The sequence below is a fragment of the Grus americana genome, chromosome 2, assembly GCF_028858705.1.
Source record: "Grus americana isolate bGruAme1 chromosome 2, bGruAme1.mat, whole genome shotgun sequence".
NCBI classification, from domain to species: Eukaryota; Metazoa; Chordata; class Aves; order Gruiformes; family Gruidae; genus Grus; species Grus americana.
Genome location: NC_072853.1, coordinates 89,241,317 through 89,313,405, shown reverse-complemented (window position 1 = coordinate 89,313,405; position 72,089 = coordinate 89,241,317). Strand labels below are relative to the sequence as shown.

The 72,089-nt window shown below is 37.9% G+C and overlaps 1 long non-coding RNA gene across 1 annotated transcript; it reads right to left on the bottom strand.

Annotated features, from left to right (window-relative positions):
• Positions 1–13,239: 13,239 nt before the first annotated feature.
• LOC129203012 (uncharacterized) lies at positions 13,240–66,246 on the bottom strand. Its single transcript, XR_008575890.1, has 3 exons — positions 66,112–66,246; positions 46,120–46,338; positions 13,240–13,348 (listed from the first exon to the last, which is right to left on the bottom strand). It is a non-coding gene; the product is annotated as an uncharacterized LOC129203012 (long non-coding RNA).
• Positions 66,247–72,089: the final 5,843 nt, after the last annotated feature.

Sequence of the window (72,089 nt, the reverse complement as noted above, 5' to 3'; positions counted from 1 at the left end):
CTGACTTCTGCACAAAACTAGCCTTTGGTGCAAGCAATCTGCAGGACAGTTTGGGTCCCTCTGGTTTTCAAAACCCAACTGTGCAAAACTGACTGACAAGGATATTTAGAGAACAGATCACACTGTGGATGATATATTGCATTCTGAGAATACAATATTTTAGAAAGGGTAGAGAAATTATCTTGGATGTTACGAACTTCTTTATTGAGTACCCGGAACTACAGAACAAATGTTGAAAGAAAGAATCAGTAAATGACAAGCAGAACAAAAAGCAAACATGGTTTTAGCACATGTAGGTTGTGACATTTATCTGATATCTTTCTTTGAAAAAAATCAAGGACATTTCTTTGATAAGGATTTGCTAGACTAGAAAAATCTATTTAACTTAGGAAGGAAACAAACTAAATAAGAGACAACAGTAGCTCACATTAAAAAGTGGTGTATTGGTCTCAAAGGCAATTATAAACAAAGTTTCTAAAGGGTCTTAGGTTCTGACTTAAACATTCAAGACCCTGGTACTAAATTCAGCCTACTAATTCTGTTAATTATGTAAAGTAGAGATACTGTCAATACAGGAAAAGATCAGAACCTTAATCGGGGGCGGGGGGGGGGAAAGACGTTGAGGACTGGAACAAGGAAATGGCATGAGATGTCATAGTAAAGTGCAAGGTCATGCTTTTGGGGATTAATAACAAGAATTTCCTCCTTCACATGGGAAGTCATTAGTTGGAAATGTCAGAGGAAGAGCAAGATCTAGGTGTATTAGTCAATTATAAGATTACTATGAACCATCACTGTGAAGTAGCCATGAAAATGTCAAAAGCAATCCTAGGATTTTTCAGGCATGGTATTTCACAAAGAAATATGGAAGTATTAATGTCATTGGAGCAGGCACTCCTAATATATCAACTGGAATGCTGCATATAATACAGGTCCATCATGTTCGAGGAAGATGTATTGAATGTCAGGTATATTCTGCTGAATGTTAAACCTGAGCTCACTGCTAGCAAGCCTACTTACCACTGCTGTGAAGTCCCCAGTCAGGCACTAGTATCAACTGTGAGGATGAATTAATTAGTCCCAGCATCCTTCTCCTCTTTTCCCTTTATGGAGGCCAAATTCTGAGATAGTCTGATTGGAGTGTTGTTAACTGCAGTCACTGTTCAGACAACGCTGTGTAAACACAAACTGGAACGGGGGCAGAGAAGAGCCATGTTGACACTCATCAGAGTAGAGAGCTTCTCTTGCAGGAGGACCCTAAAAGATCCTGGGTCAATTAACCTAGAAAACCTCTAGGTGCTGTGATGGGATATATTAAATCAGTTCATTCATTCATTCATTCAAAAGAATGAAATTAATATAGCATGTTTTAAATCTGAAAGCGGTCTTCCTTACAGAATTAGATCTTTCTGTTTTCGAACCCCTTTTTCCACATATATTGCCCCTCCTCTCACCTCACCACACACACACTTAGAGTGAGCAGACACCAGGATGCCTTGTAATTTTGAATTTTAAAGTTTGACATTTATAAAGCTTTTGGTTGTACAGTTGACTCAATGAAATATGGTAAAAGCTGCATTTTCCAATTGGAGTTAGCTATATCATACTGTATAACAGCTGGCATTAAAATGTCACCATTGTTTTCTTTATTTAGTGTCTTCTTCCAGCCTTAAGTCTACTCAAACACCCACACAAAGTAGGTAAAAGTGACTGCAAAATATGAAACTTGTTTTAGGTTTTATCTTTGCACACATTATTTTGAAGGAGTGACAGCCTCCTCATGGAAGGAATTTACAGTGTGTAACTGTAACTTGAAATGTTTGACTTCTGGAAAAATACCCACCAACCAAAACATTTGCCCCAGCTGGAGAGGTTGAAAATGTCTGGGATGTTAAGCTAGAAGGCTAACCTTCACCACAACATAGGCATGGCCCAAATAAGATAACTGGGACCTGTGCCAATGTATTTCAGGAAGAATTTAAGTCAAATTACTTAGTATTTACTAACAGCAGATGTTAAATTTGAATAATTTGCAGTACCTTAAATTAAAGTTGCAAGGCTTCAAGTGAGATACTTGTGAACTACGCTGCTTTAGTATACATGTGGCACTAATTAATCTCTCAAGACTTTGTTCTTGAGTTCGCACTAGGCATTAAAAAACCTTGGATGAACTGTTTCGGAAGCACTTTTTTACTGCCTCCAAAGTCCTGAGCAGGAATTTGGAAAAAACTTTCTTCGGGCCTGCCGACAGTAGTAATGGAAGCCAATGCACTAATTGATATTCCCAGATCCTTACGGCTCTACATATGAAAGTGTAGAAGAAAAATTTTTCAAAATAAGAAAATAGCCACACTCCCCACACGCTTCACTTTGGCAAGGGACTAGGAAGATAATACTGAATTGGAAATTAATGGTGTTTTCCATATGGGCTCTAGACTTCCTGAGGAAAATCTAGGTCACTCCTATTACAGGCACCGAACAAACTTTGGTTCTTAGGCATGGTTCCTGTTATAGAAAACCACAGCACAAGAGCTTTAAGCAGTAGCAATCACAACTGCAATTTGCAACATATTCTTACGGTAGATAGGCACAGTAACCAGAATAACGGAGTTTCAGAGCAGTTTAGGGAAGAATAAGGTGAAGAAGAAACAAGATTCTCTGAAACAGGAGGGTCCTGCAGTCAGTCTTACCCTGTTGGTCCCATTACACTTGGTGTATACACTCACAGTTTCTCAAGTCAGGTGCTTGCGTAAGGCATAAGCACCCACACAAGCACAGGTTGCCTCACCGCTACACTTGGAAGCCTAGCTGGGTCAGCTGTCATTAACATTGCTATTAATAGGCCTGAGAAAAAAAGTGATTATGCACATAAGAACTATTTTAATTGCACGACTGTACTCTTCACTAATGCTGATCCATAATTACAGAAAAACCCTGCCACTAATGATTCAAGTCAAAGCATTTAGCCATAGTATTTTCCATATTCCTTTCCCAGCCATTATTTCATAAAATCTAACCTGATTTTCTTAGTAAACCATTCTATGAACCTTCAGATCTCTTCCACTATTAATACTCCTACATTTCCATCTGCTAACATTAACTTTACTGCTGATATTAAAGAGACAAAGGTAATAAGCTTTCTAATAGAAGAGTGAAGCTAGATTATTTAACTTTCTCATTGATTTTTTTTTTTTTTAGTCTTCAAATTCAAGAAGGATTGAGGGCTGTAATAAACAATTTACACTGTGTAATTAGGTTTAGAATTTGCTATAGGAATATTAGATGAATGAGGAAAGGAATACTTTCAATGGTTTAGCTTGTTCTGTTGTAACAGAACAGAAGGTTATGCAGCATGTTCACAAATATATTCCATGCAGGTTAATGTTTTCTTGTACATAACCTCTGCTTCAAACTGATTAAACAATGATAGCAGTAAAAAATTCTCAACTATTTGCATTTTCTGCATTCTGTTTAAATTTATGTAGCATCTTTGTGTTGTTAAATGATAGGCCCTGTCAGAGGTTAAAAGATTTCTTTTTATGGTAAAGGCAGTTCAGTTTTAAAATACCTAGTGAGATTTTGGCTGAAAAAAATGTGCATGAAGCAATGGCATTTTGATTCTGTTACCTAATCATACTGAACATAAAATCTATTTCTATAGACCCTCATTCCAGTCCACTGTCATTCAGACAGCAAACTAAGGAAGACAGAAAAATAGCTCCATTTTTTAAATGATGCAATCAGACCAACATGTTTTAATGTAGTAAAGGCTTGGAAAGGAAGGCATTAAGAGAACAGCATCAAAACACAGAGTACTTGCATCGAAGACTAAGATTTTAGCAGGGCAAAATGAGGGTAAAAAAATAGAACAAAACCAAATTTCAAAATAAATAGTTACAAAAATAGCTTCTGTTTCACAGCTTATTTTAGCTACAGTTTGATTGTCAAAATTGCTGTTGTAATATCAGATGTGCAAAACAAGGAATGTTTCTTTGTGAAGTGTACTCTTAACGGTTAATTTCACTTGAGCTCAGATAAGCTTCTGCTAGCCACTTTGGAAGATTTCTATTAAATGTCATGCATAATTACCTAAAACTTGTAAAAATTTATAATCATCATACTTTTGGATGCTTTCAAGATTCTGGAGAACCTCTCAAGCATTACTAGTCTGCTACTCAGCTTTCCTGTTAAGCATCCAGCTGCCTTGAAATTCAATTAAAAAAATGTTTTTCATTCATTTTCCAAGTAATCAATTTAAACTTGAACAAAAATATTGAATTGACTATGAAGAAATGTGGCTGCTACATTCCATAATAAAATATGGTAATTCATCATGGCCTGTAATTGAGGTTGGTTTTCTTAAATAACATACTGCAGAATTTTCATCTGAGGAGAGGTTGTTTGGTTTTACTTTCCTTCTGTAGGATTAAGAAAACCACTATATCTGATTATTAAGAAAAAAATACTGTTTTCACAAAAATGACCAACACTGTGAGCAACGTCATCATAGTGGTATCTCTCAATGGCTGTTTTACAAACCAGTTATACCAAATTTCTCATGTGTCCAAATTGATCAACTGTTAGTTCCTCTGGTCTCAGCTGACATGTAGTTAATAAACTGTGTGTATGAATCCCATTTACATGGCTGAATAAAGCCTGGCTGACCAGGCTGCATTTTAATAGAGGTGTAAGGCTCAGTGTCAGGAAAAGAGCTGTACAAAAGTTTAAGCATTGCTCTAGAAGGCAAAAAATACTATTTTGTCTCAAAATAGCTCATCAAGTTCCAATAGATCAGGAACATATTAAAGAGTTAATATGCTATTCAAAGAATGGGTATTACAAAGTCTTAAAGAAATTAAGAATAAAAAAGAAGTCCAAACAGTTAGGTGAAGAGGATGTTTTAACCTGAGTAAAAACTCAGGTTGTATTCAGTTTAAGTGATTATATGTAAACATAAATCAACAACCTCTTCAATGACAGAAAATCTAAATTTGTGATGCTTACATAAAAAGTAAATCACTATTGCTGTAGTTTTACTAAAACCCACAAAGATAATGTCTTCTGGATAGTACACAGGGTGAACAATGTCCTAATTTTTGAGAGAAGAAGCAGTAGATAAATGTCCTTTTCTTTATTTCTGTATATCTGTCTCTATAGTATTTTCCATATTTACATATACTTATTTTATAAATAAACTGTATTTTTACCATTACTTTGTACGTTGTGCTACACTTAGTTACCACAGCCTTCAAGGTGACAAAAATTGCTCTGAGAGAACATGAGGCAATGCAGTTGGGAGTACTTTGTCTTCACCCTTCCTCCTTCTCCATTTTATCTCTTGGTGGTCCGATATATACTTCATCGGTGCCTTGCCTTTGTCATAAATTAGAAAGCATGAGAATGTGTACTACTCCAATATGTAGATTTTTCAGTCTACCTCACATACTATGAAAAAAATATTTTAAAAATCAGATCTGGAAGGGAAAACAATATTACAGGTGATGCCTCCAATTTTCAAGTAGTGGCAATAATAAACAATGCTTTCTTTTACATGGAGAAGTCTTTTAACTCAAGTGTGTCACAGTTTAGCTCTATTCACAACAAGCCTTGGATTTCATTAATTGGCTACACAAAAAATTGTAGTTCTCACTAAGGATTTTTTTAAATTGAAACAGTGTCAACAGACACCACACAATGAAGATCCTCAGGGTCAACACTAGACCCAGTTTGGGAGATGACTGGGGCAAAGAAAGCTTCTAGCTCTACAGCACATGGCCCTATCCCACCTGCAGGCCAGGACCTTCTTCAGGTATTCAGTACTCTAAGTCACTGTGTGGTGGGGGCTGCACCGCAGGCCGCTGAGTGCCCAAAGAGAAGGCATGTAACCAGACCTGAGACTGAGCTCAGAAACCGACTAGACATCTCAGCCCCTCATTTGAGTAATCTGATTGTCTCTCTGCTGCTGCCACCCAAAATCATTCTGAAGTATTTGTCAAAATGTTTTGCCGTGTTTTCACTTTTCTCAGGCTACGTGTGCAATACTGTTTAATCCATCACCCCATGTTTGCCTCGATCATCGTCATGCCAAGCTGCTGTGCAGTGATGTCTTCCTGAGCTGGAAGACAGGGATGGGGAGCAGAATGAAGCCCCCATAATCCAAGGGGAAATGGTTAGCAACCTGCTATATCGCTTAGACACACCCAAGTCTATGGGACCAGATGGGATCCACCCAAGGGTACTGAGGGAGCTGGAAGAAGTGCTCACCAAGCCACTTTCCATCATTTATCAGCAGTCCTGGCTAACCAGGGAGGTCCCAGTTGACTGGAGGTTAGCAAATGTGATGCCCATTTACAAGAGGGGGTGAAAGGAGAATCGAGGGAACTGCAGGCCTGTCAGTCTGACCTCAGTGCTGGGGAAGGTTATGGAGCAGACCATCTTGTGTGCCATCACATGCACATACATGACAACCAGGTGATCAGGCCCAGTCAACACAGGTTTATGAAAGGTGGGTCCTGCCTGACTAACCTGATCTCCTTCTATGACAAGGTGACCTGCTTAGTGGATGAGGGAAAGGCCGTGGATATTGCCTGGCCGGACTTTAGTAAAGCCTTTGATACCCTTTCCCACAGCATTCTCCTGGAGAAACCGGCTGTTCATTACTTGGATGTGCATATGCTTGCTAGGTAAAAAACTGGCTGGATGGCCAGGCCCAGAGGGTTGTGGTGAATGGAGTTAAATCCATTTGGTGGCCAGTCACAAGTGGTGTTCCCCAGGGCTCAGTGTTGGGGCCAGTTCTCTTTAATATCTTTATCAATGATCTGGACAGGGGGATCGAGTGCACCCTCAGTAAGTTTGCAGATGACACCAAGTTGTGTGGGAGTGTTGATCTGCTTGAGGGTAGGAAGGCTCTACAGAGGGATCTGGACAGGCTGGATCAATGGGCAGAGTCCAACTTCATGAGGTTCAACAAGGTCAAGTGCCAGGTCCTGCACTTGGGTCACAGCAACCCCATGCAAGGCAACAGGCTTGGGGAAGAGTTGCTGGAAAGCTGCCTGGCAGAAAAAGACCTGGGGGTATATGTTGACAGCCAGCTGAATATGAGCCAAGGTGGCCAAGAAGGCCAACAGCATCCTGGCCTGTATCAGAAGCAGTGTGGCCAGCAGGAGTAGGGAAGTGATGGTCCTCCTGTACTCAGCACTGGTGAGGCTGCACCTCGAGTACTGTGTTCACTTTTGGGCCCCTCACCACAAGAAAGACACTGAGGTGCTGGAACATGTCCAGAGAAGGGCAATGAAGCTGGTGAAGGGTCTAGAGCACAAGTCTTATGAGGGATGGCTGAGGGAACTGGGGTTGTTTATCCTGGAGAAAAGGAGGCTGAGGGGACACCTTATCGCTCTCTGCAACTACCTGAGAGGAGGTTGTAGTGAGGTGGGTGTTGGTCTCTTCTCCCAAGTAACAAGAGATAGGACAAGAAGAAATGGCCTCAAGTTTTGCCAGAGGAGGTTTAGAGTCTATAGTAGGAAAAGTTTCTTCACCAAAAGGGTTGTCAAGCATTGGAACAGGCTGCCCAGGGAAGTGGTAGAGTCAGCATCCCTGGAGGTATTTAAAAGATGCATAGATGTGGTGCTTAGGGACATGGTTTTGTGTTTGGACTTGGCAGTGCTAGGCTAATGGTTGGACTTGATGATCTTATAGGTCTTTTCCAACCAAAACGATTCTATGATTCTATGATTTTGTGCAGCAGGAGTGCTCCTTGTGTGCTAAGCACTTCAGGTTGAATTTCAGGGGGTAGTCAACTTCCAAATCCTTAGAATACCAGGTCAGAATCAGTTCCAAATTCTGTTTCACCAGAATACCTTCCTTGACTTCAGGAATACAATCAAGTACTGAAATGGATCTTCTGTTTGATTATAATGCATTACCTGGTATATGACACAAAACTGCAAATGAAAACTACAGTAAAAATGTGGGGTTAGGGTGGTCTGAGCTGGTTAGATAACCTCACAGATTGCACTATGCTTTTGCTGTCCCAAGGACTGGTTCTCCCCACTCACTGCTCTTCTCCTTTTTCATTCTCAGATACAGAATGCAGCTATTCCATGAATTTGTCTTGAAATTACGTTAATCTGTTGCCCGATTCCGATTATGGAAAGTGCCATAACATGTGAGCAGCTGTTACACAAGGAAACACAGTTTTCCAGCTATCAATGCATTTTTCAGGAGAACAGTAAGCTTTAGAAAATGTTTTACTCTGACTAACAAAAGACTTGTGCCAAAAAGAATCTTAAATGCCCTGCTAGCTCTAGCAGAGAAAGAAGGGTATCTGAACACCTCCCTGTGTACTTTTGGTTTGTGCCCTAGGATACCAGGCAACCTACTTCTCATACTTCACCAGCTTATTTAGAGGGGTATAATATATCAGCAAGCAAATGCAGCGTCTTCCAAAGCCTGATGTTGTGCAATGACAGGCAACTTGCAATCACAGTATGTCACTTTCTGGTATAATACTATTCTACATAACTATGAACACACTCCCTGATGTCAGCTACAATATACAGGGAACTGCACTTCCCTTTGAACATCTGCTGACAACTAAAATATTGAATGGAAACACAAAGCACTCACTGTTGCAGGTTGGAGCTAGTCAAACAAATCAAATGCAAATTGAATATTTCTTGTAATTATCTCTCCTTTCAATATTTAAATGTGGGGGGGTACAGGGGGGATTCATTTAGATCAATGCTTTTTTTTTTTTTTTCCTCAAACAAAATATTCTTCTTCCTGAAGTGGTCTCCCAAGTCACTTCAGTGTTGTTGAAATAGAGATGTCAAAAACTTCTGAAAATTTAATTTCCAATAAATATTTCACCCTCTCCATGAACCTTTGACTTTCCACTTAATTGTGGAGATGAGGTTGCTTTGTTTCATTTTGTGTTAGAGGCAGCTCAGCAGCAGTGCAAGAGGAACAAAGCTTTCTACAAATCATAATGCCTAAAATTGACTCCTGATCCATTCAGAAGAATCCAGAAAAAAAAAAAAAAATAGGAGTAGGTGCTGCATTCTCTTTTCAACATAACGAGACAGTCCTCTGCCATGATTTGACTTTGGACATTTTGATTATCATCTAAAGCATCATTCATACCTGGTGTGCTATTTCAACACTGTTTCAAATGTAGAGAGATTAGAAATGAATGCTAGGCAGAAGGCACAGACAACAGGATAAAAACTGAGACTCTTCACTTGAAAAACCTAGGACTGAAGGTACTTAGATAACGTAGATAACAAGGTACAAACTATAAACAAAGGCATCTGCTCCATTGACAAGTCAGTGTTGCTGGAAGATTGTATTTTGTCAAAATGTGCTAATTCTAAAGAAAAAACATCAATGAGAAAAATCAAACATCTCTCATTTTGTATAAGCATTACGCATTTCATTTTCATCAGATTGAAATACTTAATTGTACTTGTATCAATCTGATCTTTTGCATTTGACTATAGTTTAAATTTAATGTCATATTTTAGCATATTGGAAAAGTCATGAAGAAATGAAAGGATTTTATTGGAACAAAATGCTCTGACACCAGTACAAAATATCAACATCAATATTATTTCACTATTAATCTTTTCAAATCTTGCATGCAGACCTCCTTCTAACTGATGCAACTTAGAAGACTGAATACTGCTATTTGCAGATTTAGCAAGTGAAAGTAGTAATAACCTTGAATCTTGCTTAGTGACATCAGCTTCAACACAGAAATAGAACACAAATCTCCACAAAATGTTGCATTTGATATTCGAAATTTATCTGACTGACCCAGGTTTCTAGTGCATGTGAGGGTATAATTCAGCTTTATATGAAATGGCACAGGATTTAAATTAGCTTACAAAATGGGAGAACTATCAATGTTACATAATCATAGAGATTATAACTAGAGATGTACACTAGTTCGTTTCCAAAATTTCAACTTAAAAATAAAAGGACTCTGAAATGTTTGGCAGTACAGAGTCCTAGCGTTAACTCTTTCTGGCCACATTCTTCTTCTTCTCCATCTGCTTCACCATGTCTGTTAATTATTACATAATATTTTATACATAAAAAATACTATGCTTAATACTTCTATGCGTCTATCAAACATGTAAGAAATAATAATAATTGAAAAACCCCAAACTCCAACAAAAGCAGTATTAAAGCTGAAGGTTTTCTGACAATTTCAGGATTGCTAGGTTTAGACAATCATGGGGACAGTATTCGAGTATGAGTATATTTAAATACGACCAATGACCTGTAACGTCCATGAACCCTTGAGTGTAGCCATGTTTCTTAAACCTTTTGTGCCATTTAATCTGCCTGAGCTCTTCTGCAAAGATTTCCCCTGACAGACTGGCAACAAAAGAAACAATGGCCTTTCCCTAAATAAAAAAAAAAAGATGCAGCTTTGGGCAGTCTGCCTTTACAAGCGCCAACAACATTTCTTTCAAAGGCACCTGCTGTTACACATCAACCCTCGCCTGCAAAGGACAGCAACAATGACAGCATCCTTTCTTCCGCTGTGTGAAACCAGAGTCATGAATTGTATACTGATGGCTTTAATTTATGGCATGCAAACAAGCCCGGGTTTCCTTAACCTTCAAAATCATGAATCATAACATTACCAAAGAGGGTAAGGGGAAACAAACCGTTTCAATAGAAATTAACTGACAAAACATTTGTTTTAGAAACATTCACTTCTTTTCCAGTATATATAACTGAGCTTGAAGCTGCAGGTTAGACTCCCACATACAGAAAGCACAGATTAGCAGCCATAAGCATCTTTGCTGCTTTAGTGTTTGTCCAGCACCATTGAGTTTGCTTTTACATAGGGATGAACCCAATGTGATGGCAAGAGGACAAAAGTGCCATCACAACGCCTGCATTTTAACAATGCCAATTCCCATGACAGCATGTCTGAAAAGACACTCTTGGTGAGAACATAAGGATTCATCACCACTATGCTGGCAGAGTTAGGATTATTACTGGAGCTGTCAGAAAAGCTTTGAAGATTTTCTTTCTTTACAAAGCCTGTCATAATGGGGTCCTCCCTCTTTTTTTTCTTCCTTTTTTTTTTAAACAAAAGCCTTTTTTTCACTAGAATTGTCTTAATAAATCTACTTTCAAATGATAAATGAGTAGTGATTTTAAATTTTGATTGGGACTGAGATTCTCATCAACTTTTTCCTGTGTTAGAAATGACCAGAAACCTGTATCCCAGACCGATGTACAAGTATCCTGATAACCACGATCTGCCTTGCAGAAGCTTAAGAAAAACTAACAAAAAATGTGGAGTAACTGGGATCAGAAGAGTAAAGTATTTCAAAAACAAAAGCCTGACATTTAAAGGTCTGATTTTTCTGTTTTCCTAGTGTCTGCCTTTACTGTCTGCACCTCGAGAATAAGCTGAAGGACACTGAGGAGCTGCAGTGGTTTAGAGGATGATGGCTTTGATGCCTGAGACTGCAGCAAGATCCAGATGTTGGGAGACTGCAGTTTGGATGCCTGATTTTCTAGATAGAAATTTTTCTCTGATTCCTTTGTTGATTCCGAGAACTATATATATTAGCCTGTTTTTCAATGGATATCTCTTCTAATTTGTCATGGGAGATATTTCTGAGGTTCCCTTGTTAATTGGAACACGAATGATCCAAATTTTTTTCCCCTCATTCATACTCACATCACTTACAGAGAAAACATATGCAGCAGTCTTTTAAAAGTTGAAAGATTTTTTTGTCCTTTGTGTTTGTGAAAGACAGGGAAGCTGTCTCCTAAAGCAAGAATGCCTTTCAGTGCAGACCTTAGAAGACACTTTACTTGCCATGAAACAACTTCAGTGAAAGAGAAAAAAAAAGAAAATCAGTAGGTATGGATACCCAAGCAAAATGTTAGACGACTCTGTTCTCGGAGCCGCACAAGTTACTGGTTTGATTACTGCATTAAGGAGTCTCTGCAAGGGTCACGATACTTCTCCACAGTTTAGATGACAGAGGGACAGAGTAGAGAAGGAAGAGCAAAGAAACCATTGTTAGACTTTTTCTAATAGTGGTGCTAAGCATCATGGCTGAGGTAACCGTTACCTAGACATTACATAGGGATTTCTAGACCGGAACAAAAGTATAGTACAATACATAACACAGTAAAGCATAACTTCCACATAATGCTTTTAAATGTAGTATTGCATGGACAGTAATTTCATCCTGATTCCAGCTCCCTATGAATTTATTCTCTGAAGCAGTAAAATTAGGTAGTGCAGCCACAGGTGTTAATTTGCCTTTGTTTTCTTAATTTAGATGTTTTGTGTTCATCTTTACTCTTACAGTATGCAAAGAGAAGTTGACAGATTTACTGCTCACTTATTATTTGTATTTTCAAATATATTAATCTATCTTGAGATTTTTAGAAGATTCTAATCTTTCATTGCATCTAACTGAAGTCCTGTACATTTCAGTTACTTGTTTTGCCTTTTTGAGCTAATTCCTTCTTAGCAATAGGAATGATAGTAATAGCAAAATAAAACATATATACAAATGACATGCATGCATACAAATGTCCATTTTAGATGGCTGACGTTCTTTTAGAAGAAATGTTTTTGAAAATTCCTCCCTGTGTCATCAGAAGACAAAAAATGGACTACCTGCATACTTTGTTCACTGTTACTAGTAAATATTAGCACTGTTCCCAAAAGCCAGTGGATTTTTTGCATGTGTTTTCTTTCACTTTCTAGTTACTGTGTCTGGGTTTTCTCAAGAAAAGCATAGATAAAAGTATAGGTTTTGGTTGTACAACTACAAATTTTAAAGGAAGCTAGCTTGCAGGCTGATGTTTCAGTGTGATTATAAATAAACACAGAACTACACATGCTGAAGGACCAGGTTGTTTGCTTTTTCTGGAGGGAGTGCTGAAATACACGAATCTTAATCTGTAAGAGCAAGCATCTCAGTAAAAATGTTTCAGTGCCCTGAAAACTTTAAAAGTACTCTGGAACTTAAAAGGATTCTTTTTGTTTTCTTTGATGAAAAACAAGAAGTAATTACAAGACAGCAACTATTCAGAGAACTTCAAATTATATCATTGAACTTGATGTACATATAAATGTACTGGTTCACAATAACACATCAGCAATATTGAAATACATCTGTTGGGTTTAATGTTGGAAATTCAGATTGTGTGCCTGCATATAAAATAAGGCAAATAAGAGTTATTGTTTACCTTGTATGTCGTCTTCATAGCTTTGAGCATAACATAAAGCAGCTTTTGCTCAGATATGACTTTATTTTCAAAGATGAAAGTATAAATATTGCCTACATTTTGTTGTCCTCTGAAAAAAAGAAAAGATAATTTTATTCCTTTTATTTATGAATGAATAATTTGATAGGAAGATCATTCTTGCATTAGATCTTTTTTTCCTAGATCAGCAAAAAGATTTTCTGGTAATAAAAGGGACAGTGATCTATAAACCATATTCAATGTTTAGAATGCTCTGGTATTGTGAAAGGCTGAAATATAAATCTTCAAAGTACTCAAGGGACAAGTTTCAGTAATGGATCATTTTGCTATATCAAAGAACAATTAACTTATTCATTAAAAATTTAGGAACATGTCTAATTTTATTCGTGAACATATCTAACACTTATTAATTAAATTTCTCACTTGAGAAAAAAACCTATTCAAGTATGAGCTTAAGTGTTTCTTACATGCTTACATCTCTCTGAAGTCATTGAAATGTAAGCAGGTGCTTTCATAACCAGAAATATTATTTTGGCTAGTGAAAATTATTTTTCAAAATAATGACATGCAAGTAACTAGCATATTCAGAGTTAAGTATTTCTAAAAATATGAAAACTTTAACAAAACAACAACAAATTTATGTATATGCCATGCCTGCATTCCCTAGACCAGAACATTCATTTGTTTAGTGTGTTCAAGTTGGAATCCTAACTTCATGACTCAAGTTCATCTGAGCAAATCAGAAAACAATACTGTTCCTTGCTAATGTGGCCTCACAGGTGAGCATTAGCACAGTGGAAAAGGAGCTGGTACGTACCAGAGATCTGTTAGAGTTTCCATTTGGTCTCTAATTTTTTCACAGTCACTTCAACTTCAGTCAAATCTTCTCTGTGAATACTCCCTATCTCCACACTGCCCAACTTTTCTATAAGTATTTTCTTCCCAGGGTTACAGCCAAATGCAATTTATAAACCGGATATTTAATTGAGACTGACTCCATTGTTTAGTGTGCAATGGTTTACATGTCAAACCTTATGCTAGTGTGAAATTTGTATTTGAATGTATTTGGCTTTTTCACACAATGGGTAAATTTACCTGAAGAAAAATTGTTGTTCTATTAACATATACTTCTGGAGACATGGTCCAACATTTTTGTACCATTTTTTGTCTCTATTTGTTGCTTTGCATTGGCTGTGCCACCACAGCTTCTAGGGATATACACAATAAACATGACTACTGAACTGATCTTCGTTAAGAGTAAGTGGGGGTTCTTGGTCCATCGATCCAGCCTGTTGCCTATCCAGTAAGAGGTAACATTCACACAGCAGAGGAGACAAGAACTCTTTAACCTGCCATTGCTACCTTTAATCTACCTTGTCTGTGAGACATTTCTGTCTCGCATGTCTGAAGGACACATGCATTGTTCAGGCTGTCACCTTTTTTTAAATGTACTTCATGGTATGTATTAAGAGATACATAGCTTAGGATTAAATAGCATCTCCCTGTAAGTTATGGGCCCCATTCTGTCTTGATCTGTGGTTGTGGATTGGTTCCAGTTGAATTAGGAAGCATACAAGCTGCAGCAGAATTTGCTGTCATGTCATAGAGCAAAGCCCCACAAGTTCTGACTTGCTCCCCTTCACATTGCTCTGCATCCCTTCACTTTTGGTTTTGTCTACAGGCTACGTACATTTGTTCATTTGTACCAAGCCTCAGGGGGGGATGCTAATCACAGTGTAGCATGAATTTTATCCTGCCCAAAACAAAGAATCCTGCCAGGAAGCATAGATTGGGGGGGGAAGATAGACAAAGGAAAATAACAAATATGCTTGGGAAGGACTTCAAAACATAATAAACTAATGACATTGCTGTCATGCTCTGGCAATCTAATTTGACCAAAATAGCATTCACAATCAGGACGCTTGAACAGACTTGATTTTCTTTTACTAGGTGGATTCCATGTATAGCACTATTTGGCTAAGCCTAGAGGATGAAATAGAAGTGGAAATATGATTAATGACAAAAATCATAAAGCCTACCATCTCTTCGAACATTTGATATTGACAATATGACTTTCAACACAGATATGTAATACTTAAGAATGATCAAACAGGTTTTTACCTTTACTTGATGAGAACTGAAAAAAAAAAAAATGGGGGATAGTTGAATTTATTCCTTTACTTTAAAATACGTTCCCATTAGATACAGAACATACTTGCTGCACTTTAAAGTGTTTTGGCAAAACTTCATAATAGGCAAGACTCTCAGTCTGCATCTCAGCTGGCAGAAGTACATCATTTATAAAACCCAACAGAGCAATGTCAGTTGCGTGACAGGATATCTTAGCAGTAGCTTAGGAACTCTACTATATTTTATCTCTGGCATTGCAAGTTTTTCATTTGGACAACAAACTGCTATGATGAAAATTATATCTTGTGTATTTTGTTCTTCACTTACTCAAGAATCATTTTTCAACAATTACAGAAGACAATAGGAACACTTGATCTGGTGCATCCTCTGTCAGAAAACCACTTCCTTCCTTCCTTCCTTCCTTCCTTCCTTCCTTGGAAAGACTGTGCAGTGGTCAGAAGACTAAGAGGTCTCTGCTGAGAAGTCTTTGCTTGCATGTAATGAGGCTTTTATGTACCATGTGGAGGGAAATATTTCTGGTCTATGTCTCTAACTATGCACTTGCTGAACCATTTCAGAATGACACAACATTTTTTTTTTCTTTTCATATAGAATTTACATAGCTCTATTTTTTTTTTCTATTTTCTTTTTTTTTTTTTAATTGTTGGCATTTATACATACCTTGGACATGATGTTTAAAATTTTGGAAACAACAGTGTTCAAGAATATCAACAGTCCACAGGTATAAACTCTCTAAGAACTTTTTGACATCTTTCCTTTTGGCTGCAGATATACCAGCTTGCTAGATGGCTACGGATATACCAGCAGTAGCTACTGCTATATAGCCCTTGCTCTTCACTATCCTGCTGCTAGATGCTACCTACTCAGAACCTGAAAACACGTTTATTAACCCATTTCAGTGAAAATTAATTGAGCTAGTTTATAATGCTTAACTGTAGGTCTTTTCATCTGAAACAAGTTAACAAATGAACGCAGGAGCATCTCCACTGAAAGTTCTGAACAGACTGTCACAAGCAGTGGGATGAGATTGGGTCTGGTTGGATGCAGAGATCTCTCCAGAAGGCAGAGGTACAAAAGAACACTCCGTCAAGTCCCTCAGCCAAAATTCATTCTTCATTTTGACTAGTTCTCCTTCACTCAGAAAAACAAGGAAAGAGGAGAATCAGGGGAATGCAGAGAAATCTGAGATTGTGCACAAGTGGTTCTATTCATAAGCTAATAACATGTTGAAGAACAGATTTAAAGATAATTTGGAATTCTTCTTTGCAATATTGAAAATGCAAAATTAAAAAGATCCTTAAGAAGCACGTATTTAATGATGACGATCAGTTATTTATTTAAGGCCCACAGAGTGCAGCAGTTCTTTTTAGCTTAACCAGGTACAAGGCATCGCTTTTATTAAAGAAAAAAAAGGTTTAAAACCACAAAAAGTACTACAGTGAAATGCAAGAAGACATGACCAGATAAATATACCTCCCTGGAAAGAACGCTATTGATTTTTATAGTGTTTGTTCTGCAGGGATTTTTTATTCAGTCCTGGCAGCCATTCAAAATCTGCATTTAAACAAAAATTTTTAAAGCTATGATCCTGATCCATTTTCTCTATGTCAGGAAATAAAGGCGTATTCTTAATGAAAAAGGCACTCTAGATATAAAATATTTAAAAGCTTTGTGCTAGAATACTTACTGGTAAAAAAATGGGGTGGGGGTGCAGAGGACACTTGCACTTGTTTTTGTATACCAGTGCCAACAAGCAATTCAGCCAAGAGGAGACTTAAAATCAGCACTCCACTACCATCCATCAGGCCCACATCTTTTATTGAGGATGATGTTTGAAAATTATTGATGACTCAAGGTGCAAAGACTGTTTCAAGCTTCCAGTTTCCAGCTCATATGATGAGAATGTCACCACAAAGATGTCTGTTCATTGATTTCCCCCTGCTCCTTCTTGCTTCCCCCTCCTTCCCCAGGAACTATTTACCTGTTAGTGGATCTTGCTGTATGTCATGTACTAAACAAGCAGTGATGCCAAGTGGTTATAACTGTAGAACCTTATTGTTGCAAATAATCCTTTCTCTCCTCGCCAAATGTTTACACCCTGCAAAGACTTTTCCAAATTCTGCAATGTTGAGTTTTATGCTAAAAAAGAAAAAAGGACAACAAAACAAAATATTCCAGCCTCTCATGCCTCCCTTCTTTCTGCATATACTCTGCAAATGTTTTGTGGGAAAGCTACAGTAGGGATCTTTCCCTCTTGTTTGTTTACCAATGTGGCGAGAGTTTTGAAGATCAGAATCACATCACATTTGTCCAAATGTTTCAAACAGGTACAGTTACTGCACCAGACCACACTATAGCAATTCTTAACCCTTGATTGAAATGTAAATATCCCCAAAACACTTGCATAGTGGTAAGAGATGACACCTGGGTACAACCGCCATCATAGGAGAGACAACAAGGACAGCTGCTGGGAGTGTGGTGAAAGAGAGAAGGAACCTTTTCCCAAATGCAGCAGCCACTACCCTGTCAAATTTATAGCCTGTCATCCATACGCCCCCTTCCCCTTTCTTGTCTTGTCATCCACCCCATTCCTTCCTTCCTTCCTTCCTTCCTTCCTTCCTTCCTTCCTTCCTTCCTTCCTTCCTCCCTCCCTCCCTCCCTCCCTTCCTTCCTTCCTTCCTTCCTTCCTCCCTCCCTCCCTCCCTCCCTTCCTCCCTCCCTCCCTCGCTCCCTCCCTCCCTCCCTTGCTCCCTCGCTCCCTCGCTCCCTCGCACAGACAGCGTGGGAGCTTCAGGTACCTGAACAGGCTGCAGTCAGGGACAGAAGGGAAAAGAGGACAACCCTGAAGTACACCTTTGAATTACCTCTTCAAAATCAGATCAGTGAAGGGGTTGCAAGTTACATCAGGAAGGGGGTGGGGTGGGGGAAGAATAAACAAACAAACAAAAGACTTCTCACCCTTCTAAATTCCCTATAAGTCCCCTGATTCTCATCCCTTCCTCACAGCCTCTGCCGATGCTTCTTCCTCTTTTTTTCTCAACTACTCATCCACCTGCCCTACTAGCCTGAAAAATCTCCACCCTCTCCCTCACCACTATATACCACTGCTGTTAAATTGATTTTATACATACTGTTGAATGCCTCAAGCTGCCTCTTTAGGGATCTACAATGCAGAGAGGACTTTAAATCCTGTGTTTAAGGTAGAAAGAGTTTTGCTGCTGCCACCACCTATCCTCAGTGCAAGAGGGATCATACTACCATTTTCCCCATTTCCTGCCCTACCGCTGCCTTAACTAGGAGCTTACATTTTCTGGCACTGATCTTAATTCCAGAGTGCTGTATAAACATCTCCGTGTATGTGTAAAAGGGAGTAGGAATTATGCCTTGCTGAAAAAGCAAGAAAACTGTCATAACTAATATTTCATCAAAACCAAAACCACTTCCGTGCAAACCAGTCCCTACTATCAGGGAACTGAATGCCCCGTGAGTTTTTTGCCTGTTAGGAATCCGTACATGCACAGAGCCAGTTGTGCTCTTTGAGCTGAATCCTGCTGAAACTGGGAGACGGGGAAGTGACACCACATGGAGGAAAGAAGAAAAAGAATTCCCACAAGATATCAGTGTCATGTTTCCAATTGCTGTATCAAATCTACCTGGCATTGACACTTGCCCTTTGAAAAAACTCTCGCAGGAATTTAAACACATCCATCCCACTGAAAAAAGCTTCAGCCTGAAATACACTATGACATTCAATCCAAGTACATTAAAAGCCAATCCATACTGTAAAAATGTTATGAACAACAACAGCAGCAACTATAAAAATAAAACTAAAGATTGTACCTTCCTTAGAAGGTATATTTTAAAATAATTTGGGATATATTTCTCATTATTACTTAATATGATACCAGAAATCTCAGTAGCAACTGGGTGCTTGCTGTATGCATAAAATTCAACGCATGTGTAGGTTTTTTCCAAGATTAGCATCTTTATCATGTCACGGGTCCACGCTGTTTTAACTGTTTTAACTGTAGTTAGAAAATAATTTCAGTTGCAAGTAGTGGTGAGTAGGGAGATTATGTACAGGCAAGGCCTTGGTCTATACTGACTTCTTTTTTCCTTGATTAGGGACTCAGAGTTTTCCTATACTTACTTAAAAAAAAGGATACATTAACAGATATTCATGCACACCATTTGACAATAGAGCTAAAATTCTTATTGCACAATAGCAAAATACTGTCAAATTATACACAACTTTCCCCAGGAGACTTAGACTTGTAAAGAAATGGTGAAGAAGAGAATTATTCATGGCATATTTTACAGAACACATTCTTAAGCCTGACAGCAAGCTATGGTCGTTTTATTTTCCTTGAATGCCTTCCTGGAGTACCGCACAGTGGGAGATAGGACCTAAATTGTTCAGTGTCACTCTGGCAGACAGTGCTGACAACGTGATCTTCCTCAGTGGACAGTGATTTTTATGCTATGTAATCTAATAGCGACAGCAGGCACAGTAACAGCAGGTTTTCTTTCTGGCAAGGGGCAATACAAGACAGTTTGTACTGGGGATGGCTGAAGTAGTCCATTAGGTCATTAAAAAGAAATATTAAAAACATATGCAAAAAAAAAATAAAAATCCAGACATCAAATAATGAAATAGTCTTTAAACTGGTTGGTGAAGATGAAAGCAAGAAGTAACATTGTGGACTAGCATTATTAGAGAGATTCATAAGAGACATGGACATGAGATCATTGTAATTACCCATGTAAATATAATAATGTATCGGATTTGGGTGGCAGAGGAGGGGCCTACAGGGGTGGCTTCTGTGAGGAGCTGCCAGAAGCTTCCCCCATGTCCGATAGAGCCAATGCCAGCCGGCTCCAAGATGGACCCACTGCTGGCCAAGGCCGAGCCCATCAGCGATGGTGGCAGCACCTCTGGGATAACAGAGTTAAGAAGGGGAAAAAAAAACCACCAGGAGCAATTGCAGCCAGAGAGAGGAGTGAGAAGATGTAAGAAGCTCTGCAGACACCAAGGTCAGTGCAGAAGGAGGGGGAGGAGGTGCTCCAGGTGCCAGAGCAGAGATTCCCCTGCAGCTCCTGGAGAAGACCATGGTGAGGCAGCCTGTCCCCCTGCAGCCCATGGGGGTTGATGGTGGAGCAGATATCCACTTTCAGCCTGTGGAGGACCCCACTCTGGAGCAGGTGGAGGCACCCGAAGGAGGCTGTGACCCCATGGGAAGAGCCCATGCGGAGCAGGTTTGCTGGCAGGACTTGTGACCCCATGGGGGACCTACGCTGGAGCAGTTTGTGAAGACTGTCTGCTGTGGGACGGACCCCAGGCTGGAGCAGGGGCAGAGTGTGAGGAGTCCTCCCCCTGAAGAGGAAGGAACAGCAGAGACAACGTGTGATGAACTGACCACAACCCCATTCCCCGTCCCCCTGTGCTGCTGGCGGGGAGGAGGCAGTAGAGAAATTGGGAATGAAATTGAGCCCAGGAAGAAAGGGGGGGGTGGGGGGAAGGTGCTTTTTAATAGTTGGTTTTATTTATCATTACCCTACTCTGATTTGATTGGTAATAAATTAAATTAATTTTTTCCCCAAGCTGAGTCTGTTTTGCCCGTGGCAGTAACTGGTGAGTGATCTCTCCCTGTCCTTATCTCGACCCAGGAGTCTTTCGTTATTTTTTCTCTCCCGTGTGCAGTTGAGGAGGGCAGTGATAGAGTGGCTTTGGGGGGCACCTGTCCTCCAGACAGGGTCAACCCACCACAAATAAAAAGATGGTTCATTGTTGCAAGCAGTTCAGAGATTATAGTCTACATCAATAATAGTGCTTCCTGAGGAAGAGCTTTGAAAACATATGTGCTTATCAGTACGCTCAAATCAAACCTGGAATTAAGGTTCTACATTTTTAAAATGATTCAGAAATTCCTTGAGTTATTCCCCGAGTTACTCCCTGAAGAAATGTTATGAATATAAAATCACTCATATCAAGAATGTAAGCCTGATAGTATAAAAAAGGTGGGTAGTGAAGGATATAGAAACAGCAGAAATGTAGTATGAAAATTACAAGACGAAATGTTATGAAAGGATACTAAACCTTGCTTGGATTTTATTTAGCACCTATTTTTCCTTGTTAACAGGACCTTTGATGAGCTCACTCACTGTGTTATTTCACTGGTGCTCTGGACTACACGCCCAGGGTAGGAGGTTTTGCCAGACTTTCCCAGCAGTGCATCACTGGGGTTGCCTAATTAGTTAAATCACAGGGATGCATTACCTCAAGGATTAAAGTGCCTGGGCGTCTTTGTAAAATACAAAGCCAAGAAGCATTCCTTTTATTCTAAGTAAAATGAATAAAGTCCCAAAAGGCTGTTTAGTCTCCTAGCTGGAGGTTCCTACTTGAGCTGAAATGTTGGAAGCAGATGAGTCTAGATAAGCTCTGAATCTTACAGACAGTTTGGTTCCACTCGTGATAGGGGAAAATGGGGGGTTCTGGAGGCACTGGAGCAGCCCTGTTTATGTTTCTTCTTTGAAGGTTAAGATGCGTTAAGGGAATATAGCTGGTGACTTTGCTGTCTGTATTCTGTTGGCTAATGAGAACTTTGTAAACAGATGAGAAACTCCAGAAACACTTTTTTATTTAGTACTTACTGTTGCTTGCTTTATCTGCCTGTATGACCATGGCATTCTTAAAACTATTTAGTATTTCTATAGCACTATAGAACAAACAGAAATAATATTACAAGCTCACATTTTAATGCGAAACAGTCTACACTGGGAAATCACCTACTTCATAATAGACAGAACTTAGATCTTAATGACAGGAGGGAAAATCCAATAAAAACATATGTCCTTATCAGAAGACTGAAAGCAAACGCATAAAAAAATATTAATTCAGGTTATTTAGAAATCATGCTTCATTTTAGTCTTTGAGTGATAATAGTCTAGATTGACACTGAATAACTGACCTTCGAATAAGACAAGTCTTCTATTAACCTTACATTTATTTTTAGGTCAGCCAATCTGAAAGCACTGGAATGACACCACAGAAAAAAGTCTAAGAATGCTACATTTGCACATCTATTCTGTTGTTGATAGTCCAAAGGGTAAAAATCATTTTCTAGGACACTGTTTGATTGTTAATGTGCAGACAAATGTTGCAAACATGTTTTCTTCCTTCTGGCAGCGTTAAACAGGCAGGAAAAAGTCCAGGAAGTATACTCTGATACTTGCATTGAAGACTCACCAAAACAGTGCTTAATAGGAAATGAATCTTTATACTTTTTAATCTGTTAGTCTTAAACAAGCATAATTGAAATCTTCTGTCTGGAATACAAACAGGCCATGTTTTACCTCAGTAAGCAGACATGATTACTGCTGCTCTGTCGAAGCCCTGTTGCTTAACTGTCTTGGGCTTTCAAATCAAATTATACATCCTCTCCCTCCACTGCACTGAAAGACGATAAAATAAACAAGGCAGTCACAAAACACACTCTCATTTTTTCCCCATCGGACTGGCAGAATCCAAAGGAGGATGAGGTTGAGAAAGAGAGTGGATAAATCCCCTCTGGACCCCCTGTATTAGATAAAGCTAGCTAACAGAGAGAGAAGTGATCACTTTACAGCAGAGATGAACTTCTCGCAGGAAGTTTGATAAATTGACATCATTCCAGGCAATTTGAGGTAATACAATCTTCATGTCTGAACAGTGTAATTACTAGATATGTTTCCAGCATTCAGAAACACTCTGTATCAATCACCATGAGCAGTTTTAGCAACCATTTCTTTCAGGGGAAAAAAAAAAAAAAAGGAAGATGGAAAAGAAAAAGAGAGATGGAAAGCAAAAGACGGGGCGGGGGGGGAATGCTAAACAGTAATTTAGGGATTTTTTTAATGGTAAACAAAATAATACAACTGGAGGAAACATCTGCCACCTCAGTTTGAGGCAATGAAGAGAAGATCTGATGCAAGTGAGACGGTCTCAGCGGGGAGATAGGCTAACTGGTACCAGGTGGGTGGCTGTGCTCTGGTATAGTCTAACCTCATCTCTTCAGTGAATCTGCAGCGCTTTTGACGCCATCAGTATGATCCTCGACTGTTTGTCCTATCAATCTCCGTAGCTCCCAGGCTTGGCACGCGGGCATTTTGTCCAGTGATGTGTGGTGTAACAATAGTGTCCCATTTTCAAGGGAGGTGAATTGGTATGAAAAGAGCAGAAGAAGAGAGAAGCACTAGCTGAAACAAATCCATTGTGTATGTACACCACAATCTGAGTGTGAGAAAGTAATTTCTGCCACCTACTCCAAAGAGAGAGGTAAGGCTGCCTGTTGGGTAGAACTGCAATACATGAAAACAGCTTAGCTGTTGGGGTTTTTTTCCCCTCGCCCATACAGGAAATCTTTGCCCCACTGACATGCTAGATTAATTCCCAGCAGCATGTTTTCAAATAACTTTTCTTTTTTCAGTTCCATATGGGGGGCATGAGGTTAATATTTCAAGCTACATGTAAGGTTGCAATTACTCATTTTTCATTTATAATGACATTTATCAAAGTGGCAAGAACCACCACTAAAACATGTACTAATTGACTTTCCTTTATTTATAATGTCAGATAAGAGGCAAGCAACAAAAAATGAACGACTGTTTCATATGGTCCATGCAGAAGCTATTTGCAGGAAGACAAATAATTGGAATTTCTTCGACTATTACACTGGTTAGCCATGAGCAGGTTCTGGACAGCTGTTCAGAAATGTTGTCTGGACTGAGGCCCAGCTGTTTTAATTTCTCAGCAAATGGAACTAAGGCCTAAGGTTCCTGGTCCTTCGCATTGTACATTCACAATGGTCCACTTTATCCAGCCCTGCTACTTTGTGTACTGTATGCTGAGGCTGGAGTTTGGCTTGACCGTATCTGTAATGTATAAAATTTTGCTTTTCAAAATGAATCACTTTTGAAGATAAAGGTACACCATATGAGACCCACCGTTTGTTACATTGCCAGGTATTTTTCCTCATGTTGCTCTAAATAGAAAGTTATTTAGATCATAAGCAAACCACGAATCCACGTCTTGAAAAATATGTTTTGTCTCTCCATTAAAGACAAAAGTGTAGCTCTGATAAGCACTTCAGTTCTGGATTTAGTTTTAAATTCCAAGGTTTACACGTAAACAGGTATGGATCATATTCTTCTGATCAGCATGTTATAAAACTGAAATCTAATGCCCAAGTTGAGATTTTTTTTCAGACCCGTGTCTAGTAACTACGCAACCTTTAAGTCCCAAACAATAAAGTGAATGGTATTACTGAATTCAAGCTAGATAGTATTAATCTTAAACAAAATAGTATATAAGCATATGCAAACAACCAGAGCAAGTGAAAGGGATGCCCTTTTTGACTGTTACTTTTTGTAATAAGCCTTTTTGTCTCTCAAGGAATCAGATACGGATCTCTGATTTCTGCAGACTCCTTCTTAAGGGAAAGCAAGGAGGCTTTCTACTCTACAAAGGATATTTGTTTAGTGCAAACTAATCTAAGGGAACTCTTACTCAATTAAGTGATTATATACCTATTTTTATGCACAAAAACTTGGCATAAAAATAAGACTCATCCTTTATTACAACCTTTTAAATTTATTATCCAACTGGAATTTATTTATGCTGGTTACACAAAGACAGTAATGAACAAGCCCAGAGCTGTGGGCAAGCCTAAAAGAAGGTGACAGGGGATGCTGCTATACACAGCAGAATTTTGGCTACATGATGAGAGATGAAGCATTGCTTCATTTCAACATCCAACAAGAAATGCAAGAAAAAAGAAAAAAGCAAAAGTAGACAGATACAAGATCCAAGGAAGTAAAAAGTGTCTATGGCTTCACATACTCACCGAGCTGCATGTTAGTCTACTGCTGGGCTCATGCAGACAGACTATTTTTCAAAGCTTTGGTAAAAATGTTTTCTGTGGGACTTCACATAGCTGTTTAGAGATGTAACTTCAAAATGGCTTATAGGAATACCAAGAAAATTAATAAGAACTTTTCTGCAAAAAGTAAAAATATGCTAGAATTTTGAACAGAGTGATGTCCTGACTCATGTACATATAAATTATAACAATATATAGCAGAAGGTGTGGCCACAGTGAAAACTTTTCTTCACATTTGCCTACATCATGCAGGCTGTACCTCTACCTTTATTCTGCCACATGCGTAGAGTTTCATCTTTATAATGCTAACCAACAAATAAGTTTTAATACAATCTCTGGCTATAAATGCTTTATATATTCCTAGAGAAACTGAGACACTCTGTATCGATATTGCCCTTGATAAGAAAGTATCTTTTATTAACTCTAATCTCTTCTAGCATCTCAGTTAATCTCTGTATTTTAGGCTGTTACATAGACTATCTTGTGCTTATTGTTCCTTTAAAGTGATTAGAAAATTAGTTTAGGAGCAGGGACAAAGCTTTAGCATAAAACACAGCAACAGCAGGTGCAATTACATTGAACTAAGAATTACACAAAGCGCTTTGTATTAGTGCCCAGTAGATATGATAGGCATTGAGAACAGAAAATCATGACCAAAGTAACTTATTTCACAATCTCCATTATGTATTCACATACAGATATACTGATACATTCACATAATTCTGTGCTCACGTGCATCTGTGTGCGTGAATATATTCCAACTCTCCAATAGTTCTAAACAACATACAGGAATACATCATAATTCAAGAACTAGAAATGTATGTGTTACTTAAATATATATATTACAAACAATAAACATTTTTTATTTAATTTTAATTTTTAATTTTACCATTAAAAATCAACACTGTTTGTCTGTTGTTATATAAAGACATTAACTGGTGAACATTCCTGCTCCAATTTTATCAGAATCTTAAAACAAGCAAAAAAAACCCCCACCAAACAGTAAAATCAATATTAATGTGTCAACAGAACTCACAGGTTGAAATTTTCAAAGCCATGTCAAAGATAAGGATGTCCAAATGCTTTAAGAATCTTTCTCCAGCAGTATCTTTACTTTTTGAAAAGGCTGAATAAACTTCTGGATAGTCTATAAGTTGAATGTGATTAAAGTATGTATTGTGTTGAAAACCTAGAAATATTTTCTATTGTATGAATAATATGTCATTTCCTGAAATACTTATATCTTTCTTACGAAAGAGTTGCATTTCAAGAAAAAGAAATTAAGGGAGAAAAACATTTGTGTATAAGAAAAAAGAATTAAAACCTCAATGTCTACAGAATCATATATATTTTATGCATTTTTAATATATATGGCATATACGTATATTTTTAAATGTGCATTTACACGTGTGTGTGTGCATATATATGTGCAGGTACCTATGTATATTTATAGATTTGCACATACATAAGTACATACACATATTATGTTTGTATACGTATCCATATATACTTATATTTTATCTGTGTATAAGTGTCTTGATATACGTGCACTTTACTGAAACAGTTTCATCAAAACAGAAAAAGCCATGTCAAAAAAGTGACAGAAATAGAAACTTCAAGTAATGGCAACTAAAAATAATTGAACGCATGGGGTTGCTCCAGGAGGGTGAAGCACTGAAAAGATTACAGAAGGAACACAAATGGAAGATGACAGAAAAGAGACTATACCATAAGAAAAGATATTAAGAGCTAAATAATGCTCACCTGTTCCCTTTTCTTTTAATGCTACCACAAGGAGCTCTAAATAAAACCAAAGAACTAGATTTAACATTAATGAAAGAAATCTTTTTGACGTCACAAATAAGCAGTAATGATCCTTGCCTTATATATGACTTAGATCGAGTGACTGGCCAAATAAATTAAAAATAAGAAAGGATGAGGCATTTATATGGTTAGAACAACCACAGTAATGGTACATAAACCAGTAGGACAAGATTAAGTATGGGTTTAGAAACCCATATGCTATGGGCAAACTCTTTTATAATAGGATATTACATTTGATAATTCTGATTTTCAAAAGTACATTGAAAGCTGTACATTTTTTCAGAAATAAAAAAACCCTCACATTCAATTATATGGAGTTCATTTTAATGGTAAGGACACTAACATGTTATTATAGTGACTAACGATAAAGTGACCAAGTATGACCATAAGAGCGTCTACACAAAGATGATTGAGGCAAGCATTGTTCAGAATAATCTCACAATATGGTCACAGCATAAAAGATTCAGCAACTCATCTAACTTGTTCATACTATTGCAAGCTAGGCAATGCAAGCGTTTTCCCACTTTTATTCTGAGTTTGAAAACAGGCATATGAGTAGAGATCCATCTAATTTTTAGAAGACACATGAACTGGATATAATTATCTGGCGAGACACCTTGAGAATGCAAATTAACTTCAACATCATTGTTTCTCAGCTTCAGCTTTTACCTAGGGGACTAATTACTAAATGTTATCAGGGCAATGGGGTTATTATTCCTTCCCATTTCTTGAAAGCCGTGCTTACGCTATCACACAGCATGGATCAACTAGAAGCGCTGTTAGGTTCTGTGATTCACTTGCAGTTTGCACCATCCCAATAACCGAACCTGTATCCTGTGCGCCCAAGGAGTGACAGAGTCACATACGCGATCCATCAAGCTGCAGACACCCTCAAGATTTATCCAAGCATGGCTTGCTGCTTGCACTGTGATCAAACGATGAGTATACTGAAGCCCAATTAAAGCACACGGCAATTAAACGGAAGCTTTTAGAAATAAAACTTCAAAAATAAATCATCTGAACTTGGAAAGAACACCGAGCGTAGCAGCTGTTACGATCTACATTTTTATTAAACCCTTTAGCACTGAGAGTTTGTCAAGATGGCAATGAGATACATAAGATTTACTACTTAGCTTTAATAAACATTTTAAAGATCCAAGGAGTTAAGAATGGGACATTTTCACATCTACCAGCATTCATGGGAACTGAGGAAAATATCCCATTTCATATCATTCTTTCAAGTTTTTTAAAATAGTGTATTTTGATTACTGAAAATGTAATTTATTTTTGATGCACTTTTTTTTAAGAAATATGCATAGATGCCATCTATATGAATGGATTCTGTTTCCATAAGCCATTTAAAAAGCTGGAGGACATCCATAGGGTTTTCAAGGCCACTGATATCATGTGTTTGTGCACGAGTGTCCGTATGTGTGTGTAAGTGGTTGGAGGTCAGCCAATCTAAGCAGGAACCCGTACAACAATTCACTAGTTCTGGAGATGTTAGAGTTACAGCTATTAAAAACTTATCCAGAAACAAAAATGAACCTTTCCCTGCCTACATCATCCAGTGCTAAAGCCTCATTCTTTTTTCTCATCCCCACCTTCCTAGAATGCAGGAAATATTCCTTACCGCTGAAGCAGAAAATAGCCTTCACAGACAGTGACAGACACAACTACTGCTCTTTTCTATCATTCCTAAATATTTTTTCATGTTAAAAAAAAAGAAAGAAATGTAATAATTACAAAGATTTTTGATATTCTTACACTAGGTTCATTATTATGCTGTAGGGCCCTCCTTCCTTCCTTTTCCTTTGCTAACTTGCACCATAATATGCTTCCCCCAATATTTAGATATGAACAGAACCACGTTTGATATCTGCTTCTTATCCCATGCTCATTTTTTCTGAGGAAGAACTGAACCATCAATAACATAGAACAAACAGTTAAAAAATTTTCATAAACATGGGCTATTAATGTCAAACATTTTCAAACCTTTCCATGAACGTTTGCCATTCATTAAAAATTCATAAATAGAAATTTGATTCCACCAAAGCCTGAATTATTTTTTATTTACACAAATATCCATCTCTGAAAGCTAAATGAAAGAATTTAATAACTTTTTTAATTAAATACTCTCCACAGAGTCTTGACAAAGAAAACCAGACAATGGCAGTTAAAAAAAAAAAACCAAAACAACAAAACAAAGCAAAACAAAACAAAAATCATGCAATGCAGGTACTACAGTTACACATCCATATTTAAAGTCTGCCAAGCAATTCTGTTCTTCAGAATGGATCACTGCATGGTAATTAGTTTGACTTTCTGTGGCTGCAAAGGGAACATTTCTTCTTGTAATAGCACTAAACCCAGCAGGTCTATGGAACATCAGTGGAACGTGTTTTCTAGTTTGATTAAACTTTTAAGCCCATTCTGCAAAGGGCTCACTAACGATAAGACTTGTAAAATGTATATGCATGTAAAATGAAAGCAATGTGATTTGTTTGGAGACAAACCAGCTTTCGAATGTAAAATGATGAAAAAGCAGTTTTATTCCTTGAAGAGATCATGCTTAGTTTTTTTAATGTACATATACATCCTTAAATCAATTGCTAAAATGCTCAAAAATATACAATTAAGTTGTTCAGAGTGTTAAGCAATTATTGCCATTTTTAAGGCTTTGCTACTATAACATGCCTAAGGCAAATACTCTGCATTCATGAATATTGGAAAGAGTAAGTCATAAATCTATAATCCGAACATAAACATCTTTCAAGCTGCCTCTAGTCTGGGGGTTTTGCTAGTAGTAACATATATTTCATTTGGGGACTGCTGATTTTATTTGCTGCCCTCCAATTTCAGAATTTGTGCAGTATTTCTACTTGTAATCATCCATCCACCCAATACTTTTTAAGTTAATAAAGGCTACCGAGGAATGGAGAATGACAAGGACACTGTGTGTCCAGTGTTGTTCACCCTCAGTGACGTAACTGCAATGAGATTTTGTCTTGTCCTTCAAAAGTGCACATGGTACAAACCATACTTTGGCTGCATTGAGCAACAAATTATCAGGAGAAGAATTAATGTTCCTATACCATTAGAGCAATTTAAGTTTGTCAAACAGAGGTAATATTAGACAAATTTATCCATTCAAATGCCATCCCAAGCACAAATAACAAATCCTAGAGCTCTAGTTTAGAGATGGTTGCCTTACACTCTTCCAGAGGAAGACAGCGCTGATCTTTTCTCATGTAAATTAGCTCTTACAGATACTCCCTCAGCCCCAGTCTTCAGGACATCCTGTATGGACCTTCCATCTTGCTTACAGCTTAGGGTTGAAAGCAAGCATTTTTTCTTTCGTCCTTCTCAAAGAACTAATATTCAGTATTAACAGTTGATGGAAAAGGAAGAAGGGAAGGAAGGCTGGAAGGAAGGAAGGAGGGAACAAACAAACCAGACAGCACTAACCACTTAACCTTTCCTTTCTTCTACATCTGTGGATGTCCTTTTCCACAGAGGCAAAGGAAGCCGACAGCAACAGGGGTGAATCCACAATACTTCTGACTGGGAGCCACTGTCAAGACAGCGTGCCTCAAGTGCCTTAGGTTGGTAAACGATATAGTTAGGTAGATAGCAATTGCAATCTTTTTCTTATTCTTCATTTCAAATGGTAACACCAAGAACAGAGAGGTTCTCCTGAAGTTTTCTTCTGCTCCAGAATCACTCAGTTCATGGGAAAACTCAAAAAGCCAAGTCCATGTCCTGTCTCAGCCTGAATGTAGAGAAATGGGTGCAGGAATTTCATATGAATATAGTGAATAAGGATGTTAATGCTCTGGTAAACAGAGTCAATTACAAAGCAAACAGCTGTGTGCTGTTATTCCTGTGATATTCAGGGGACTTAGGAACTGGTTTATATTACCCAGTTTCTCAGTATCTTATTCATGAGGTACTTTCTTCCATCTAGTCCCAAATGAAATTCTTTAAACGTGAAGAACAGTTATGCCTGAAAGACTCATCTCCGGTAAGACAAGGAGCAAGCACTGTACAAAACACCTAGAGATTTATGGGAACCTCAATGAATTATAGTAATTTCTTAGTTATATTTCATACCGCATACATGAAAACCCTCCCTGAACGTGGACAAGCTCAAGAGTTTAACCCAGCCAATGACCATGATACACTGGATCTTAGTATTGTAATCCAACACTGTAAAACAAGCAGACAAACAAGCAAACCCAAAAGCCCAACCTGGAGCTGGGTTTGCTATGGCACATACATCATATGGTGCAACCTACAGCCTTGAGGAATTTGCACATTGAATGGCCGCTAGAGCCAGTAAGCCCAAGTGCAGTTGGAAGTAAAAATAGCCAACTCATTGGGAGCGGGAATGGATTGATCACCTTTCCTACTTTATAAACACCATGACCTGAGTGAATTAGACTGCATTTCAGATTCAAAGCAAGAATAAACCACAAATAGAAATGAAAGAACTGTGGCCAGATCAAAAGCACATGGTAGCTCTCTTCTGTGAGGAAAGTAGTTTTCCCCTCTGTGTTAAATCTGCTCTCCCACTAATAGTTTCAGCTGCCTCTCTAGGTCACATGTGAATAAATACCTTAAGTTGCACTACACACTAGCTACATATTTCACCCAGTATGTGAAAAGGAAAATAAAACTGGATTAGAAGATTTTTTTAATTCCACTTCCATTTACTGATTGTTTTCAAGTGAACAGTAACTCATTTCAAACTAGTATGTTTGGATCCTTATGCTCTTTATGAATTTCTTATTCATCCACCATTCTCACTATAATGAACAGGACTTAACAGTATGCCTAGAAGGTAAGGATTTACTTAACAAATGGTAAGGAAATTATCAGGTTTCAAAACTCAGAGAAAAATCCCAGTTTCGAAAACCTGATTTTGACCATTAGTGGTAATCAGGTCCAAGGATATTAAAAAAAAAAATAATGCATAAGGGTGGGGGTAAAGCTGATTTTTAAAGATCTGAACAATTCAGGTTAAAAGTTTTGGCTTCGTCTCCTCACAAAAGAATGTGCTGGTCCTCTGGAATAAATTACACACGGCCTGCTGCTGTTTGTGGATCTGCAGAACTCCAGAAGTTCCCAGAGGGAGTGCGTGCTTACAGGCTACAGCAAGAAGTGCTACAAAGTGGGGGATGAGTTAGTAATAAATTGTCATTCAAGTTGGACAGAAGATAAGCGTGGAAGAAAGCAAAGAATGAATATGTGTTCTTCAGGCTTTTGTTAAAAAAGAGAAAATATGTGGCAGAAAAAAGAGAAGCTAAGCACACGTGAGAGATAAAGAACTCAGAAGTCTATTAAGTGGTATTTTTTATGAAACTGCAGGTTTCAGAAATGAAGAACTATTCAGGATTCAGTTCTTAATCTAGTATGAGACAAGGACTAATTTCGCTAAATGTTAATAGAAATCCTCAATTATAAAGATGAGAGGATGAAAAGGAAGAGTAATTCTTGATTTCTACGTCCATTTTTTATAAGTAAAACCTTTCATTATAATGACAGCCTAGTACAAAAATAATAAAGATGATTTCTTTCTGTATCGTAGGGTCAAAATTTGTAAATCTAGTTGCTGGCTTTGTTTTTTTCTGGATGGCATAGTTGTTTGGGTTTTTTTTTGTTTTTTGTTTTTTTTTTAAGCTAATAGTATCGTATACTGCTTTTATCATGCTCATTTTAAGCTAAGAAAAGTCTGTCCTAGTATAGACTTTGAGTTTTAAACCTTTTTTTTTCCTTGCCAACCTATAGTGCTTTTCTTCTATGGATTGGGGCAGTGGCATACGTTGGTTAGAGAACACAATATAATGTTCACTAAAAAGACTAAGAAATCAGAAAGCAGTAAATCATAGAATTTCTCAAAGCAAAAAGAATAACCACAAATGTTATCTCTACTATTCTATAAACGAAGTAATATTTTTTAAGCCTTTTTTTCAGTTTTGCTGGAACTCTGGTTCCATGATAAATTCTTATGATTAAAAGTTGTATTAGGTCAAATCATCAAACGTGCAACATTCTACCAAGACACAACAGAGTATCTTTCAAAATTGGCCTCCATAAGTTAGCACAAAGAGTTATAGCCTTCTATTTAAAGACAAATTCACATGACCTACTGGTAGAACAAGCATTGAAAAGAAGGTTGTAATTCCAAAAATAATATATCTAAAAAGGCTGATTTTCCTCATCAGAATTTTCTGTTTAGCCAAGCTTTTTTCTTGCCCAATACCTCTAGCTCATTCTCTCTTCTCACTATCGGTTCAATAGCTCCCAACATACTTTCTCAATACCTTATTAAATAAACGCTTATGGAATTTACAATGCAGTGATCCAAGAGTTGCACTATACATACTGCATACCTCCACAAAAAAACCAAAAAAACCCCAAAAAAACCAAAAACCAACAAAAACCCCCAACCCTTTGAAAGCTTAAGCTAACAAGAATATCTATTAATTTGACTTCTGTAGTTATCCACTGTTAACTGTCCTGACGTTACATTATTTTTGACACAATCCACTTACTTTCTGAGCTTGCTGGAATCTATATACGTACTGTCCCATGCACAAGTGAACTACTGGAGAGGAAAATTAAATATTTCCTCATTCTTCCCAAAACAGAAGCAGGGAGAAAACTAAATATGACCTTCTTTGAGACCACATCTGCTGATATTCAGCTGCTTATTCTCTCATGCACAACTATTTCCAGAGGCAGGAGTTGAATCTAACATTCGTCATAATAGCCAAATTCCCTCCTCCGTAACTGTTTTACAATTCCTGTTACAGCATCTAAGATTACACTTCTATATCTGTGGAAAAACTTGGGGCAGAACAAGGGTCCAATGTATAGCAAATGATTTTTTATTTTTATTTGCTCTCTTACTCATCTGCTGTAAAAAGCCACAGAGGGTCAAGAGACAATGCAAAATTCATAACAATTTGATGTGGAATCAAGGGCCAGGGAAATGTAAGAAAAAGCAGAAGCAGATGTGTGATGAGAAGTTCAATTTAAACAGAAACAGCACAACACATTCGCAAGGCAGCCCAGAATGCCGTAGCATTAATATTAGCATGGAGTATGTATCCAAAGAAGGCAAGGAATTATGAGAAATTAAATTAATAGGTGTGACATTAAAGAACTGGTTTAGCAAAGTTCAAAGAGAAAGCTCAGTGATTTCAATAGGATTTCAAAAAAATCTTAGGAAGTAGATGAAATGACTGAATCTATTTTATAGATAAGTACAGTTAATTGGTGGATGTTTTCAAAGGATTTGCAATTGCTGCATCTTTCAGATGTAGAGGGGTCACAAGAGGGAGAAAACAAAGTTCTGAGAACATGCTAGGATGAAGGCAACCAGGGTGGTATGGCTTGAAAGGAGACTAATATTTAGAAACCTGTGCAAAATGTAAAGAAGTGACTTAAAAGACAATGTAATCAGATTGGAATGTTAAGAGAATAAAAACTGTGTGAGGTAATATCTGCTTTCAAAAAGGAGACAAATGCTTATTAGAGAGAAATAAATAAAAACTCCTGCTGAAGAGCCGCATGCTCAAATAAAGGAGTTAGATTTCCTTGAGAATGGAATTAAAAGCTGGCAACGTCTGTTACTACAATTATTGCTTATTACCCGTACTACAATAGTGCCTGAGGCCCAAATTAAAGTTTGGCTCCTATTATGCCAAATACTTATAAAGACACGATAAAAATCACAATCCAAAGACTACCAAAGGAAGTAGATAAATGTGAAAAATTGTGATCTGTCTTGTATGCTTAGGGAATGAAGAGACAGAGGTTAACTGCTTACTCCATGTTGAAAAGTGGGATTTAGATGCCTAAATTATTGAGGTGCTTAAGAAAATTTTACCCGGGATTGCAACTGAGGAAACAACACAATACAGGGGAAAAAATGATTCACTGTGATTTATTTCCCAGCTGTTGACATTGCATTAATACAGTGGCTGGATTTTTCTCTTTCACTTCTGAAAGCAAGATTACTAAGTATTTCCCTTTTGATCACAAACTGGGTCACAGGAGGAAGAAGGGGCCAGGTTTAAAATATCCCTGTATATGGGGGTTAAGATCAGGATATTACCCTTGTGTTTGACAAGCATTCTAGGCTCACAAGAAGCAAGATTGCAACATGACTTTCAGAGAGCCTCCAAAATTTGAGTAAAACTGTCATTTAATAACCAAGTAAGTATAGCTATACAAAGAGGCCTTTATGAAAGCCAACTTGGATAAATTTCAGAAGCCAAGAGAAAGAAATTAGTCTTCAGTTACCTCCTATCACAACAGACCATTACGCTGTGTAACAGGTAATGTAGAAGAGCTCCATCAAGGCAGATAGCAAACAGAAATTATCCACAAATAATGCTATTCCTTGGAGGCAGTTGGCAAAACATATTTTTGAGGAAGTATCCAATCAGTTCCTAACAAGAGAGATTTCTTTAGAAATAGGAGGTAGGAAAAATTAATTTAGGAGAAAAAGAAAATATACATTTTCTAAGGCAACTAATTTTAATTTCATTTTGGAAGTGTCTAAGTGTTTTTAAAATGCCTATGCTCTTTGTTAAGCAAAACCACATAAGTAACTAGAAGCCTAAAAATGTCTTTTAAATGAGGACTGAGCTCCTAACACACGGGCTGCTGAAGGTGATTAGGCACTAACTGAGATTTTCAGTGTACTATACCTCGTAATTTGATCAGGGACAGCTAGATCCTAAATATATACATATTATGACCCGTCAGCACTTCTAACAAGCCAAGTCAGAAAATCTCAGATCCTCAAAAGGAACTATATGTATTGATGATGGGCCAAACATTCTTCTTTTTTTTTTTTTTTTTTTTTCCTTCCAAATCTCTGAAGGGAGTTCATGAACCGGAGCTGGATGCCTCAGTACAATGTAAAGTGAACAGAGATATGGGTGCCCAGGGGTAGGATTCACAGCAATCAGCTTCCTAAACAGGGAAATGCATAGGCCAGCCAACAAAAAAATTCATAGAGATGATCTGCAATGTTGCCTCCCTCTTTTAAGTGCCTAAGTGCAGCCCAAATTATGTGCTTATGTGAAAGTGGGATTCACAGCCTGGAATCCCATCTGCACTTAAATTCCTTTGATTATGGAAAATTGGTTCACTCTTTTCACTTCAAACCTGTCTGTCAGAGGAGGAGGAGGAGAAAGGAATGTTAAATTAAACTAGAGATTATAGCAGTTTCTAAGGAAACCAAAGTCAATGTCCTCCTCATTTAAAGTAAGCTGAAATTCATACCTCTCACCTCCCACAGGAGTGCCCCCTCCGCTCCTCACCTAGGGCTAGGGCCAGGCCTGGGCTAAACCACACATCAGATATGGCAAGTACAAAGCAGATGCTGTGTGCTAACTGTCCAGGTACATACCCACTAATCCCATTATAAAATCCTTTGAGGCTGTAATCCTATCGTTTTGCGGTAATCATTTGAGAAAAAGCTGTATCTGCTATTGTTGTAACACTCAAATTTCACATAAAAGCCAAGATTAAGGCTAACAACACACAGAAATGGATCAAACAGTGGGGGAAAAAGTGGGAATGCTGCACACCCCCAGTAAAATCACTTCGGTAGCACAGGAGGTGTAACTGAAATGCTGTTCTCAGAAGATCACGCAGATTAAAAATGAAAAAAACCCTCCACAACCTAGAAGAAAAATAAATAAAAAAGATAGAAACGTGGCAAATAAGAATAAAACATTTTTGCCAGAAACAAAAGTGCTCAAAGCACTGGGACAATAGATATTTGTGACCCTCTTTTAGAATAAGAATATATGCTGACGGAGTTATTTACTGTTTAATTAATAACTGAGAAACTGAAGCTGGGAAAAAGCTGAAAAACCTTACATTCCACTCTAGACGTATTAAACATTCCCTTATCAAAACCTAAATTGCATATTTAACATGGAAAATCAGTTTTAAAAATAGTTGAAATGAACAGGTCTACTCTTAAAGAAGTGCTTCGGTTACAATTGCACAGACCCTGTATAGGGTTCTGATCAAAGCATCAATTTCCAGAGCGGCAGCAGCAGAAATACACACGCTGAAGCTAAACGAGGCAAAACAGGAACAGATGTTCCAAGATGCCGGGCATACAAAGAAATATGAAGCCGAGAGGGCAACCATGAGGATGTGGAAAGTACCAAAAGCTAGGAGCGAAATAAGATAAAGCAAGGTATGACAGCAGTACAGAATATGGGGGGGATAAAAAAATATGGAACCAAGAACCTTAAAAGTTAAGCATGATGATAACTAACAGGCCTGTGCGGGTTGATGGTAAATGTCGCGCCCCTACAAGTATCATTAGTTGTGCATTAATAATTGCTGGTCCCAAAAAGCAGGCGAATGCTAACCCACTTACACCCAAAACAAATACATGAAAAATGAAATGTTTCAGCCAGGACAAAACCTAGAGCAAACGGTTTGCATCAGCTCGAGGGGAGAGGCTGAGGAAGGCGCTCAGCCTCCGCGCGCCCCCGCAGAATGATAGCCGCACACCTGTAAGTGACTGCCGGGGGTGCCAGTCTTGGTTCCCAACAGTGTTTGTGTGCTAAACCCGGAACCCGATAACTGAAACAGAACTTGCTGCAAGATGACGAATGCGAAATGCCACAGCATTGCTTAGGTATAAGTAGTGTTGCTACTTATGTAACAGTCACTAAATTTAGTCTAGGACCTACTGAAATTCACTGGACTTTTCCTCACTTCCGTACGCCTTTTATCCTATTTTCTGCTGTATGTCAGCCCCAGGCCTATCCCGTTCTTGTGTCTGAAATTTCCCTACATTCCTTGGAAAGCAGTCTACTTCCTTAGAAGGCCAGCTTACCGGCACGTGTCTCTTCAATGACTAGGCCCTTAAATACTAAAGTAGCAGGGACTGTAAATAGCATCTGCCAGTCATTGAGTGGTAAGATGCTGCACAGAAAGCAAAGGAAAGTTCAATGGGAATATGTTCTGAGAGTCAGGAAATACATTTTTTAGCAAGAGAGAAGCATTGTTTTCTATTCTCCTAGTATTTGGCGCCAGATCCGGCATTTGCTTAGAATGTGTTGAAGTATGACAAACTGCCTCACGGAAGCAGCCACACATACAAGACCTTGGCTAATTAAAACACTCGAAGTATGCCTAGAAATTTCTGATTAATAATCACATTAGCGTGTTACATTTTGTTTTCAAAGCTAATTTGCCAGCATTGTTAGAGCACTTATTGTACATTGTTGAATGCTGATTACTGAGTTAATCCATATCACGGTAACCTGACATCTGAAACGCCCTGACAACGGCTGCACCAATACCCCTTAACTAAACTTGCACGTACAGTTTTCTGTAATAACCGGGAAGACACAATTCAAGGTCATTACTATTGCAGTTACCAAAACCACAGAGAACAAATAAAACATAATGTTTTAACAGCAATGACGAGTGGAACGAATAATATACTTAAATGTAAGCAAAGGTTTTACTTCACTCTAAAAGTACATGAAGGTTGTTCATATTGTTAAATAATGTACTTAATATAAGAATAAATCCCTCTCCCGTGATACAGATCCAGCAGACCGAGTCAACAAATAGCACGTACAACATATGCATAACCCACCGTGGTCATCTGAGTTATCGAGAATGTTTAGTTTGGCATTTTTAACCTGAAGGAAGCTTCGGGGTGGTAGCCGATACTTCTGCCAGAGCAGCAGGCAGGTGTAGGAGACCCGCCTGAGCGCATTCGCGCATGCAGACATGGGGCAGTAGCAGCTAGCTCCGTCTCCGCTCTCAGCGCGGCGACACGAGGCACACTCGGTCTGGGCCAAGCAGCGTTAGGCACCCTGCTAGTCTGTGGCCTGGCTGCTTGAAATCGTCCTTCACAGTGCGCTACGACCCTCTTGGCTTCTAGCAGAACTGACGTGCCCCTGGGGACGCCAAGAGGCTCCCTCACCTGACCCAAAATGAAAGGTTATTTTCTGGTTTGTTCAGAAATAAAGAATCAGTAACCCAAATGTTACATAGCGTTGTTTACAGCAAGAAACTACAAGAAACTACTGATAAAATATGAATGTTCATTGAAACCAGGCAGATCTTTATCCCATTGTCTCCATCCTCACTTATTTTACATGCTCTAAATTTATTTGATAATATCAATAGATAAGAAATCATTAAACCAGAATAAAGATCTTATATTTGCATACGTATATTTATAAGCATCTTGCAGAGATGTTAATATTATAATACTTGGAATATGGATGCTATTCAGTTTCAGGGCATTTTGAAGTTTTTCCTCATCTTCACCAATTTAATTTCATTTAAAATTAATGTAATTTCTGTGAAATACTTAGATAATAAAATAATTGTTTTGCCCTCTTCGTATCTTATTATGAAATAACATTGCTGAAGAACAAATAATAGATGGGTCTACTAAAAGATCAAAATAAAACAGCAAATCAGACACTGAATCTGAAAGTTTAAAGTCATCATTTGTTATAAATGCTAGTGTTACTGATGAAGTTTCTAAGATCAGAATAATAAATACACATTAAGAAACTCCATCTGTTTCAAAATGTTATATATTACTATACAGTATGGAGACAAAAATCTAATTAAATAACTACCAGGAAAAAAAGGGAGACTTCGCAAAAAGAAATTGAAAATTAAAAAGTGCATAATCCTTGGGAAAAAATAAGACGTTAGAAGTATTTAGTTTCCAGCAAGTAAGCTCAAAATAGTTAACATGTTGCAGTGAAAGCTGGCTGAGATTTTATCATAAAAACTCTCTTTTGTGAATTACTAACCATTCTTAGCAAAAATTTTTCAGGAGTATTTAATTTTTAACCAAACACCTATCAAGAAAAGTTTTGCAAGTTCGCAATGGAGTTTTTCCACAAAAAAGTTCAGCAAATAAAACCCCTGAACTGCCTGTCAAGCTCTTCAACTGGAATAGTTTGGACCCAGTGTGCATAGTCCTAGTGGAACCTAAAAAGTATTTGCAGCTCCCCCTACCACTCACAGGTAAATGTTTTGAAATTAGAATAGTTATTTTGGGCAGAGCTCTTTCTCTGATAAGATATTTCTAAGGATTTCTCCAAATAAGAAGGACAAGACAAAAATAAAATCTCAAAGAGTTTTGACTGATGTGAAAATCAGCTTTTATCCAATATTCATTGCAACAACAAAAATTTTCATTTGGCTTCTTGAATCCCCCCCCCCCTTTTTTTTTTCTCCCCAGATAGTTAATGGTTACATCTGTTCTGGTGAACAGAAACGTACTTAATTATTTTTTAATCTAATTTCCTTCGGACTGAATTAAAAAACAAAACAAAACCCCTGTTATGTTGCCTAGTTTTTACTTAATGGAGCATTTTCTGGATAAGACATTTTTTAACAGAAAAAGTTACAAAAATCTGGAGTGCTGTCTGTGCAATGATAATACTACCGCCCCCTCGACTCTTCCAACTTTTCATCCTGTGAAATTATTTTATCTGCATAGCACATTACTATGAGTCCTATAGAGCAGAGCTTTGCTTTGCAAAGAGAAATAACCAGAGGTTCTGTGTTTTCTGACACAGTTGAAAAATCAGCATTCTGAGAGTACGCAGCAGACCTTACACGCTGCTTCTACAGCACACACATGCTCTCTCTGTGCCTTTTCTTCTTCCCTGGTGTTTGATAGATAAGGGGTCCTCTAAAATTTATAGCTTAGTCTGCCTCCGAAAGCTGTTGCAGTGGTACCTTATAGATTTATGTCCTGAAAGATCTGCACAGCAGCCTCCCATCCCGCTTCGAGAGGACAAAGTCTAGTAAGTTTTCTGCAGCTTCTCTGACCTTCTCTGTCCATTCTTTCCGTGCAAACAATTCATCTTACTCGGCGCAGTCTGCAAGCGGAACTCTATTGAGCCAGTTGACTGGTGTCAGGGATTTCCCTAGCTGGCTACCCCTTTGCTCTTTCCTCTGTGCTGTCACAGCAGAGGTAGGACTGTGTGGCAGGCTAAAGCTGGTATTTTGTGATGAAGGGTACAAATTGAGTGGGAGAGGAAAAAAAAGATAACGTGCTCGTGCGTAGATTTTGGGGAGGGGAAAACCCTAACAGTTTCTAACATATAAAAGGCCAATATAAGCTCTCATTTTTCTGTTGTGCAAATTACATGTTTCACTATACTCAAAATTATAATATGGCAATGCATTATTACAATATTTGAAATAATTTTATAGCTTTGTGGGTCTTACCAGGTTTTGAAAGGATTATAAAACTGGTTTTTTTCAACAAAACTAGATTCCTTTGTTTGCATAGCATGATATTATAGCTGTTGGTGAAATATGCTGCCCATAACAAAGACAGAAAATCTTCAGAAAAGATACATTAGTTATATCAGATATAAAAGGTGATTGAATCTGGGACCAAATCAATTCTCAGTTTAAAGAGTAATAGACTGAAAGGGTCATGTCACTATTATTAGGGCTCTGTTTCAATAAACTGGAAAGATTAGGTATGTTTAAGGTATATATGGTCACTTTTTTGCATGTATGGCAAATTATGGACAAACTTGGAAAAATGTGTACCTTGTTTTAAAAACAAAACCAAAAAATTCTCCCCCCTCCCCTAAACAGAAGTCATACAAGATGGTTAATTAATAGATCATCAGTAACAGCAGCACAAAATCCCTAGGTCCTTAGGATTACTAAAGGTTAAAGATTCCACAGACTTAAATAGGTAAAGGAGTCTGATGCTTCCTATAAAATTATATTGCTTTCTGGAAGTAAGTAAAACTACAGTGCAACTACAAAACTGCAGTTCTGAAGTTTTAGAGTATTAACAGCGAAAACCCTATTCAGATACTCCTAACGACTCTCTTCTATGTTGCTCCCCATACCTCCCTGCTATATATTTTTCTATTATCGAAATTCATGTGCATATACAAGCTATTGATATGTGTATTAATATGCATATATCTACCATCCAAATTTAAACTGAGAGTAAATATTAGGCTCTGACTTCTAGGTATTTAGACCAGATCAGAACACAGCAGTAACAGCGCAGGCAGATGTTGTACGTGCTATTGTGTTGGCTCGGTATGCTGGATCTGTGTCACACTTCATCTCTCCTGCATGTGGGATGACAAGTAATGGGTGGCAAGAAGCGCAGGAGCTGCGGAGGGTCAGGATGGCAGAGCCGCAGTCAGCAGGATGGATCGAAAGGACAGTGTCGTACAGTAACAGAGCGGTAGCAGTCAGACGCAATAGCCCATCAGTCAGCATCAGACAGGATGAAGCATCACCATAGCAAGGTCCCACACAGTACAAGACAGGAAGAACTGGCTGTCAGCGCTTGCTAAGTTCAGAAACCGTGCGCTAATTAAAATGACTAAGGAATGAATGACTATCCATTATATCCTCCTGGTGATGCTTAATATCGGAAAAGCAAAACAACAACAAAAATGAGCGCTCACGTGAATTCAGTATCTTAACCACTGGCATTTTGCAGAGAAATCAAAGCCCTTTTCAAGCTGATGCAAAATGTAAATAATTTTCCCTCCATGTAATTCACATTTCTACAGGCATTTATAAGATCCTCTCTATTCTTTTAATGACAGAAAAACATTTTGTCAAACTGAACATCAAAAAACTGACAATGCTGGACAGTTCAACGTGTAAACATATATGCATTTCCAATGTGGCTGGAATCTAAGGGTATAATTCAAAAACATTTTTAGCATGAGTAGAATTGCAAATGAAATACGAGGGACGCACACCAGCAAGTCCTTACTCCATGCCCACAACCACCGGGACAGGATATATGTTCTTCAGTGGAGCTGCATTACGGTGTCTTTGCCAGCACTGCTTCACTCCCCCCTCTCTCCGCGCTTCAGAGTGCCACCCACACAGCTTTCCCAGCACAACAGCTTGTCGGGCACTCTTCAAACACAGTCACTAAAAGAGTTTTGTTGAACTCACACACAACGCAAACAAACATACTACCAAAACCAGGTTGTAGATTTCCTTTTAACTCGGTTCATTTCAGTGATCTGGTTTGCAGCACAGTCCCACAAACAGCTACGTGGGGAAAAAACAGAGGGATGGTAAATAAATGCGGCAGGAAAGAGTAGTCCTCAGTCAGTCACGGTAGGAATTTTTTTTTTTTTTAAGAATTTTTTAACCCAGGTTTATCACCAAAGAAAATACAATGCATAACTACATTTTTGGAATATATGCTTGTAATCATGTAATGCTTAATAGGACATACTAGAGGAAAAATCCACCCACTCTATTGGCCTAGGAAGTGTGACATCAGGTGCTTGTAGTGAGGAGTAATGGATTCAAATAACTCCCTTCCTCTCCCCTATCCCACACTTTGTTTACCAACTTCTGCGCTATTTTACATAGAAAGTGCATTATTATTATCTTTTGTATTATTTTCAACACTGGATCTTTAAATGCTTATACTTTTGTTTAACATTATGTGCTGTGACAAAAAAAAAAAACAAACCACAAACCAAAACCCAAACAACAGTTAATATCCATGTCATTACATAGAGGCTAAAATACAGTTGGAAAAAAAAATCTCTTCAGTAAAGCATTTCTAAACGCATGTTCAATCTGTGGGATGAGGCCTCAACCCCTGGACAGTTAACCTTGAAGAAAGGACCAGAGCAATGTGCAGTTTTCCGCTGGAAGTTAAGGAGGACTCCCTGACAAAGGAATTGTGGATGCGGCTGGAAGGGCTCTTCTGGAAATCCTCGTGCGGCACAGGTACTGTGGGTGGTGCCATGTCATATTACAGGAAAAAAGTACCAGGTTGTGTTAATTCCCCAAGTCAGCCTAAAGGGAATGCTACAGCTCAGGCTGGACCATCTATATTATACTTCTGCCCCCAAGCTGCAGACCCCAATTTGCTAGTGTTAAAAATGAACCCAGTTCTATTAATTTCGATATATTTGAATCATTTCAGCAGAAAATGGGGAATAAAGGCAAGCTAAAAGAGTGAATCGCATTTAAAGTAGCACCGTCAACTAGATCTTCAAATACACTTATTTACATGCCAGCCGGATTCTTACGACTAGCCCCAGCTGCTTGGCCTGGTCCTGGCAATCACAGGATTACAGAAATAGCATGTCTCATCTCATTTCATCCGCCAGATATAAACAACCTAACACTGTTCACGACCTCGATCTACAGCTGTACTAAGAACTGTGCCAGGCTGAGATGGGAAGCTTAAACAGAAACACAAGTTTATAAATAAATAAAACTTAACAGTTAGAGAACTTTATGTACATATTAAATATCCACTGAATCCTGGAAGTGTTAACGATAACCTCAGTTATGCACTACTATTTTCTTAAATATAATGTCACGTAACAATGACAAACACTTTCAGAAACATTTTATATGGAAATACATGAAATTTACCTTTAACCATGAGTTTTGGGGTTGGGGGGGGGTGTGTGTTTGTTTGGGCTGAGGGTTTTTTGACAGTTATATATTACTGTTACAGTTTAGACTATTAAAAAAACATAAGTGGTCCACCATTATCTGGGATCTCCGATACCACAAAGTATTTTAAATTGATCAAACAAATTTATCCTTCATATGTGCTGCCACAAGCCTTTGATGTGGTTTACTAAGGCAATCCTTCCGGAAGCAAGATATTCAATAAATGATTATAATTATGTCTCTTTCTTGAAAAGCATTCGTTCTCTTTGTGTAAATATTAGCATGAGATGTCTGTTATATCACCATCCTCAATTACAACAAAAGTTATTTGAGATGTAAGTTATGTGAAGGAAAACTAGCTATCAGGTATGTTTTAACAAGAATGTGAAAATGCATGTGTATCTCTTAAAGGGCAAGCAGATAATTTGTAGACAATTGATTAGAAAAGAGGCAGCAAGGAAAAGAGTATAAACAGCATAAGAAAGAACTGACAAAATCCCCTTTACTGAGAGGAAATTCTTCACATACCCAGTTTTCCTTTTAAGGTTGAATTACTTTTCTTGGTGTTTTCTCAACATACTCACTTTCGACATTTTTGATTTTTAATCTAAAGATCAGAGGACAGAGTAAATGTTTCTTCCTAATGAAGAAAGGAATACACATACCGCATTTCATAATGTGTGTAATTTTAAAGTACATGTTTATTTACATTTAACACAGTACAAATCAGAGTTTTGTGTGTACATTCAGCTATTTAACATATATTATCAATCAATAAGAAAAAGAAACACATTATAATTTCACGTTATTCTTATTTATGTACTTGGATGAAAATTTTCCTTGTTAGACACATGATACCTTTCTTAAGTAGTTGGTGTGTAAATACAACTATCTAATTTTGACATATTCTCTGTGCAGCTATTTACATTCTAATTACAATGAAAAATGCAAATAACATTTTTACTTTCTCTCTCTCTCCACTCTCTCTCCACCTTCAGAAGTAGATCAAATGCACCTGTCTGTCACAGTAGAAGATAATAAGCAACTCACTATCAGATATCTGTCTCTTTAAAATTCTAAAAGGTGCAGTGTTATCGTATATTCAGTGAAATACCACCCACTTTTTATGAATCACTCCTTCCTGAAGGAAAACTAGATGTTTCAAGGAAGAGAACAAAACTCCTTCTGTATAAGTATGTCATTATCCCTTAGATTTTTCCTGTCACTTTCTCATCCTCTCTTTTTTTCTTTTCTCTTTAATTCAGGCTACACTGTCTCGCCTTCAAATATATATTTACAAACAGCAACTGGGGATATCCAACCGCAGTTTTTAACTTGACAGTCACCATTTCCTGTTAAAATAGGGGCTAGGGGACTGTTTCCACATCGAGTGTGCTTAGCAGACTAAACATTTGTGTGCTGTGGTAAGAACACAGTCTTGATGCGATGATGCCATTTGAGTCTGCATGTTTTGAATATAAAACGGACCTCAACTCACCAAGTCCTTAAGGACGCAGTTAGGCACCTTCCCCCATCGCGCCGCTTGCCCGTTCAGTGTGGGATTAGGGAGGTCACTCGCTATGGCCGAGGATAGCCGCTGGAAGGTCACAAATAACTAACAGTTGCAAATGAAACCAAGTGTTTTCCAGAGACAAAGCTGATTCGTTTCTGCTTCTGACTGCTTCACCAACTACTCCAAGTTCAGTTTCTTTACAATCTGTGGGGCATACCAGTTTGGGTTTTATTCATTGAATGAAAACACTTTGTATAGAATACAGCAGGAAATGCCATGAAAATAAGGATGTCGTTTTAAGTTAACAACACTGTCTTTCAAAGTCTTGTTCAAGTTCATTACAACTTTTACCAGACTTCATCTGAAGGCTCAAATCTAATTGAAAAGGTATTTGCAACACTGAGTTTTCTCCGTGTTAGAATAAGTAAGTTTAACATATCAGAAGAGTCATATTCAGTCATACCAGGAAAGATAGGACTGAAAAGACAGAACCATTTTTCATCCAAAGCTTCACTTCTATCAGTATTAAAATATATTGATGCATTGGTTTCTCTAGCAGTTTTTTTGGACACAAGGAAGATTCTGAAAACACAGAAAAAAATCAGTGATATTTCTGGAATAAAAAAAAAATTACTTTTGCTATAGATGCATAGCAAACCATTTTAAAATAATAATTAAAAAAAAAAGATTAAGATAAGAAAAACAATACATTTTGTTTGATCCAATGTTATCCTTTTTCCACATGACAGGAAATACAGACACATTCAAGTTTTTGCTCTTATTTTTAAAAAAGACTAGTTTTGAAATCTCAAAATTTCTACCTTATTTAAATTTTATTAAACTGCTTTTCACAGGTGCGAAATTCAGTTTTTCAATATGCTTAATGACTCTCTTTTTATGGGTTGGGGTTTTAGTAGTAGATGTTTGCAAGTTGTGGAAATTTTCACGTAATATAATTTCTTCTTTTTTGAGGCATCTCATTACCTGAAGATTGTCTGATATTACAAGAGATGACTTGCCAGGCAACTTCTTTGTAAACATTTTTCAATGTTCCTGATCTAATTTTTTCACAGCTCCTAAAACATCTGTCATAAGTGATTAAAAAGTGTAAGAACTCATAATGCTTCGTTTCAGAAAAAATAATTAAGCCAGCTCCAAGAGAATGAGAATTACCTGAACTTGATAAGAGTTTCTTTGATGCTTAAGAAAGTTAGGGTCATTTTTGGCTTTTTCATTTTACATAAGATTTCATTTGTATTTTCCACTCTAATTTCAGATTCAAGTGAAATAGAACTATCAAATATAATGATAAAATGTTACTGTGGTATCTCTGACCTCTGAGAAAGACAGCCCCAGAAATTTCATTAACCTCTCTGTTCTTATGAGATTTAAATTCCACATCAAGAGCTGTAGATAGTTTGGATAATCATCATGTTATCAAGGTGATATTTAAACTGAAATTCCAACCATTTTGAAGATTAATTTTCACAATGTGCGACATGAAAAAAATATTTTCCATGCTGCAAGGTAAATCAAAGTTAGAGTTAATTTGATATCTGAGTGTCTGAATATGCAAGCTCTTTGTTATTTAAACATTTTTCTACATCACTTTATCCTTTGAGGAAAAAATATATATTTATGGCACTGCAAAAACAGGTTCATGAGCAAACCCATGTTCAAAATTTAGAAGGAAAAGGTTATGGGATATCTGACCAAAGCTGTTCTGAAGATGGACACTAGCCCCATATCTTGTAATATCTCTACTTATCAATCAGAGGGTTTCTTTGGGGGTTTTTTTGTGTGTATATTTTTGTTGTTGTCATTGTTGTTGTTTCCCAGCAAGTCTGTTTCAGTCTTTTTGAAGAAAAAAAAAAAAAAGGAAAAAAAGAAGTGAATGCAATGTCCCAGCTCTTCTCCAAAAGCTGGGATTTGCAAAACCACACTTGGTTCTAAGTTGACCCCTAGATTATATTTTGACATGAATGACCCCTTTATTTTGCAAGTGAAATCAACACTCTGTCCTTCAGAATATTTCCCATGTTCAAACCAAAATGTTTCACTTATTTATGAATTTACAGAGGAGACAATATTAATTGTAAGGATAATATTGTTATGAACTCTACATTTGATTCAGAATTCTACGAGAAGTGCTACATGGATATTGGAGCTTATTGGAATAGAGCTTTAAGCAAGATCAGGACCCTAGCTTCCAATATTCATCCAAATGCACTGCTTTCAAAAACAGGAGGCAGTATAAGCTATATTCTCAAAAAAGCAGATAAGACAAAAAAATCATCTTACATTAATGTGGTAATATACATGCTGCAAAGACAAGGGAGTTTCCTTGTTTTGTTCTTTTTTTTTCAACACATGGAATACCAGCTTTGCAAGAGACAAACTAAATCAAACAGTGTATTTACCAAAAGCAAAGCATATACAGTATTTGATTCTGAAGCTGTATATATATTCCCACAAGAAATCTGTCCAGTTCTTTATATCAGAAAAGTAGGAAATAAGGATGAGAATATTTTTTGTGGGTTCCTGTAATGCTTTATGTCTGATTCAGGTCCCAGCTGCACAAGTTTGATTTGCATTAGATTAAAGCCATATGAATTTTTAAGTTGTTATGACATTTATTTAAAACTCATGAAACCTGTATGAGAGCCCTATTACCTTTCTCTCTATCTTATTTAATTTCCTCCTTTTTTATTTTTTTCTTTTTTTTTCCTTTTCTTTTCTGTCCCTATCCACCCAAACTTCAGAAGGCTAGATTTTCATTCCCTAGCTTCAGTGCTCTGGAGCCCAATAGACCTTTCCATCTTCAGCACACACCAAACTGTCTAAATTTCTAATTTGTTTCCCAGGAAATTCAAATCCCTCATTTCACTTTTGACAAATCTTCATTACTGAGTCCCAAGGAATGTAAATTCCTAATGCTGTGCTAGCCTTGCACCAGCAAGGAGAATTTTAACTAGCTGCTCCAGTGAAATCCCACACACTTTAGAGCTCACCCTAAGCAGAATACCCTGTCTCTTCCTTGGATTGGTAGGAACTGATCTGAAACTATTTCTAGGATATGTCAAAGGCCTGAAGTTACATTTAATGATATTAGGATGTCTGATAGGAAACAAAGGGCTACTCGCTTAGGAATTTATTTTCCAAATATCTGGGCATTGAAGGAAAAGACTCTACCCGATTACAGAATCACAGAATAGTAGGAGTTGGAAGACACCTCTGGAGATCATCTAGTCCAGCCCTCCTGCTAAGACAGGATTACCAAGAGCAGGTTGCATAGGATCACATCCCGGTGGGTTTTGAGTATCTCCAGAGAAGGAGATACCCACAACCTCTCTGGGCAGCCTGTTCCAGTGCTCGGTCACCCTCAGAGTAAAGAAGTCTTTCCTCATGTTGAGACGGAACTTCCTGTGTTCCAGTTTGTGCCCATTGCCCCTTGTCCTGTTGCTGGGCACCACTGAAAAGAGTCTGGCCCTATCCTCTTGACACTCGCCCTGTAGATATTTATAAGTATTGATGAGATCCTCCCTCAGTCTTCTCTTCTCCAGGCTAAACAGACTCAGCTCTCTCAGCCTTTCCTCATACAAGAGATGCTCCAGCTCCCTAATCATCCTCGTAGCCCTCCACTGGACTCTCTCCAGTAGTTTCTTGTCTTTCTTGAACGGGGGAGCCCAGAACTGGACACAATACTCCAGATGTGGCCTCACCAGGGCAGAGTAGACCTGCTGGCCATGCTCTTCTTATTGCACCCCAGGTTACAAGACCACAAGGGCACGTTGCTGGCTCATGGTAAACTTGCTATCAGGACTTCCAGGTCCTTCTCTGCAGAGCTGCTTCCCAGTAGCTCAACCCCTTACATGTACTGGTGCTTGGGGTTATTCCTCCCTAGGTGCAGGACCCTACACTTGCCCGTGTTGAATTTCATCAGGTTTCTCTTTGCCCAGCTCTCCAGCCTGTCCAGGTCTTGCTGAATGGCAGCAAAACCTTCTGGTGTATCAGCCAGTCTTCCCAGTTTTATATCATCAGCAAACTTTTTGAGAGTACACTCTGTCCCCTCGTCCAGGTCATGATGAATATGTTGAATAAGACCAGACCCAGTACCAACCCCTGGGGAACACCACTAGCTACAGGCCTCCAACTAGACTCTGCATGGCTTATCACAACCCTCTGAGCTCTGCCATTCAGCCTGCTCTCAATCCACCTCCCTGTCCACTCATCTAACCCACACTTCCTAAGCTTGCCTATGAGGATGTTATGGAAGACAGTGTCAAAAACCTTACTGACGTCAAGGTAGACAACATCCACTTCTCTCCCCTCATCCACCCAGCCAGTCATGCCATCATAGAAGACTATCAGATTTGTGAAGCATGATTTCCCCTTGGTGAATCCATGTTGACCATTCCCGATAACCTTCTTTTCCTCCACATGCTTAGAGATGACATCCAGAATGAGCTGTTCCATCACCTTTCCAGGGATGGAAGTGAAGCTGACTGGCCTGTAGTTACCTGGGTCCTCCTTCTTGCCCTTTTTGAAGACCAGAGTGACATTGGCTTTCCTCCAGTCTTCAGGCACCTCTCTTGTTCTCCATGACCTTTCAAAGATGATGGAGAGTGGCATCGCAATAATATCTGCCACCTCCCTCAGCACTCGTGGGTGCATCCCTTCAGCGCTCATGGATTTATGGGTGTCGAGTTTCCGTAAATGATCTCTAACCTGATCCTCCTCAACCAAGGGAAAATCTTCCTCTCTCCAGAATTTCTCTCTTACCTCCAGGGTCTGGGATTACTGAGGGCCAGCCTTAGCAGTAAAGACTGAAGCAAAGGCGGCATTCGGTAACTCTGCCTTCTCTGTATCCTCTGTCACCAGGGCACCCACCTCATTCAGCAGTGGGCCCACATTTTCCATAGTCTTCCTTTTACTGCTGATGTACTTGAAGAAGTCCTTGTTGTCCTCGACATGCCTTGCCAGATTTAATTCCAAATGGGCCTTAGCCTTCCTTATTGCATCCCTGCGTACACTGACAATGGCCAAGTGGCCAGGCTCTTTTTTCCACATTCTGTAAACTTCCTCCTTCCCTTTGAGTTTTTCCAGAAGCTCCTTGCTCATCCGGGCAAGTCTCACGCCTCCTTTGCTTGATTTCTTACTCTTCAGGATGCACTGATCTTGAGCTTGGAGGAAGTGGGGCTTGAATATTGACCCGCTCTCTTGGACCTCCCTACCTTCTAGAGCCTTAACCCATGGGATTCTCCCAAGCAGGTCTTTGAAGAGGCCAAAGTTAGCTCTCCTGAAATCCAGGGTTGTAATCCTACTTATTGCTCTGCTTCTTCCATGTAGGATCCCGAACTCCACCATCTCATGGTCACTGCAGCCAAGGCTGCCCCCAGCCTTCACATCCTCAACCAGTCCTTCTCTGTTTGTTAGTACAAGGTCCAGCTGCACACCTCTCCTCACAGGCTCTCTACCACCTGTGTCAAAAAGTTATCACCAATGCTCTGCAGAAACCTCCTGGACTGTGTGTGCCCAGCTGCGTTGCCTTTCCAAGAAATATCAGGGTGTCTGAAGTCCCCCATGAGAACCAGGGCCTGTGATTGTGAGGCTACTTCTAGCTGTCTGTAGAAGGCCTCATCAACTTCCTCTTCCTAATCAGGTGGCCTGTAGTAAACACCCATAACAGTGTCTCCCATATTAGGCTGCCCCTTAATTCTTACTCATAAGCTCCCGACTTGTTCTTCATCCACCCCTAGGCAGAGCTCAAATTCCAGTTGCTCTCTAACATAAAGAGCAACTCCACCACCTCGCCTCGCTGGCCTGCCTTTCCTAAAAAGTATGTAGCCATGCATGACAGCATTCCAGGCATGTGAGCTATCCCACTATGTCTCTGTAATTACAATGAGATCATGGCCCTGCGAGAGGGAAAGAGGAGTTAGAACCTCCAAGTAGAACACTAGCTAGTGAGATGTTTTCCAATCTAGGTGCTCTTACAGCAAGAAAATAGAGTAGTTTATTCCCTCCTCTCTCCCTACACTGCATTCCATAGTTTATAATTCTTCCTCATATCTAAGGGTATCTTCTCTTTCATACTGCGCAAAACCTGAGTTTCAGAGAAACTCACAGCATTTAAATCATTGATCCATGCTTCCTGCCTGCGTGCATGCTAGTGCCCTCATCACACTCTCCTGTGCTATAAAACTGCAGGTAAATACGCAATACCAAAGTCACTGGCAACCAAACTATGACTGATTTAGTGCCATGCTACTTTTAGCACATATATTAAGTCAGCTTCGACCTATAGCTACGAAGTACACATAATTGTTAATGAATTACAAACAAATACAAACCAAATAGGAATATTTGTTTTGGAATACAAACAAATATGAGCCTAGTTCATTCTATTTTATGCACTCCTCCTGAATTTGGACCAGCCTGCTCAGTCTCATTTATGTTAACAAGATATGTACTGGGGTTTTCTTACATAGTGTGTTATATCTCTTTGTTTCGAGCATATAAAGAGTGGGAGGAAAATCTTGTAATTCCAGAGCTTTTCTTGGTATGAGGCTTCACAATAATTAATCCTCTAGGTAGAAATAAAATCAGAGAATAGCACTGCTTCAGTATAGAGCAAAAAAATAATCTATTTTATTTTATGAAAACTTGTCAAACAAACAATATATTTTGGAGTTAATGGGTTTTCTGTTTGCCCTTTAGGCAACTTTTTTGAGGTAATTATTAAGATCCAGAGCCTGTTAAAGAAAAGCGATGGAACTTTGCAGAGGGATGAGAAAGGTAAACAAACAGTGGGGGATAACAGAAAAGATGTTGATTTTTGAAAACTTGTAGATGAGAGTTTTCAGATATCTGGAATGATGGACTTAAAAGATCAAAAACAAATAGCAAAGCAAAGCTACAACATAGTTGAAAGACACTTGAGAGAGAAACAGCTATAAGACCACTATTTGGCAATAGTGTAGAACATCTGAACAAATGATACCCATGCTGTGTGATACTGAAGAATTCTCTCCTGGTGCTGAAATGAAAAATAAAGCAAAACAAAACAAAAGAACCCAGAGCAGCAGATAACAAAAGTGTAAGCTGCTGTTCATTGTCTGGTATTATTATTTTAGTATTCTTGTGCACTAGGGAATTAAATTATTATCAAAGAAAGCACAAAGAAGTAATCTTGATCTACCCAAACTTGGAAATGGTCAGATTTACTACTGACATTTGCTAAATGATGGCTTTAAACACTGGCATGCAGTGCTAGAAGTAACTACCTGTAATAATAATATTTTTACCTAAATACAATTGTACTTTAATGCTTGTTTAGTTGAGAATGAAATTAAAAACACTGCATCACCAAAATGAAAAGAAACTAAAAAAAGTTTAATTGTTATCTACTAAGAACCAACTGTTCAGAACAGATGGAAGCAAGCCTTGTAAAGGGGAGGTTCTGAAATGGGAAATGAGGGAAAACCTTAAAAGTTTTTCTGTAGCTAAATATTCTAGCTAGAATTAACCAACAAATATTTCATAGATGAAAAGTACACAACATTTTTATTAATGATGAATATCTGGCCAAGCCAAAACAGCATTGTGAATTCCCATAAATGTGGCAATCAGAGGAAATGGATTTGCAGGACTGGAATTGAAAGGCTTTTTTTAGGATGCCAAAGAAGTTCTCAGGTTTCTATTTTTTCATGAGTTTCTGTCTGGAACATGATAGTTTTCCTGCATACCTCTCTTTCTCAGGCCATGTCACTCATTCTTTATCCAAGGTGGGCAAGAAAGACTTCACTGTCACTCATATGACTTGGTGAAAAAGCACAGCTATTTTCACCTTGTTTGTTATCTGATGCCATGTATGTCATCCTGGTTTTGCAACGTTTGTGTCCCTGTGAATAAAAATAATAACAACCTATTCCCCATATCTTAATACGAAATTAAATACATCTTGGAGAGATTCTTCTCTAATGCAAGTCCTATCCGCTTGCTGACCAACAACAGCTCAATTCCCTCCTCAGAGCGGTGACAGATAAAAAAGGGGTGAAAATAGATGATAGCAAATTTCTTTTTTTTTTTCTTTTTTTTTTTTTCCCACCGGACATAGCTTAGTATTTTCTCAATGTTTAAGCTATATACTCTCAAACATCTCTTTGCCTTAAAAATAATCTATAATACTGTTTGGAAGCAAAAAAATTTATTTCATAGGAAATTTTGCAGTTCTGATATTAGAAGTGCAATGAAGTTGACTTTTCCTCTAGATCAGGAAAAACTTAAAAAGCCAAAACATTGTATACAAAATTATAATTCATGAATATGGAAAAAATCATTATCCAAAAATACTTTTTCTATATTTTTCTATCTGAATTGGTCTGCAGAAACACTTAGTCTGACTAAAATTATGCAGTATGTGTCTAGTTCTTATACAGTTCTAAGGAACTCCACCATTTTTAAGAAAACTAATTTAGCATATCTAAATTCAGAAGCATTTACAGAGGAAAAAAATAGGTTTTTTCTATAAATTTCTCTCTTTCAATCAATCCAATAGTTTGAGTCAGCAAGTGTTGGACTTTGTCAATTAAATTTGTTAATTTGTCCATCTCACAAAGATTTTAACACAACGCATTTATGAAAAAACACTGAGTAAATTGCATACTGTCCCTCATAGTCACACTTCTTTTTATCACATATGTTTGAGTTCACAGAGTATTACAGCAAATTAATCAGAATATCACTCATGATATGTTTCAAACACTTAAAAAAATATTGCTCTTACATTATTGGTTTCCAATCTTCACTAACTGTCTGAGAGCGCACTTCCAATTTGTTTCAAAGCAAGTAAAACAGGTAAGACTAAAACTACCCTAAATTATGTCTCCCACACAAAAGACATTGACAACAAAAAACAAGACATGATGAAGATTGCATGTACAGAGGCTAAATTAGATTGATAGACAGACTGAATCTTTCTCTTAGCATCAGTGTAAGCAACCTGCTAGTGATGGGACCCACATGAGAAATAATTCAAACATTCATCCAATGAGAGAGGGGAAAAACATTTATAAAAAGAGAATGTAAATTTATATACTATTTGTTTTGTCACCAGGATGGCATAGGAAAGCTAGACAAAGTAAAAAAATTGTATTCTCTCTTATGGATGCCCAACTCCAAAGGACAAGCAAAAGCAGAGCCAAAGGCAGCATCTTAAGATAAATAAATTAAAAAAAACCTAAGTGACTTCTTACTGTAGTCAATACTCAGCCAGAAGAATTTCTAAAATGCATTGATTATACAGAGATCGTTAACTTCTTTAGCAACTGTCAGACATCTACTGGATAAAACTAATCATAAATTTGAGTTACATTTTTGTGACATGTTTGCATGCTTGAATCATAGCCAGAAGCTGGCAGAAAATATTTTTCTTTCCTTTATTCCCCATTTCCGCAAAACCAGGATATTAATTAATAGAGGAAGCTATTTTCTGCCAAAACCTGCATACAAAATATGTACAAAGTATGCATTCATATATACATTTTATCAATTAACACATGGTCAAAAAGAAGAAAAAATTAAAAAATTGAAATATAATTTTCACAAATAAAGAAAGTAGTGGGATGCCAGTTGTTCGATGCTTTCATAAAGAATACAGAAACAAGGATAAAAAATAAATGGCAAAGTCTCTTATGCACAATTATCAAAGCTGACTATCAAGATCTGTGAAGGATCTCTATCCCAAATGCCTGAGAAATAAAATAGCAAATAAAATTCAGGGATCATAGGTTTTAATACATAAGAAAAAAAATCTTCGTTAATGTGCGACTGTAGTTAGTATTCCCTGACAAGAGTTTATAGATAGATCATCTCTAGAAACATGTTTAAAAAGTTAAGTGAGGTGTAAGAATTTAACAGGAAAGATCAGGAAAAAATGGGATATCATTTTATAGAGCTCTAATATGTCCCTGTCTTGAATACTACATGCAGTTATGATCTCTGTATGAAAAGGAAACAAAGAGAAATATAAAAAGAAATAGAGGCAAAAAGAACTGTCAGAAATGTGGAACAACTCCATTGAAGGAAAGAGTAACTAAACTCTGAGATTTTTTAGAAAAGAGATGGGAAAGGGAATGACATAGGTCTCCCAAATCATCAGTGATTTGGAGAAGGTACATAGCAGATTATGTTTTCTTTGACCTTCCTCTGATCCCTTCATTTGATTTCATCTAAATCATTGCCCTAGAAGAGACAGTAAAACCAACCAACCAACCAACCAACCAACCAACCAACCAACCAACCACAGTCCCTGCTCACCACCCCATTAACACATTTGCGTAGTTATCTATTGTACTGCCTCTCTTCAACTCCATGACACCCAGACTGGAGTGTCTTAGCCTACTTTGTCATGACTCATTAGGAAGATTAACCTTATCTTCAAGTACGTCCTTATGAGAGCCGGTTTTAAATTGTTTTTCTTTGTTGAGGCTTTTTTGGTTGTGGGTTTGTTGGGGTTTTTTTCCAGATAGAGAAGAAAGCAGAATTATCAACAATATTCAAGCTGTGAGCGAACAGTGCTATGTTTTCTGTTTTGTTTTCTGTTTGTTCATTAATAATTCCTAAAATGCCCTATTTGTTCACTTTCTTGTGCTCTTTTCTCCAGCATCTGCCAGTGCGCACAGAAGCACTCCATCTAACTGATGGAGAGAGGATACAGGGCTGGATGAGCCTTTGATCTGGTGCAGCGTATTAGGCACATTCAGACAGTGAAAATGTAGATTATTACTAGCTATGTAGAATAGCTGAGATCACTGAGAAACAGTGGCACAAATAAATCCTACAAGATTATAAGAAATCCTTTGCTGATTACAGCATCAACAAAGGAGATCTAAGCACCTACGTGGAGCAGTTGCCCTCCAGAGAAACTGTTTATCATGATGAATAATTAAAAAATTGGTGCAGTAAACTTGTAAGTAGGGAATACATTCATATTGTTTTACAGTTTTATCCATGAAAACACAGGTCAACAGTAGGATGGCTGAAACAAAGTTTTTGCTGCTTTTTTTATTGTCTATCACCACAAGGATTTCCCAAGCTAGGACCTTATAAATTCATGCAAGAAGAAAACAGAAAAAAATTGGGAAGCTAAACAAATCAACTATCTTTTGTGCATCTTAATTCTGCTATGCAAACAACAATCTCACCTCTATTCTCTCTTATAGTTACAGGAAGGAGTTTGAGCACGAAGGTAGGTGATGAATGGTCAGTGAAACCTTACCATATGTAAAGTACATTTTGTTTTTTAATTACTGCTAAGAGATAGGATGAAGAATTTGTTTATTCTTTTCTGAGACAAATAGAAAGTCAGGATATACAGAATTCATATGTTCATAGAAATCAGGGATGGATATCCATTTGGCATAGGATTTGTAGTTCTGAGAACCATATTTTATAACAGAAAGCCATATTTTCATATCAATAGCTGAGTTGTAGTGGGGTGGAACACCACTGCACTGTAACAGAATGACATTATTCAGATTTAGGATGTTAGTTACCTGTGAATTTTCTTTTACTGTTATGACTCCTTTTTTCAATATGTACAACTTTGGTTTTGGATAATAATGCAGTGCCTAAAAAGAAATACTATTTTAGGCTCTACTGCCAAGTTACAAAAAAACAGGCAGTAATGCTGGCCTGCCAAGGTGCCACATCCATTTAAGACAACTTTGCATGACTAGGCACCCTAAGACATAGCAATCCAGGTTGCACAGAATGTGAAATCTTCATCTACACTATGACTTTCAGATTTTTTTTCCAAATCTTAAGTATTCTGTATTTGGATCATTGTCAGTCTTGCAAACGGGCTTGTTTATGTCACATGCCCAAGAAAGCTAAGATCCTCAATCCACTTCTGTGCTATGAAGTCAAACAAAGATATTGTCAGGAAAAATGAATGTAAAATTAAGCTGCTTTTAGAGCCTGATTCGCACTGTAAAGTAAGTGGACCTAATTTATAAAACTCTTAAAGACATGCCAGGTCTTAACTTGGTTGTTGTATTTGATTTTCTTAATTTTTACCTCTACCAAATATTTAGAGCCTTTTATTAGATGTCTGAAATGAGCAAAAACCTCAGCACATTTCAAGGTTTCTGACTACTATATAATCATTATTTGTCATTCCAGAAGGTCCATAAATAATCAGATTTTACAGGCCAAAAAATATAATTATCTATTTATTTATTCACTTTGAAGACACTTATTGTCAAGCATCTTTTTACTAACATGGACAATAAAACTGAACTTCCTATTGCAAAAACTTTCATGCTAATCATAGAATCATAGCATCATTTGGGTTGGAAAAGATTCTCAAGTTCATGAAGTCCAACCATAAACCTAACGCTGCCAAGTCCACCCCTAAACCAAACCATGTCCCTGAGTGCCACATCTACATGTGTCTTAAATACCCCCAGGGATGGTGACTCTACCACTTCCCTGGGCAGCCTGTTCCAGTGCTTGACAGCCCTTTCAGTGAAGAAATTTTTCCTAATATCCAATCTAAACCTCCACTGACACAACTTGAGGCCATTTCCTCTTGTCCTCTCGCTTGTTACTTGGGAGAAGAGACCAACACCCACCTGGCTACAACCTCCTCTCAGGTAGTTGTAGAGAGCGATAAGGTGTCCCCTCAGCCTCCTTTTCTCCAGGCTAAACAACCCCAGTTCCCTCAGCCGCTCCTCATAAGACTTGTGCTCTAGACCCTTCACCACTTTGTTGCTCTTCTTTGGACACACTCCAGCACCTCGGTGTCATTCTTGTAGTGAGGGGCCCAAAACTGAACACAGGACTCAAGGTGTGGCCTCACCAGTGCTGAGTACAGGATGATGATCACTTCCCTACTCCTGCTGGCCACACCATTTCTGACACAAGCCAGGATGCTGTTGGCCACCTTGGCCACCCAGGCACACTGCTGGCTCATATTCAGCCAGCACTGAAGTAATAATAATGTCACTGAAGTTATAATACCCTTGTCACCTTCTACTTTGTGTTCACATCAAGGATCACATTTACTCATTTTCTAACAGGTGGTCTAGCATAATACACTAAAGGACACCAGATCCCTTTTAAAGCTACAATTTTCCCCTCCTTCATCTATAGTCCTCTCCCTAGGCATGACACCTGCAACAGTATATGAATTTTCGCTGGTTTTCTGTAAACTCTGAAAAATAATCATCTGAGGTTTATGAAGATAAAAATGGGTTAGTTTTTTAAGCAAGGTTTCTCTGCAGATTTAGAACCCTACCAGTTTCTCTCATCTGTAACTTTTACTGGCAATTATTTTATTTATACTTCCAAACTATTAACAAAAATAACATGCTGAAAATGGATTTCTGATTAGCCTGCCAGGATGCTCTGGCTGAATGATGATTGCCTACATGCTTCTATTTTCAGACCTATTTATTAGTTTAAAAAATAACTATTAAACATATATATCATTTTACGGTGATTATACTCATTGTTTTTAATCAGAATGCCTCATAGCACTTAATTAAATACTTCATAAACCAAGAAAAGTACATATAAACAGAAATACTGCTGAAAAGAAATTGTAATTCAGTGAAGCAAAACACCAAATTTGTTCGCTATCCTAAAAATACAGTGACTGACATTGTGGAATATTATTTTTTAATTCCCTCTGAAAATCAACTTATATTTGTTTTTCATTGGCTCAGTATCATGTAAATGGATGCCAGTTAAATTAAATTATACTGTTAATTGTTTTCCTAGATTTTGCAGCTCATCAGATTTGTGTCTTAATCCCTACATTTGTAAAAGCACCATCTTTACCTGATTTTCTTAACTATGGATGAGGAGCAATTATTTTAATTATTATAATAAAAGTCCATTAAAAGGTAGATAAGCAATATCTTTTGACGTCTAGAGGAAAGATTTAATATTTACTGGACTACACAGTTATTATTACTGTGTACACATAATTATTTTTACAGGTCTTTTCTGGGGGTTGCTGAATATGGAGTAAGTTCACCTGATTTGCTGTTTACCAACATTCCTATGGAAACACAGATATTTATTATTAAACATACTTCACGCACATTTCAGCTCTTGGATGCTGTGCTCTGCTAAACCTCTAGAAATGAGCTGTCTACCCCCTCCTAAGGAAGTCTATCTTCCAACAGGCTGATCACCCGCTCTTTGACAGAAGCCATGCGCTAATCAGCTTGTCATTACGAAAGCCGGCAGAGGTTACAGCGCAATTCTCTGCCATCATTAACACGAGGAATCGCTGCTAGGCAAGGCGGTTGTCCCAAGCAGTCACAGTGAAGTGCTGGTTAGGAAGAGGCACAGCAGTTTAAGATACCGGTCAGAAGATGACCATGCTGATAAAGATGTTTAACGTAGAAAGAGCTGGATGAAAAATGACCGACTGGATGAACCCCTTGTCAGGGGGAAAGCAGAGTACGTGTCACGTGTCTCACCAGCAGCACTGAAAATGTTGTAAGGGTGCTGCTGGCAAGCTGCTGGCACAACGGCACAACTTGGAACGATCTCTACGAGTTCTTATCAGTGAGCAGTTAGAGGTGCATACGGATGCTATGAGCTAACTGAGCACACAGAATCATGTTCAGTTCCTTTAATCCCTTGTGAGAAATTAGACAAAACATAGGAATGTGTTATAAAATGTGTTAGCTACTACCTCTGAATTGACCTGTATAAGCTTTTTTCCTAAACCTTGGCCTTTAAATGCTACTAAATATCATTGTATATTGTTACTAAGCCTTCATGCTTGTGACATTTTGGGATGGCCGAAGGCAGTTAAGACCACAATGTTTTACTTTCACTACTTCATCAGTCACCAGGAGTCAAGGCCAAGTGGACAGTCTCATAACCCAGGAACTGAACTCTGATGATAAACGGCTGCTGCTCCTTACGTGCTGGGTTCATGCAGGCTTTTTATACGGAGTGCACGCTGTATAAAATGTCAGACAGGCTGGCTCTATGGATCAGAATGTGGAAGCCAACAGGCCAGGGCTTCTGTAGTTGGATCAACCACTTAAGCATCGATTCAACACTGTGACTCTCTCCCCAGCTGTGTCTCGTGTTCTTCAGAATATTGGAAAATCTTTGACAGCCTTAAATAAAGGTAACTTCTGGAAGAATGCCACTGCAAAAAATACTGTATGGATGATGCTTATGGCTTTCTGCTTATGGACTGCAGAAAATAACTCTGGATGTGGAGCAATCTGGTTTTGCAAACTCTATCTTCCTTCCTCCTCATAACTAGACTCTTCCAGATTGGTACGACTGGACAAGGTTTCGCTGAGAGCAACGAAGCAGTCAGTAACATTGAAATTCAAGTGTTACTGGGCACCGTTAGCAGAAAAAGTTTAGATGACCGGTGAGTTTGGGGGGGGAAAAAAAGAAAATCAACAATGAAGGCAATATTTTTTTGAGGATCTAAAATTGGAATTTAAATGTTTAAACTGCTTCACAGGCAAAACTACATGCATGCAACTTGTTCTTGGTAACTAGGTGAAAGAGGGAACAGTTTTCAGATCTCAGCTTGATAATAAGCCAGAATCCTAATCGTATCCATCCTCAATTAAGCAAGACACTTTGAGTTCAGTACTGATGTTTATATTTTCATTTGCATAACTCAGTCATAGCCATTTATAACCATAACTTCAATACACTCTCTGCTATCTGTATTTTCTTTTGGGGTGGAGAGGCTGGAATCTGTAGTTCTCATAAGATACCATGTAATGTATGATTTCTTTTTAGAGATGAAGAATGAAAAAGCCTAGATATGTTATTTTTTGTCTAAAAGCTAAAGAAGAATCTTGGTCATTTCTAAATGTTTCAATTTTTTTCCCTTTTTTTCCTTTTGTCTTTTTTCTTTCTTTTTTTTTGTGTTTTTGCTTTTTTTTTTTTCTTTATTTGAATTTGAAAGCTACCATAACATCTGAAAATTACTGCATGATGCAGAGGTTTACCTTTTCCCACAGTGGAATGCAGGTGTTCTTTCTGTACTTTCACATGGTCATGTTTTGACAATAAAAGGAAGAAAGCCATTAAAAGGAAAAAAGAAGTAAAAAAAAAAAAAAGGCATTTAATTGACAAAGTTTTCTGTCAGGAGCTCCATTAGGAGACTTTATTTTTGTGTTTTTAGCGTAGCACAAATTGAACTGTGATGATGAGCAATTCTGAACAGAGCTGAGGGCAGATGATGCCTTTGTTGTCTAAACTTTCACAGCTTCATTGGCTGTGGAAGTTAGCACTGGTCAAGGATCTACTTTTTCCAGTTTAAACCTCCAGAGTAATTTATCCCAAGCAAAAATTACATCTATCAGCGTCGGAAATGCTATAATCTCACTGGTAGGATGTTTTGCTGTTTTAAATATTAGCTCTCTAATTTAGAATATAAACACTGGTTTACTGCTTTGTTTTAGGTAGTGTGCGTTTATATGTGCTTGTGCAATATTTGAAGAAGTATACATTTACTTACAGAACCTGTGGACATCGAATAGAAATTGGCTTGTACGGCAAGTGACAACAGAAAGGGGTGTAGTTATTTATAATATACATTATTCAAATGATTTAATTAGTTAACCAAGTATTATGATGTTTTCCTTTGGTGAAGAGGAAGACATATTTTCAATTTCCTCCTGTCGCGTTACTGGTTAGGTAATGCTGGGAATTAAAAGTTTACAGAGGGAGTGATCGAGACGGGGGACAGTTTTACTTTCATTCCTCTCTGAGACAGAGAAGACAGACACAACCACTGTTTTAATACTGTTTGTTTGCTTGTAGAAGCAAAACCCATAATAACTTTTAGATGTTAGACACCAAATTTGAAATCACAAAAAATTTACTGCTTAGGACTCCACACAGCCAAGTGAATATATTGCTGCAAGCATAACTACAAATGAACAATTAGGTGTCTGTTACTATTCTTTCCATTTGGCATTTCATGTACCGTTCTTTGAGAAATGATCAGCATCAAAGAGAAATGCAGACACTACTTGGCACATAAGCCATAAATACATACTATAATATACCATTTCATTTCCTGTGCCAAAGGAAAATGGAAAATTATTCCTGTTTTGTACATTACACACATTATTGATAGCAATATTGCTGATAAAATACTCCAGCTTTAGCAACAGCACAGAAATGTGAACACTGTCATCCCGAGGCTGGAAGTGCTTGAAAAAGACAGGAAAGCATTTATTTCCATTTTGAACACAAATGAGCAAAAACCAAGTATATTAAGCAGTCTGTGTAATGTCACATGAATCAGTCACAGAATCTGGGCTCGTGACTCCCAAACATACACTTATTCATTAGCTCATGGATTTCTTGTCAGTGTCTTGAGCTTCTAGAGTATTCATCCTTTCCTTACCACTCTACACCTCCATCTTTTATGCTGTAATCCTATCAATTTTCATTATCCTGCAGTGTGACTATGTAAACTTTCAGATTAAAACTCTCTAAATACAGGATTATGAAGCAGTTCTTGCTGATGTAGCTCTTTTCTGGTCTTTTTAGACTAAAGCTTTTTACAAATATACGCTTGCAATATATCTTCCTTCTCATAGCTGTGGGTGTTCTTTACATTTTGTCTTATTCTGTGCTAGTATACTGTTGAGGTACCTTCTTCCAGAGGTGGCAGGTTCTCAAAAGCTGACCCCATATTATTTAAAGTTTAGAAATCTTTGAACCTGCAACTTGTAATAAGTTACATCTGAGAGGGGTATTATTTCTCACAGGTAGAGCCATTTCTGCAGAGAATTTTAAAAAAAACTTAAATGTAACCAGATATTCATTCTTTATTTTTTTCTTTATTCTTCTAAATGAACCTGTGAGAAATGATACCCCTCTCACATCTTAAAGCCCAAAGACAACCAAAAATTTGGAAGGCCACGAAATTCTGAATTTTAATTTTCATCAAATATTAGACATGAAAGAGGTTGGCTATCAATTAAATGTCTATTACTAATGCTGTCATGTTTTCAGAAGAGCGAAAATGGGTAGCAGCTAGTAGGAAGTTTTTTAAAGAAAAAGCAAGTGTGGAACATAAAAAAGAAAATAAAACAAAAAAGATATTTTATTAAATTGGAAACAATGAATTGCATTAAATATAACTAAATTTATCTTTTAAAATTAAATTTCTCATAATTATTTTCATCAAGAGAAAACCATTAGTATAATGAAATAACTTTTCCAGTGCATTTTTAAAAAGGAATCTCAATAATATGAGTCAGTGTATTAATTATGATTGGAACAGATAAATTTTCAAAATAAAGATATTAGCACTCATTATAAGAAGATTCACTAAATTATTCTTTTTAAAAATTATTAGAAAATATGTGACATTGCCTGCCCATGAATTTAGGTTTCTATTGAAATACCGTTTGATTTTGTTGACAAGGGAGATTTGAAAGAGAAAGCAAATTGACCTGTTAAAGTTGCTATGAAGTCCCAGTACCAAGCATGAAGAGAATTGGTCTAACAAGAGCAAAAGATTATACTTATTGGAGGGTTTAAAATAGTAAGATACAGATGCCCAAATGTCTTTGAAGACAAAGAAAAGCATTCAAAGGCAATGACTTCCTAATTTCAAAGGATATGGAGAGGCCTAGGGTCTAAAGAGCCATCATGCTTTTAATGCCCTTAAAGGAAGGGGACTGAAAATAGCTCTGTCTGAAAACAGAAATAATTACATTAGTATAGGAGTAAAGACTCATTTATCTTTTTTGTCATTCTACCTAATTTTGTGATCCCTAAAAAAAAAAAAAATCCCAACAACAAAAAAGGAAAGGAATTAAATAGGACCTGTGTCTTTTCTTGTGTTAGAGGCATACCTAGCAAAATAAGTGATTTTTTTTCCAGTCTTAACTAATAAGAACTCTCAGTCACTACACTAAATATAAGTTTAGTGCTTTCCAATGGTGAATCCAGAGGAGGGAAAAGGAAGGCCACCACTGGTAACCTCCAATCATCCAACTGCTCCAGCAAATGAAAACAGAACTTCCAAATAAAGAGCGAATACACATTGAACACCAGCATTGTCATTCTATAGGAATTCAGGACTATATTCTTAACATCATTATATTGAAGGAGTGTTCCTAAGTTTTGCAATAATTGCAGGCTTGCAATGCACTTTACAACACAATGAAAGAATGAGGATGAAGTAATGTTAGAGACAATGTCTCTATCTTGATTGTAATCTAGTTGACAATACAGATTCTAGTATATTAAAAAAAAAAAGTAAACACATCAATCAATGTGGGAGACAAAATAAGGAGATTGCTTTGTGCTACTGGCTAATGTTCAGTTAGTCACTAAGTGCAAAACCAAAAAGGTCTTACAGTAAATTTGTCTGTGGGAGACTCTCCCTCCTATTACACAATTCAGTGGGTGCATGTCATGACAACAGAAAGATAATATATCTTTCATTTCTGTTTGGTAGATTCATTCAGCCTGGAAAGACAATAAAATGCTCAATCCACTCTCCATGTGTCACTGCCAGTGTCATACGTCATTGTCACTGCCATGTGTCACCTGCTTAACTTACTAGTACCAAAGTGTCCTAAGGAAACTTTATTATATCGGATGACATATATATATATATGTCACCTCATATAAAAACTATTTATATTAGGGTTGACTAAGGTTCCTAACTGTGAATTTAAGGCCCTGCTCCATGGCAATATTTGAACCACTCACATTCTTCTTTAGAAACTATCTTATGTGGCTCAAAAGCAGAAAACTCTGCTGATTGATAGAAAGTGTGGGTTCGTGTTTTACCTTAAAGAGGAATGCAGTTACTTGGTGAGCTATACAGTTCCTCTTACTTTCTCCCTCAGAGTCAGTAAATTATTCATATTCAGTCAAGCAGTTCCAACTAGAAAGTTTAGCCCTGTACACGCACCAGTTAAGAAATCAGGTCCTCACCTGGGATGAGGATTCAACATCCTTTCGAAATGTGACAGTTGTGTTCTGTATCTCAGGCAAATAGCAACCACTTGGCTATCAGCAATTTGCAGTTCTAGTCTACCCTGCTTCCTCCTTGTAGCTAGATCACCTCTGTGGTTTCTCTGAGAGAAGGCTCAAAACTCAAATTCCCTATTAAGAAAAAAAAAAATAAAAAAAAAAAGATAAGTCAGTTTAATCACCTAAAGGAATCCAGGCTTGAAATGCAGAGAATAGGAGTGCAATACAAGGTTTTCCTTAGAATCTCTTTTTGTGGATACCTAAATGCTCTAAATCTGACTTTTTATCTAAAAATTGAGAATTTACTCTTTACCAGTGACTCTGGAAACTACTTGCTGTCTTACTTCAAGACTGAAAAACCCTAGTATTTTGCTTTAGTCTTTTTGCATTTTAGTTTCTGATGTGTGAAATAGAGATCATAAGACTTTCTAACTTAACAGTTTAGAATGAAGTTAGTTCTCTAAACTTGCATCTTTCAGAGACCCAGACACTATGGTAGAAGCATTATAATAAACAAAGATAGTAACAAGGGGTTTTATTTCCATTGCATCCAAAATGCAGTAAACCAGAAATCTGCACTAACTGGGGATGGGGCTATTAACTAGCATGCTAAAACACAGACTGTTGTGATGATTCAGAAAATAGTAAACAGATAAAATAAAAAGCATCTTTTCCAAAGCTAATTACACTTTTCTCTATTGAGAACATCATGGATCCCTTTACGTTACAGCTTCCTCTAAGGTGGTTAACAGAACCTGCTCAGTAACAGTTCTGCTGCTCTTGAAAGGACTTAACCCACTGACTCTGCAGACTCATTTGGAGGTACCTGTGTTGCATGCTTGCAGACACAATTGTCCAAGCTTTTTAATGAATTACCACACATTTAACCACTATACAAGCTTTGTTTTGTAGAATCTAATACTTAAAATAATTATTCAAATGTCAATTTTTACAAATTACTTTTTCTGTATAGATTCTAATAGGTCTAGAGAATGTTTTTGGCAAAGCAGACTGGACATATTTGTTTTCCATGCTGCAGTGCCTGGGCTAAAAACTGTAATTACACAATGACCTTAATCTACTTCTTCTCCCATTCAGATGAGCAGCTTACATTTGAAATGATTTCATCTTCCCATAGCAACCAGGCAATCGTGTCTGTTGTACCCACTACTTTTTTGGTTTTGTAATTGAATCACTGGCTATTATGTAATACGGTGATTCAAATACACAAAGCATTAATAGATGGGCATGGCACACAGCACGTGTTCAGTCCTTGCAGACCACCCGCAAATCAATTTGTCTTTAAGGAAAAAGATAAGGCAAATGCTTATGCCTAAAACACTGTGTTCAAGACAAAGAACAAATAATAATAATAATAATAATAATAATAATAATAATAGTAATGAAGGAGAAGGAGAAGGAGAAGGAGAAGGAGAAGGAGAAGAAGAAGAAGAAGAAGAAGAAGAAGAAGAAGAAGAAGAAGAAGAAGAAGAAGAAGAAGAAGAAGAAGAAGAAGTGCTGCTTGAGAATGACCTTCTGCTATTGAGGAGACTAAGTAAGTAAGATAAGCCAATAACAATAAAACACGCTGTAAAATGTCTTGTGACAGCTGAATAGCTAGTAACCTCTTTCCCTTTCCTGAGGGAAATACATGTCCTTGAAGTCAAAACTATCTCAGTAATATTTATTAGAAATGTACCTGTCTTGTTCAGGTACTTCTATGTCGAAATGCCCAGTCGCCTTGGTCCAAATTATTGCTTTCAAAAGTTAAACACATCAGGCATACATATCATATACACAGGTGAACGGGTGGATGGGATAAATACACCAGCTATCTAGAACTCTTTTTAAAGTTCTGATGTCCCACGGGTCCAATGTCAGGGCAGAGCCTTTTTATCCTGCATAACACACAAACAAAATCCATCAACACTCACAATTTCCATCACAGACAAGCAGTTTAATATTATCTCTGGCTACAATGTCACTTTTGAGCAATGAAGGCCAGCAGGAGTTTTAAGTATTTCATAAAAAGCTGAACTGAACAGAACACAAATATCTACTGGAAAAAATATTTTAAGCTCTTGAACAGATAAATGGTTATTATGAAGAGCCATAAATGACACAGCTGGAACTTTTCAGATGGATTTTCTACTAAAACATGTGTGTGTCTTTCAATAGGCTTTCTCCTGTTTTCTATGTGCAAGTTAGCGTGGCAAGAAAAAACAAAGAATAACAGACTTTTGATCAGTTGGCAAGATCTCATGGACTAACAGCTTTCAAAATTTTCATCACTGCTCCCTTCACTTCCACAGTGATAATTCTATAATACAGTAATTACAAACAAAGTTGAGATAAGCAGCCATTAATTTTGGAGTCAATATTTTATCATAAAACTGTTATATCACTTGTAACATACACTCATGCATACACAAACACAATCTCTTATTTGCATTTGACAAAGTCCAGGCATTTTTACTTTGTTATGTCCCTCTGCCCCTCTCTAAAAAGTTACTTCTTCAATAAGCCCTAACACTGCTAAAAAGGTGGATGAGAGGAAAGGTCATTTTAGAAACTTATTAAAGCAAGGTCTCTTGAACAAGTATCAGACAGCAAAGAGATAATTCAGGACTTCAGAAACACATGGCAGTACTTAACCTTTGAAATAAAATAAAAATTGAATTTAACCATATTTGGGGCTACTGAGGTTTTGAAAATATTTCATGCCTCATTTGCTATAGAAGTTATTCAATATCAGTGAAGTACCAAAGACAAAATCAACATAACCATTTTATGGTAAATTGCCAGAATATTTTAACTACTTTGCACCTGGTTATTTGTCCTTTTTTGGATGTTCACTTTTATAGTGACTAGCCAGCCAGCTCTGGAGCTGCAGGTATTTCAGTAGCAACAACTCTGATTAAAGCAATTTTCATGCTTTGCTGGTACAAAAACAAAAAGGAAAAAAAGTTTAAAAAAAAACCCCAACCCTCCAGTGGTGGTGAACGCAGTGACAGCAATAAAACTTCTCAGACTGACTTTTCAGAAGTGCCACATTCACAACCCCATGTCAGATGACAGTCTCAGAAAAATATAATCCGGCTGTGATAGACAAGTTTGTTCCAAAATGAAGTTTTCAATCTGAATATTCAGGCATTAGATTTCACATAAAACCTCACCAACTAAACTGCTATTAAATTCAGTTGTTTTATTTCATAGAACCTTGAAAAGGCAGAAATGCAAGAAAAGTTGCACTTTAGAAAGTCTGACAGAATGCCTTAAAACCAGTCTTAGAACTTAAATTTAGCCTTGTAGGTCAGTGTGGGGAGACAGTATTACCTAAGGACATTAGTTGTGTAAGTTGTAACCCAAAGGAATATGTCAATTCATCACATACTGGAAACATTTTCAGAAATATCTATGTTGTAAAATCACGAGCTCTCTTTTTCTTTTCTTTTTTTTTTTTTTTAAATGCAATAATTATATCTATCCTTATTTCCTTCTTTGCTGAGGAAAAAAAAATGGAAAAATATCTCTACAAAAGAAATGTTAATACAGACTTAACATAATTAAGCCCATAGTTCTTATAGGGGGTAATTTTTTGAAAAACTGCCAAAAATGACGTAATTTATGCTATCCTTGCACAATTAACATGCTTTGTGAGTTTACAGAACCTTCCACTTTTAAAAAGCAGATGATGTGTTAATTCTACTGATTTAAAGTCTAGAGACTGCCCTGTTTAAACTATGTAAATTACCAACCTAAAGCAATTACTCCATCTTATTGTCATCACATCATTAATTCTCTACAGGTTAAACAAATTTGGATTCATATTTGCAGCTTCCACATTGCATCAGCAGCTCTTCCAGCATATTATTTTAAGACAAATTAATTAAGATAAACTGGTATTATAATTTGACTAAAATATGCATTCTTGAGAAGAAAAATTGATTCTGGTATTGTTACTGAGTTATAATATAGTGAAAGATACTAATGTACATCTAACATATTTCATTTTTAAATCATTACATTCAAGCTGGTATACTTATGAAAGATGTAGATTGCAAAACATCCAAAGCTGTATGATTGCATCAGTAATGTCTCCTAGCCTTACATGCTCATTTAGGATTTTCTGTCCAATTATTACGTAAAATACAAATACATGGGCATACACCATGTTTGCTATAATCCAATCTTGTACACATCTAAAATCACAGAATCATTGAATCATTGAATCATCATTTTCCAACCAAAGTGATTCTATGATTATATGATTTAGGTTTGGAAAGACCTTTACGACCATCACGTCCAACCATTACCCTAACACTGCCAAGTCCACCACTAAACCATGTCCCTAAGCACCACATCTAAGCGTCTTTTAAATACCTCCAGGGATGGTGACTCTACCACTTCCCTGGGCAGCCTGTTCCACTGATTGACAAGCCTTTCAGTGAAGAAATTTTTCCTAATATCCAATCTAAACCTCCCCTGGCAAAACTTGAGGCCATTTCCTCTTGTCCTATTACTTTTTACTGGAGCAAAGAGACCAACACCCACCTGGCTACAACCTCCTCTCAGGTAGTTGTAGAGAGCGATAAGGTCTCCCCTCAGCCTCCTTTTCTCCAGGATAAAAAACCCCAGTTCCCTCAGCCACCCCTCATAAGACTTGTGCTCTAGACCCTTCACCAGCTTCATTGCCCTTCTTTGGACATGTTCCAGCACCTCAGTGTCTTTCTTGTGGTGAGGGGCCCAAAAGTGAACACAGTACTTGAGGTGCAACCTCCCCAGTGCTGAGTACAGGAGGACCATCACTTCCCTACTCCTGCTGGCCACACTGCTTCTGATACAGGCCAGGATGCTGTTGGCCTTCTTGGCCATCCAGGCACACTGCTGGCTCATATTCAGCTGGCTGTTGACCAACACCCCCAGGTCCTTTTCTGCCAGGCAGCTTTCCAGCCATTCTTCCCCAAGCCTGTTGCCTTGCATGGGGTTGCTGTGACCCAAGTGCAGGACCTGGCACTTGACCTTTTTGAACCTCATGAAGTTGGTCTCTGCCCATTGATCCAGCCTGTCCAGATCCCTCTGTAGAGCCTTCTTACCCTCAAGCAGATCAACACTCCTGCACAACTTGGTGGTGTCTGCAAACTTGCTGAGGGTGCATCAATCCCCTCATCCAGATCATTGATAAAGATATTAAAGAGAACTGGCCCCAACACTGAGCCCTGGGGAACACCACTTGTGACCAGCCACCAACTGGACCTAACTCCATTCACCACAACTCTTTGGGTCTGGCCATCCAGCCAGTTTTTTTACCCAGCAAAGTGTATGCCCGTCCCAGCCATAAGCAGCCAGTTTCTCCAGAAGAATGCTGTGGGAAATGGTGTCAAAGGCTTTACTAAAGTCCAGCTAGACAACATCCACAGCCTTTCCCTCATCCACTAAGCAGGTCACCTTGTCATAGAAGGAGATCAAGTTAGTCAAGCAGGACCTGCCTTTCATAAACCCATGCTGACTGGGCCTGGTCATCTGGTTGTCCTGTATGCACCGCATGATGGCATACAAGATGATCCGCTCCATAATCTTGCCTGACACTGAGGTCATGCTGACAGGCCTGTAGTTCTCCAGATCCTCCTTCCAGCCCTTCCTGTGGATGCGGAGCATCATATTTGCTAACCTCCAGTCAACTGGGACCTCCCTGGTTAGCCAGGACTGCTGATAAATGGTAGAAAGTGGCTTGGTGAGCAACTCTGCCAGCTTCCTCAGTACCCTTGGGTGGATCCCATCCAGCCCCATAGACTTGGGTGTGTCTAAGTGTTGTAGCAGGTCACTAACCATTTCCCCTTGGATTATGGGGGCTTCATTCTGTTCTTTGCACTCCAGCTCAGGGGGCTGGGTACCTGGAGAATAATTGGTCTTACTCTTAAAGACTGAGACAAAGGTGG